Source organism: Scyliorhinus canicula, chromosome 27, assembly GCF_902713615.1.
Source record: "Scyliorhinus canicula chromosome 27, sScyCan1.1, whole genome shotgun sequence".
In the NCBI taxonomy this organism is placed as follows: domain Eukaryota; kingdom Metazoa; phylum Chordata; class Chondrichthyes; order Carcharhiniformes; family Scyliorhinidae; genus Scyliorhinus; species Scyliorhinus canicula.
Genome location: NC_052172.1, coordinates 13,549,259 through 13,621,347, shown reverse-complemented (window position 1 = coordinate 13,621,347; position 72,089 = coordinate 13,549,259). Strand labels below are relative to the sequence as shown.

The 72,089-nt window shown below is 49.4% G+C and overlaps 1 protein-coding gene across 1 annotated transcript; it reads right to left on the bottom strand.

The window, feature by feature from the left end:
* Positions 1–54,032: 54,032 nt before the first annotated feature.
* Positions 54,033–67,422, bottom strand: rsph4a (radial spoke head component 4A). Its single transcript, XM_038785860.1, is given in 7 exon segments — positions 54,033–54,365; positions 55,151–55,268; positions 58,047–58,188; positions 61,099–61,857; positions 63,476–63,540; positions 63,543–63,712; positions 66,841–67,422. Coding segments are annotated over 7 exon segments (1,704 nt in total). The 5' UTR covers positions 67,050–67,422; the 3' UTR covers positions 54,033–54,124.
* Positions 67,423–72,089: the final 4,667 nt, after the last annotated feature.

Sequence of the window (72,089 nt, the reverse complement as noted above, 5' to 3'; positions counted from 1 at the left end):
GGGTTACGGGTATAGGCTGGATACGTGGGTTTGAGTAGGGTGATCATGGCTCGACACAACAGCGAGGGCCGAAGGGCCTGTTCTGTGCTGTACTGTTCTATGTTCTATGTTCTATATTCCAGGAGTGGTATATGTGGTAGAGTGGGGGATATTCCAGGAGTGGTATATGTGGCAGAGTGAGGGATATTCCAGGAGTGGTATATGTTGTAGAATGGGGGATATTCAAGCAGTGGTACATGTGGTAGAGTGGGGGATATTCCAGGAGTGGTATATGTGGTAGAATGGGGGATATTCCAGGAGTGGTATATGTAGCAGAGTGGGGCATATTCCAGGAGTGGTATATGTAGCAGAGTCGGGCATATTCCAGGAGTGGTATATGTGGTAGAATGGGGGATATTCCAGGAGTGGTATATGGGGCAGAGTGGGAGATATTCCAGGAGTGGTATATGTAGCAGAGTGGGGCATATTCCAGGAGTGGTATATGTAGCAGAGTCGGGCATATTCCAGGAGTGGTATATGTGGTAGAATGGGGGATATTCCAGGAGTGGTATATGTGGTAGAGTGGGGGATATTCCAGGAGTGGTATATGTGGTAGAGTGGGGGATATTCCAGGAGTGGTATATATGGTAGAGTGGGGGATGTTCCAGGAGTGGTATATGTGGTAGATTGGGGGATATTCCAGGAGTGGTATATGGGGCAGAGTGGGAGATATTCCAGGAGTGGTATATGTAGCAGAGTGGGGCATATTCCAGGAGTGGTATATGTAGCAGAGTGGGGCATATTCCAGGAGTGGTATATGTGGTAGAATGGGGGATATTCCAGGAGTGGTATATGTGGTAGAGTGGGGGATATTCCAGGAGTGGTATATGTGGCAGAGTGGGGGATATTCCAGGAGTGGTATATGTGGTAGAGTGGGGGATATTCCAGGAGTGGTATATGTGGTAGAGTGGGGCATATCCAAGGAGTGATTATGTGTTGTAGAATGGGGCATATTCAAGGAGTGGTATATGTGGTAGAGTGAGGGATATTCCAGGAGTTGTATATGTGGCAGAGTGAGGGATATTCCAGGAGTGGTAAATGTGGTAGAGTTAGGGATATTCCAGGAGTGGTATATGTGGTAGAGTGGGGGGTATTCCAGGAGTGGTATATGTGGCAGAGTGAGGATATTCCAGGAGTGGTATATGTGGTAGAGTGGGGGATATTCCAGGAGTGGTATATGTGGCAGAGTGAGGGATATTCCAGGAGTGGTATATGTGGTAGAGTGGGGGATATTCCAGGAGTGGTATATGTGGTAGAGTGTGGGGTATTCCAGGAGTGGTATATGTGGTAGAGTGAGGGATATTCCAGGAGTGGTATATGTGGTAGAGTGAGGGATATTCCAGGAGTGGTATATGTGGTAGAGTGGGGGGTATTCCAGGAGTGGTATATGTGGCAGTGTGGGGGATATTCCAGGAGTGGTATATGTGGTAGAGTGGGGGGTATTCCAGGAGTGGTATATGTGGCAGAGTGAGGGATATTCCAGGAGTGGTATATGTTGTAGAATGGGGGATATTATAGGCCATGAGCAGTTTCAATCATAACATTCAAAATGGAATCGGATAACTACTGGAAAAAGAAAAAAAAAAGCCCAGAGCTGTGTGAAATTGGGATCGGCAGAAGGGTGATGGGCAAAATGATCACCTGTGCTATAAAGCTCCATGATTCTATCAAGTGCACTAGGCTCCCAATACTAACTGCATTCCTGAAAAATAACCAACCAGATTGTCTCCCCACACACAAACACACACACAAACACACACATTAAAGTTCTCTCAGGGAGTTCAGCATTTAGACTCCCTCACGCACAACCCAATTGCAAGCTGACAGGGTGAGTGAGAATTGACACACCCCACAGTAACTCCTTAAAGAACGCATTCCGCTCCATTCTCCTGTGGGAAGCCAGGAAAGCTCTCCAAGACACTTCAGCATTGGGAGCGGTTCTGACGTCCCTGCCCTTTAGTTCAGGGTGCTGCTGCAAGTGAAGTCGCTCTGCTATACGGACATAGGAATTAGTACCAGGAGGAGGCCACTCGGCCCCTCGATCCGGGTTCGCCATTCAATAAGATCATCCCATATTCCTGCCGGACCCATGATGACCTTTCACCCCCTTTGTTAATCAAGAATCTGCCGAACTTTTAAGAATTCCTGCCTTAAAAATATTCCCGACTCTGTCTAAACCAGCTTTTGAAGAAGAGAATTCCAAAGTCTCATGACCCTCTGGGAGAAAAAATGTTTCTGTCTTATTTTTCAACTAGATTCTCCCACAAGAGGAAACATCCTTTCCACATCCACCCTGTCAATACCCCAATCTTATATGCTTCCATCAAGTTGCCTCTTACTCTTCTAAACTCCAGTCAATACAAACTTAGCCTGTCCAATCTTTCTTCATAAGATAACCCGCCCATTCCAGGTATGAGCCTGGTGAACCTTCTCTGAAGTGTTTCCAATGCATTTACATCTTTCCTTAAATAAGGAGACCAATACTGTGCACAATGCTCCAGATGTGGTCTCATCTGTGCCCTGTACAACTGAAGCATAACCTCCCTACGTTTGTAATCCATTCCCCTCACAATAAACAATAACATAATAACTAGGGGCTGGTTTAGCTCACTGAGCTAAATCGCTGGCTTTTAAAGCAGACCAAGCAGGCCAGCAGCACGGTTCGATTCCCGTACCAGCCTCTCCGGACAGGCGCCGGAATGTGGCGACTAGGGGCTTTTCACAGTAACTTCATTGAAGCCTACTCGTGACAATAAGCGATTTTCATTTCATTTCATTTCTATTAGCTTTCCTGATTACTTGCTGTACTAACTAACATTTTGCAATTCATGCACAAGATCACTCAGATCCTTCTGCATCTCCAAGCTCTGCAATCATAAGAACTAGGAGCAGGAGTAGGGCATCTGGCCCCTCGAGCCTGCTCTGCCATTCAATGAGATCATGGCTGATCTTTTGTGGACTCAGCTCCACTTTCCGGCCCGAACACCATAACCCTTAATCCCTTTATTCTTCAAAAAACTATCTATCTCTACCTTAAAAACATTTAATGAAGGAGCCTCAACTGCTTCACTGGGCAAGGAATTCCATAGATTCACAACCCTTTGGGTGAAGAATTTCCTCCTAAACTCAGTCCTAAATCTACTTCCCCTTATTTTGAGGCTATGTCCACTAGTTCTGCTTTCACCCGCCAGTGGAAACAACCTGCCCGCATCTATCCTATCTATTCCCTTAATAATTTTTAATGTTTCTATAAGATCCCCCCTCCTCCTTCTAAATTCCAACGAGTACAGTCCCAGTCTACTCAACCTTTCCTCATAATCCAACCCCTTCAGCTCTGGGATTAACCTAGTGAATCTCCTCTGCACACCCTCCAGTGCCAGTACGTCCTTTCTCAAGTAAGGAGACCAAAACTGAACATAATACTCCAGGTGTGGCCTCACTAACACCTTATACAATTGCAACATAACCTCCCTAGTCTTAAACTCCATCCCTCTAGCAATGAAGGACAAAATTCCATTTGCCTTCTTAATCACCTGTTGCACCTGTAAACCAACTTTCTGTGACTCATGCACTAGCACACCCAGGTCTCTCTGCACAGCGGCATGCTTTAATATTTTATTGTTTAAATAATAATCCCATTTGCTGTTATTCCTACCAAAATGGATAACTTCACATGTGTCAACATTGTATTCCATCTGCCAGACCCTAGCCCATTCACTTAACCTATCCAAATCCCTCTGCAGACTTCCAGTATCCTCTGCACTTTTCGCTTTACCACTCATCTTAGTGTCATCTGTAAACTTGGACACATTGCCCTTGGTCCCCAACTCCAAATCATCTATGTAAATTGTGAACAATTGTGGGCCCAACACGGATCCCTGAGGGACACCACTAGCTACTGATTGCCAACCAGAGAAACACCCATTAATCCCCACTCTTTGCTCTCTATTAATTAACCAATCCTCTATCCATGCTACTACTTTACCCTTAATGCCATGCATCTTTATCTTATGCAGCAACCTTTTGTGTGGCACCTTGTCAAAGGCTTTCTGGAAATCCAGATATACCACATCCATTGGCTCCCCATTATCTACTGCACTGGTAATGTCCTCAAAAAATTCCACTAAATTAGTTAGGCATGATCTGCCCTTTATGAACCCATGCTGCATCAGCCCAATGGGACAATTTCTATCCAGATGCCTCGCTATTTCTTCCTTGATGATAGATTCCAGCATCTTCCCTACTACCGAAGTTAAGATCACTGGCCTATAATTTCCTGCTCTCTGCCTACCTCCTTTTTTAAAAAATACATTTAGAGTACCCAATTCATTTTTTCCAATTAAGGGGCAATTAAGCATGGCCAATCCATCTACCCTGCACATAGAACATAGAACATAGAACAGTACAGCACAGAACAGGCCCTTCGGCCCTCGATGTTGCACCTAGCAATGATAACCCTACTCAAACCCATGTATCCACCCTATACCCGTAACCCAACAACCCCCCCATTAACCTTACTTTTTAGGACACTACGGGCAATTTAGCATGGCCAATCCACCTAACCCGCACATCTTTGGACTGTGGGAGGAAACCGGAGCACCCGGAGGAAACCCACGCACACACGGGGAGAATGTGCAAACTCCACACGGACAGTGACCCAGAGCCGGGATCGAACCTGGGACCTCGGCACCGTGAGGCAGCAGGGCTAACCCACTGCGCCACCGTGCTGCCCGCCTACCTCCTTTTTTAAACAGTGGTGTCACGTTTGCTAATTTCCAATCCACCGGGACCACACCAGAGTCTAGTGAATTTTGGTAAATCATCACTAGTGCATCTGCAATTTCCCTAGCCATCTCTTTTAGCACTCTGGAATGCATTCCATCAGGGCCAGGAGACTTGTCTACCTTCACTATTTAAATAATACGCTTCTTTTTTATTCGTCTCTGAGATCCAATTCCTGTGGAACTTATATCCAATGAGAGTCAATGCCTGAGGAACTTGTATCCAATGAGACTCAACGCCTGAGAAACCTGTATCCAATGAGAATCAACGTCTGAGGAACCTGTATCCAATGAGAATCAATGTCTGAGGAACCTGTATCCAATGAGAATCAATGTCTGAGGAACCTGTATCCAATGAGAATCAATGCCTGAGGAACCTGTATCCAATGAGAATCAATGCCTGATAAACCTGTATCCAATGAGAATCAATGCCTGAGGAACCTGTATCCAATGAGAATCAATGCCTGAGGAACCTGTATCCAATGGGAGTCAATGCCTGAGGAACCTGTATCCAATGAGAATCAATACCTGAGGATTCTATATCCAATGAGAATCAATGCCTGAGGAACTTGTAACCAATGAGAGTCAATGCCTGAGGAACTTGCAACCAATGAGAGTCAATGCCTGAGGAGCCTGTATCCAATGAGAATCAATGCCTGAGGAACCTGCATCCAATGAGAGTCAAAGGGGCATCACAGTAGCACAGTGGTTAGCACAGTTGCTTCACAGCTCCGGGGTCCTAGGTTCGATTCCTGGCTTGGGTCACTGCCTGTGCGGACTCTGCACGTTCTCCCCGTGTCTGCGTGGGTTTCCTCCCACAGTCCAAAGATGTGCGTGTTAGGTGGATTGGCCATGCCAAATTGCCATTCGTGTCCAAAAAAGGTTAAGTGGGGTTACTGGGTTATGGGGATAGGATGGAGACATGGGCTTGAGTGGGGTGCTCTTTCCAAGGGCCGGTGCAGACTCGATGGGCTGAATGGCCTCCTGCTCCACTGTAAATTCTATGTCTGAGAAACCTGTATCCAATGAGAGTGAAAACCTGAAAAACCTGTATCCAATGAGAGTCAATGTCTGAGGAACCTGTATCCAATGAGAATCAATGCCTGAGGAACCTGTATCCAATGAGAATCAATGCCTGAGGAACCTGTATCCAATGAGGATCAATGTCTGAAAAACCTGTATCCATTGAGAATCAATGCCTGAGGAACCTCTATCCAATGAGAATCAATACCTGAGGAACCTGTATCCAATGAGAGTCAATGTCTGAGGAACCTGTATCCAATGAGAATCAACGCCTGAGGAACCTGTATCCAATGAGAATCAATACCTGAGGAACCTGTATCCAATGAGGGGCAATACCTGAGGAACCTGTATCCAATGAGAGTCAACGCCTGAGGAACCTGTATCCAATGAAAATCAATACCTGAGGAACCTGTATCCAATGAGAGTCAATGCCTGAGGAACCTGTATCCAATGAGAGTCAACGCCTGAGGAACCTGTATCCAATGAGAGTCAACGCCTGAGAAACCTGTATCCAATGAGAGTCCACGTCTGTGGAACCCATACTCCAGTGAAACACAATAAACCATGGAACTCATAACATAATGAGAGCCAACAACCAGAGAGAGAAACTGGCAAATAGCTTAAATCTAAACAGGAAAGACTGGAAATATTCAGCAGGACAGGCAGTGTTTACGAAGAGAGAAACGAGAGATTAACATTTCAGGATAGTGTTGCTTTGTATGTTTGACATCAATGTGGTTCCCAGCCGCAGCAACATCTTCCAGCCCATTTGGAGACATGAAGCCAATCTAAATCATTACAACAATTCGGACTCTTGCTGTGCATCACAGAACAAGCAGAATATACGATCCAAGTTCCCCATGGTCGGCTATTGCAGAAAATACGGAGGCTGGGGATTGAGGGTGATTTAGAGATGTTGATCAGAAATTGGCTAGTTGAAAGAAGACAGAGAGTGGTAGTTGATGGGAAATGTTCAGAATGGAGTTCAGTTACGAGTGGCGTACCACAAGGATCTGTTCTGTTCAAGAAGCTGTTTGTCATTTTTATAAATGACCTAGAGGAGGGCGCAGAAGGATGGGTGAGTAAATTTGCAGACGACACTAAAGTCGGTGGAGTTGTAGACAGTGCGGAAGGATGTTGCAGGTTACAGAGGGACATAGATAAGCTGCAGACCTGGGCTGAGAGGTGGCAAATGGAGTTTAATGTGGAGAAGTGTGAGGTGATTCACTTTGGAAAGAATAACAGGAATGCGGAATATTTGGCTAATGGTAAAATTCTTGGTAGTGTGGATGAGCAGAGGGATCTCGGTGTCCATGTATATAGATCCCTGAAAGTTGCCACCCAGGTTGATAGGGTTGTGAAGAAGGCCTATGGTGTGTTGGCCTTTATTGGTAGAGGGATTGAGTTCCGGAGCCATGAGGTCATGTTGCAGTTGTACAAAACTCTAGTACGGCCGCATTTGGAGTATTGCGTACAGTTCTGGTCGCCTCATTATAGGAAGGATGTGGAAGCTTTGGAACGGGTGCAGAGGAGATTTACTAGGATGTTGCCTGGTATGGAGGGAAAATCTTATGAGGAAAGGCTGATGGACTTGAGGTTGTTTTCGTTAGAGAGAAGAAGGTTAAGAGGTGACTTAATAGAGGCATACAAAATGATCAGAGGGTTAGATAGGGTGGACAGCGAGAGCCTTCTCCCGCGGATGGAGGTGGCTAGCACGAGGGGACATAGCCTTAAATTGAGGGATAATAGATATAGGAGAGGTCAGATGTGGGTTTTTTACGCAAAGAGTGGTGAGGCCGTGGAATGCCCTACCTGCAACAGTAGTGAACTCGCCAACATTGAGGGCATAAAAAAATTTATTGGATAAGCATATGGATGATAAGGGCATAGTGTAGGTTAGATGGCCTTTAGTTTTTTTTCCATGTCGGTGCAACATCGAGGGCCGAAGGGCCTGTACTGCGCTGTATCGTTCTATGTTCTATGTTCTAAGTGCAGATGGTGATTTAAGCAGAATATAATGATACCTTTGCATATTTCATTCAGTAACAAACTGAATGTGGGTGTTTTTGGCAGGGAGTTTGAGGTTAATGATTAAGTGGTAGGTGAGACAGTTCTTGAGCTCTGATAGATTATTAATTTGCTGGACGGGCGTGCAGGTCTGGCCGCACACAGGGATCCAACTCCGTCTCGAGCACCACAGGACCTGAACTATGGCCGGGGCAAATGTTCTCTTTATTCATACACAGCATTGGCATTGATGGAAAGGCCAGCGTTTACTGCCCATATCTAATTGTCCTTGAGCAGGTATTGATGAGTCATCTTTACGAAGAGAGAGAAGAGTGGATTGCTAGGTCATTTCAGAGTCAGCCATGTTGTTGTGAGTCTGGAGTCATATGTAGGCCAGACCGGGTTTAGATACCTTCCCTAAAGGACGTTGGTGAACCAGCTTGCCCTTTCCAACGATCTGGAAGTTTAATCGTGACTAATACTGGCTCTATAATTCCAAATTAATTTACTGAATTGAATTTCCACTCTGCAGTGGCCACGGTGAGGTTTGAACTCATGCCCACCATTAGTCCAGGCCTCTGGATTACGACAGAGACTCAGGTTGATGCTCGGTTGGGTCATGGCTTCAAACACCACCACGGCAGCTGGTGGAATTTAAATAGCTCCTGGTTAGCACTGAGGACCCGGGTTCGATCCCGGCCCCGGGTCACTATCCGTGTGGAGTTTGTACATTCCCCCCATGTCTGCGTGGGTTTCGCCTCCACAACCCAAAGATGTGCAGGGTAGGTGGATTGACCACGCTAAATTGCCCCTTAATTCAAAAAAATAATTGGGTACTCTAAATTTGAAAAAAAAAGAAGGAAATTAATTTAAATAGCTCTGTTCTCTCTCTCCAAAATAAATGCCGCTCGACCTGCTGTGATTGTCCAGCATTTTCTGTTGTTGTAATAAAATCGGGAATTGAAAACTAGTCTCAGGAATGGCGGCCATGGCAACTATTGTTGATTGTTGTAAAACCCATCAGGTTCACTAATGTCCCCTTTAGGGAGGGAAATCTGCCGTCCTTACCCAGTCTAGCCTACATGTGACTCCAGACCCACAGCGATGGGGTTGTCTCTTTACTGCCCCCTCTGAAAACTGCAGAAGAAAAAGTAAACATTTCCTTTTTTTAAAAAAGTATTTTTATTAAGGTTTTGCAGAATAAAACAGTAGTAACAATAGTAACAAAACAAACTAGAGTGAACATTAACATAGTGCAAAAAGAGATTATACAATAACAATTAAATAGACATTACCCCACACAACCCAGTCTTCCCACACCATCCCAATGAAGCACTCACCCCCCCCCCCCCACCGCCACCCCCCCCCAACCCCCCCATGCTGCTGCTGCTGACATTTTAATTTTCCCCATAGAAAGTCGACGAACAGCTGCCACCTCCGAGAGATCCCTAGCGTAGACCCGCTTAAGGCAAACTTTATTTTCTCGAGGCTGAGAAACCCAGCCATGTCGGTAACCCACGTCTCTACACTCGGGGGCTTCGAGTCCCTCCACATTAATAAAATCCGTCTCCGGGCTACTAGGGAGGCAAAGGCCAAGACGTCGGCCTCTTTCACCCCCCTGAACTCCAGGGTCTTCTGACACTCCAAAGATCGCCATCTCTGGACTCGGCACCACCGTGTGTTGGACATTGCCCTCGCGAACCCTTGCCAGAACACTCTAAGCTCCGGGCATGCCCAAAACATGTGGACATGGTTTGCAGGGCTGCCCTAGCACCTCATACAACTGTCTTCTACCCCAAAAAACTTGCTCATTCTCGCTGCCACCATGTGCGCCCGGTGGACCATCTTAAATTGAATTAGTCTGAGCTTGGTACATGATGAGGAGGAATTAACCCTGCCCAGGAGCTCTGCCCGCAGACCTGCTTCCAACTCCTCACCTAGCTCCTCCTCCCACTTGCCCTTGAGCTCCTCCACTGGGGTTTCGTCCGCCTCCTGTAGTTCCTGGTAGATATCCGACACCCTCCCCTCCCCCACCCAGGTGCCGGAGACCACCCTGTCCTGTATCCTCAGTGGCAGCAGCGTCGGAAAGGCCACTACCTGTTTTTTCAGGAAGGCTCGTACTTGCAGATATTTAAAGGCGTTTCCGGATGGCAGATTAAATTTGTCCTCTCCCGCCTTCAAACTGGGAAAGCATCCATCTATGAACAGATCTCCCATCCTGCTGATGCCCGCCCTCTGCCAGCTCTGGAACCCACCATCCATCCTACCCGAGACAAACCTGTGGTTGTTACATATCGGGGTCCAGACCAACGCTCCCTCCACCTTCTTGTACCTCCTCCACTGTCCCCAGATCCGCAGTGTCACCATCACCACCGGACTTGTGGAGTAACGGGTCGGCGAGAACGGCAAAGGAGCCGTTATCAAAGCTCCCAGACTAGTACCTTTACATGACGCCGCCTCCAGCAAAAATAAACATTTCTAATCGTTAATAAATACTTCCTGTTGAGCTCTCTAAACCTGTGAATACTTTAATAAGACCGAGCAAACTATGCCCAACACCTTACACCAAAAAGAGCCATGTGTGTGATCTCCCCGGGCTGAGGTACTGGAGGAGGTTAATCTCCCGTCTCTCGCAACACCAGGAGATGCCTGGAGGAGCCAAATGTTCATCTTCCCCTTGGCTGTGTCCCTGGCTGTAGTCCACTGCCCAGACTTGACACCATTTAAATCACAGAATCCCTACAGTGCAGAAGGAGGCCATTCGGCCAATCTGCACTGACCCTTCGAATAAAAACTCTACCCATATCCGCTCCCCTGTCCACCCTGCCCTATCACCATAACCTAACGGGCACATCTTTGGACACTAAGGGGTAATTTAGCATGGCCAATCCACCTAACCTGCACATCTTTGCACACTAAGGGGCTATTTAGCACGGCCAATCCACCTAACCTGCACATCTTTGCACACTAAGGGGCTATTTAGCACGGCCAATCCACCTAACCTGCACATCTTTGCACACTAAGGGGTAATTTAGCATGGCCAATCCACCTAACCTGCACATCTTTGGACACTAAGGGGCAATTTAGCACGGCCAATCCACCTAACCTGCATATCTTTGCACACTAAGGGGCTATTTAGCACGGCCAATCCACCTAACCTGCACATCTTTGCACACTAAGGGGTAATTTAACACGGCCAATCCACCTAACCTGCACATCTTTGGACTGTGGGAGGAAACGGAAGCACCCGGAGGAAACCCACGCAGACACGGGGGAGAACGTGCAGACTCCGCACAGTGACCCAAGACCGGCATCGAACCAAGGTCCTTGGTGCTGTGAGGCAGCAGTGCTAACCACTGCACCACCGTGTCGCCCCTTAAACTGGGGAGCATCAGGATCAGTGGCTGTGGCTGGGGCCAGACTCAGTGCAGACAGTGCCAAGGAGAAATCAGGAACTTGTAAAATAATATATATAATTCCAGTTTGCTGCTCGAAGCGCTCAATTACATAATTGATCGCTCCTCAATCGATTTTATTGCGGAAACAGCCTTGTTTTGGGAACAGGGAGGAAGCCATTGTTTCCAGAGGTGCAGGTGGGTCCCAGTAGATTGTGAATGAGCAGGTAAACCAGAGGTGCACATGTGTCGTTTTACACCAGGGATGCAAGAGATGCACACGTGCCTCTTTATTGCAATGGATGCAGGGCTGCCCTGTTACACAATGAATGCGCAGCTGCCTCATTCTGCCAGGGAAGCACTGGTGTCCCTTATTTTGCAGTATGGCTCAAACTATCTAACATGTTCCATTTGTTGAGTATATGTGGGTGCACCGACTCATAGAGCCATCGAGGGCTACAGCACAGTAAAGGCACTTCAGCCCATTGCATCTGCCCGGGCAAAAACAACCACATAAGTATTCTATTCCCATTTTCCAGCACTTGGCCTATAGCTTTGTATGCCGTGGCAACGCAGGCGCACTGTGAGGACTAATGCCTGAGGGAGGGGCGGGGGAGGGGGAGGGGGGGCAGTGGGGGCTGCCTTCACACAATCATTCAAACTCAGAATGATTGCGGTGGGGGAACAAAATTAAGGGAAAAAGCACTGGGACTTTGAAGAGATGGTTGGATATTTTTTTTCATAGAATTTACAGTGCAGAAGGAGGCCATTCGGCCCATCAAGTCTGCACCGGCTCTTGGAAAGAGCACCCTCCCCAAGGTCAACACCTCCACCTCATCACCATAACCCAGTAACCCCACCCAACACTAAGGGCAATTTTGATCACTAAGGGCAATTTATCACGGCCAATCCACCTAACCTGCACATCTTTGTGACTGTGGGAGGAAACCAGAGCACCCGGAGGAAACCCACGCACACACGGGGAGGATGTGCAGACTCCGCACAGACAGTGACCCAAGCCGGAATCGAACCTGGGACGTTGGAGCTGTGAAGCAATTGTGCTATCCACAATGCTACCGTGCTGCCCCATTTTGTGATGGGGGGGGGATTGCACAACCCTGTCAAAGGACAAGGTAGATGAGCCAAATGTTCTCTTCTCACCTGAGCTTACCTTTGTGATCCTGATTGTAAAGGTAACAGAATGTTCACCTGAGGGAAAAAAACTCACTTAAGGGGGTTACGCCATCCCACCCGAGGTGTGTTGTGCAGTGGCGCAAGCAGCCCGCCATTGGTCGCAGTGGGATCTTCCAGTTCTGCTGCCGCCAATGGATATTCCCGTTGTTCGGACCCTCTGCGGCTGGGGAGTCCGTGGGGAAGGCGAGTGTGGGGGTCCCTCTTGGGGCAGCCCAGAAGATCCCATTGGCTGGAAAATCTTGGCCTAAATACTAATCACATTTTAGGATACCATCAAAGGCAGGGAAGGAAATGAGGCCCAGTTTGGTCAAACATTTACATCCTATAGACTATACTTAGAACATGTTACCAGGGGATTGTGGCCTCTTTGTTACTGCAGTTTGGAAGTATATCAATGATGCTCTCTCACTGTAGTTTTCCTGTTGGTAAAGAATGTGATTGTTCTCCTGTGCTGGAGTACGCACCACTGGCTGTTTGCGTTAGAGGGCATTGGCCATATTTCAAATTCTGCTCTGAGTTGACAGGTGGCTATTGTTCCTCCATGTTGGGGATTGTTTTATTTGGTCGTCGCCAGGCTGTATTTCAGCCTGTGCCCCTGCGGTGACAGGCGGCCATTGTTCCCCGGTGCACCGGTGCCAAGGATTGTGATCACCAGCCTTCCCCCACCTTTTGTGATCGAGCCCCATCCTATTGCTTTCTCCCTCGTTCGTTCACCGAGCCTCCCTTTGAAGGCATCCACGCTGTTCACCTCAACCATTCGAGTTCCATATTCTCATCACTCCCCGCAGCATTCTCACTGGCTGGGCTGGTAATCAGAAACAGATGGGAGGATGAGTAATGAAAGATTCTTTGCGCTGTTTATTGCCTTGGAGATCAAGGCACAGTACCTTTCATACAACGCAGAGAATTGAAAACGGAATGTTTTACCACACATCGCTACTGAGGAAGGAACGTCATGTGGTTAAAGAAGGATTCGGATAAGGATCTGAAGAATGTAAACAGTGAGCAGGCAGGATAGAGTAGACAGTCTCAGTCGAAGAGCTAGCAGCAACTTGGGATCGATGGGCTGATTGGCCTTTCTTTGCGCTGTTCTTTCTACCATCCCCTCAGTCTTCCCAGATAGCGGAAGTCAATTGGGAAGTTTTTCCTCAGCTGTTGTAGGCAATGGAATAAGATGCAGGAATGGGATCACGAACCCTTCCTCTTCCACAGCACAGCAACGATCCTCAGGCTATTCAACTGGGGCAGACAGCACCTGGTCAATATGGCTTCAGTTTCCCAACTAGATATTGGCCGAATGTCATTAACCGATTGATAAGGGCCAGTGGTGAGGTTATGGTCTTGTCGGTAAATGGGTAATTCAGAAACCCAGTGTAAAGCTCTGGGGGACCCAGCTTCGAATCCCACCATGGCAGATGGAGAAATTTGAATTCAATAAAAATCTGAAGTTGATGATTGTCGTAAAAACCTAATGCCCAAGGGAAAGAAATCTGCCATTGTCGTCTGGTCTGGCCCACACATGGATAACTCTTAAATGGTCAAGGGCAGTTAGGGATGGGCATTAAATGTTGGCCCAGTCAATGATGTGGAATAACTTGTAAAAAATAACAATAGGCTGACAAGCTGCCCCTCTAATAAGGGCATTGTTTTGAAATTTTAGTGAGGTGAAGGAACTACCATACCAACAGAGATAGCACAGGTACAGAATTCATGTAGAAAGACACTCCAGGTGTCATCAATGCTCAGTTCGGTGAACCTTGCTTGCGGACTGTGGTGATATGCCTGTAGACAATATTGTACATAGTTGGTGATGCGACCTCCAACCAGCAGGTGGCAATACAGATCTACCATGTGGTCTTGAGACATCAGTCAGGTGACATCCGGCCACCACCGGAAGGTTGTAAGGCGAACATGAGGGGCACCAATATCCTGGGTGGGAGGTTTGCTAGAGCTCTTCGGTAGGGTTTAAACTAGTTTGGCAGGGGGATGGGAACCAGAGCTATGGATAGGGTAGCTGTTGAACAGGCAGAAATAGTATGCAGCAAGTTTGTGAGGAAGGATAGACAGTTGATAGGGCAAAGTTTTTTTTTTTTTTTTTTCTTTTTTTTATAAATTTAGATTAGCCAATTATTTTTTCCAATTAAGGGGCAATTTAGCGCGGCCAATCAACCTACTCTGCACATTTTTGGGTTGTGGGGGCGAAACCCACGCAGACACGGGGAGAACGTGCAAACTCCACACAGACAGTGACCCAGAGCCGGGATCGAACCTGGGACCTCAGCGCCGTGAGGCGGTTATGCTAACCACTAGGCCACCGTGCTGCCCTGATAGGGCAAAGTTGCACTCAGTGGAATGGGTTAAAGTGTGTCTGTTTCAATGCAAGGCGTGTCAGGAATAAGGGAGATGAACTTAGAGCATGGATCAGTACTTGGAACTACGATGTAGTGGCCATTACGGAGACATGGATTTCACAGGGGCAGGAATGGTTGTTAGATTTTCCAGGGTTTAGCTGTTTTCAGAAGAATAGGGAGGGGGAGTGGCACTGTTAATTAGGGAGTGCACCACAGCTGCAGAAAAGGAGATAGTTGAGGAGGGTTTGTCTACTGAGTCAGTATGGGTGGAAGTCAGAAACAAGAAAGGAGCAGTCACTTTATTGGGAGTTTTCTATAGACCCCCAATAGCAGCAGAGAGATAGAGGAACAGATTGGGTGGCAGATCTTGGAAAAGTGCAGAAATAACAGAGTTGTTGTCATGGGTGACTTCAACTTCCCTAATATTGACTGGAACCTCCTTACTGCAAATGGTTTGGATGGAGCAGATTTTGTCAGGTGTGTAGGTATCAATATGTAGCTAGGCCGACTAGGGGGGAGGCCATATTGGACTTGGTGCTCGGCAACGAACCAGGCAAGGTGTCAGATGTTCCGGTGGGAGAGCATTTCTGTGACAGCGACACCAACTCCTTGACCTTTACCATAGTCCTGGAGAGGGGTAGGAACAGACAGTATAGGAAGGTATTTAACTGGGGAGGGGAAATTATACTGCAATTAGACAGGAGCTGAGGAGCATAAAGTGGGAACAATTGTTCTTGGGGAAATGCACAACAGTAATGTGGGGATTGTTTAAGGAGCACTTGCTGCGAGTGCTGGATAGTTTTGTCCCACTGAGACGAGGAAGGAATGGTAAGGTGAAGGAGCCTTGGATGACAAGAGAAGTGGAGTTTCTAGTCAAGAGGAAGAAGGAAGCTTACGTAAGGTTGAGGAAGCAAGGATCTGACTCGGCTCTAGAGGGTTACAAGGTAGCCAGGAAGGAACTCAAAAATGGACTGAGGAGAGCTAGAAGGGGGCATGAAAAAGCCCTAGCGGGAAGGATTAGGGAAAACCCCAAAGCATTCTACACTTACATGAGAAATAAGAGGATGATCAGAATGAGAGTAGGGCCGATCAGGAATAGTGGAGGGAACTTGTGCCTGAGACTGGAGAGATGGGAGAGGCCCGAAATGAATACTTTGCTTCAGTATTCACTAGAGAGAGGGACCTTGTTGCCCATGAGAACTGTGTGAACCAGGTTAATAGACTCAAACAGGTTGATATTAAGAAGGAGGTTGTGCTGGAAATTTTGAAAAACATCAGGATAGATAAGTCCCCTGGGCCTGACGGGATATACCCAAGGTTACTACGGGAAGCGAGGGAGGAGATTGCTGCGCCGTTGGCGATGATATTTGCGTCCTCACTCTCCACTGGAGGAGTACCGGATGATTGGAGGGAGGCAAATGTTGTTACCCTGTTCAAGAAAGGGAATAGGGAAATCCCTGGGAATTACAGACCCATCAGTCTTACTGTGGTGAGCAAAATATTGGAAAGGATTCTGAGAGATAGGATTTATGATTGTTTAGAAAAACATAGTTTGATTAAAGATAGTCAGCATGGCTTTGTGAGGGGCAGGTCATGCCTCACAAGCCTCATTGAATTATTTGAGGTTGTGACGAGACACATTGATGAAGGTCGGGCAGTGGATGTGGTGTATATGGATTTCAGTAAGGCATTTGATAAGGTTCCCCATGGTAGCCTCATTCAGAAAGTTAGGGGGCATGTGATACAGGGAAATTTGGCTGTCTGGTTACAGAATTGGCTGGCCAAAAGAAGACAGCGAGTGGTAGTGGATGGAAAGTATTCCGGCTGGAGGTCAGTGACCAGTGGTGTCCCACAAGGATCTGTTCTGGGACCTCTGCTCTTTGTGGTTTTATAAATGACTTGGATGAGGAAGTGGAAGGGTGGGTTAGTAAGTTTATCGATAACACGGAGCTTGGTGGAGCTGTAGATTGTGTTGAGGATTGTTGCAGTTTACAACAGGACATTGACAGGATGCAGAGCTGGGCTGAGAAGAGGCAGATGGAGTTCAACCCAGATAAATGTGGTGATTCATTTTGGAAGGTTGAATTTGAATGCTGAATACAGGGTTAAAGGCAGGAATCTTGGAAGTGTGGAGGAACAGAGGGATATTGGGGTCCACGTACATAGATCCCTCAAAGTTGCCACCCAGGTTGATAGGGTTGTTAAGAAGACATATGGTGTGTTGGCTTTCATTAACAGGGGGATTGAGTTTAAGAGCCGCGAGGTTTTGCTGCAGCTTTATAAAACTCTAGTTAGACCACACTTGGAATATTGTGTCCAGTTCTGGTTGCCTCATTATAGGAAGGATGTGGATGCTTTGGAGAGGGTACAAGAGGAGATTTACCAGGATGCTGCCTGGTCTTATGAAGAAAGATTGAGGAAACTAGGGATTTTCTCACTGGAGCGAAGAAGGCAGAGAGGTGACGTGATAGAGGCATGGCTAGCCAGAGACCTTCCCCCAGGGCGGAAATGGCTGTCACGAGGAGACATCATTTTAAGGTGATTGGAGGAAGGTAGAGGGGAGATGTCAGAGGTCGGTTCTTTACACAGAGTGGTGGGTGTGTGGAATGCACTGCCAGCAGAGGTGGTGGAGTCTGAGTCATTAGGGACATTTAAGCGATTCTTGGACAGGCAGATGGACAGCAGTAAATTGAAGGGGTGTAGGTTAGGTTGATCTTAGATTAGGATAAATGGTCGGCACAACATTGTGGGCTGAAGGGCCTGTACTGTGCTGTACTGTTCTATGTTCTATGAGGACAGTCGCACATAAGGGTATTTCCAGGAGAGTCTAATGTAACTCTATGATAACTTGGTCTGTATTGATTCTGATCGCTACCTTACCAATAAAACATTGTTCTGGCGAAGTCACCAGAAGTTCTGTAGATTCATTGCAAGACAAAATCATAAAACATAACACGGACAATCTGTGGGTCAGACGACTTGGTCCTTCTCTTAATGCTTTAGATTTCCAAACTTTGCTCAAGATTCAATTCTGTTCAAAGGGAGTCCCCAGCAACTCAAAACTGCTCTGTGAGACCTTCATCCAAGCTTTTGTGATCTCTAGTGTCATGTGAGAGTACCTTTAGGAAGTCGCTGTTTATAAAATAGCTGTAGTGGATGTTACCTTTAAGAAATGGTGTTTATCAGTGACATCAGAGTGTGGGTGGAGCTCGGCTGTCTGTCTGCTTTTACTTTCGCTTTGGGCTGTTTGCTACGTGTGTTTGGTTTTGTTTTAGATTTGGAGAAGCTACAGTCACAGCAAGATGTGTATGAATCTCTGCAAGCTAAAGAATGTTCATTTGGTGATTTCAAAGTGGTAACCGTTCTCAGTAGTAAAGTTAAACCTGATATATTTCTGTAAAAAGGGTTCTTTTTTGTCTTATGGATGTTGCAAGGAAAGATTAAGAGTTACTTATAGAATACTGTATTCTTTAGGGGATATATTGGTGTTGTTAGTTGTTAAGATGTTTATAAAGTGTTAACTAGTTTCATAAATAAACATTGTTTTAATTTTAAAGTATTTTAACTCTCTGTTGCACTACACCTGTGAGGCAGGCCCATGTGCACCCCATAAGCACAATATATTCAACGTTGTGGGTCAGGTGAACTCCATGATACACTAAACCCTGGTCCAGGACAGCATGGTAGCATTGTGGATAGCACAATTGCTTCACAGCTCCAGGGTCCCAGGTTCGATTCCGGCTTGGGTCACTGTCTGTGCGGAGTCTGCACATCCTCCCCGTGTGTGCGTGGGTTTCCTCCGGGTGCTCCGGTTTCCTCCCACAGTCACAAAGATGTGCAGGTTAGGTGGATTGGCCATGATAAATTGCCCTTAGTGTCCAAAGTTGCCCTTAGTGTTGGGTGGGGTTACTGGGTTATGGGGATAGGGTGGAGGTGTTGACCTTGGGTAGGGTGCTCTTTCCAAGAGCTGGTGCAGACTCGATGGGCCGAATGGCCTCCTTCTGCACTGTAAATTCTATGATTCTATAATTCTATGATAACACCAGATTCAGCTGCTCCAATCCTCTCTTACCCAGCTTCCTACTTGCTGCCTTGCAATAAATTTGAGCTGATCCAAGACTCCGTTGCCTAACTCTAGCTCGCATTGAGCTCCGCTGACGAAGTTGCTCTCTGCTCGCCGTTCCACACTGGCTCCCGGCTCACTGACACCTTGATTTTAAAATCCTCAACCTTGTTTTTAAACCCTCCGTATCTTCACCCCACTCCATTTCTGTAATCCTCACCTCACTAACCTTTTGCACTCCTTCAATCTCCGTGGCCCGTGCGTAGCACGGTAGCACAGTGGTTAGCACAGTCGCTTCACAGCTCCAGGGTCCCAGGTTCGGTTCCTGGCTTGGGTCACTGTCTGGGTGGAGTCTGCACGTTCTCCCCATGTCTGCGTGGGTTTCCTCCGGATGCTCCGGTTTCCTCCCACAGTCCAAAGATGTGCAGGTTAGGCAGATTGGCCATGATAAATTGCACTTAGTGTCCAAAAGAGGTTGGGTTGGGTTTGGTTACGGAGATAGGGTGGAGATGTGGGCTTAGGTGGGGTGCTCTTTCCAAGGGCCAGTGCAGACTCAATGGGCCAAATGGCCTCCTTCTGCACTGATTCTATGATTCTATGAATCCTTCCCCAAAGGAATTGTATAGAACCTGGGTTAGACTACACCGAAGACCATAAACCATAGGCTATAGGAGAAGAATTAGGACATTCGGCCCATCGAGTCTTCTCTGCTATTCGATCATGGCTGATTGGTTCGTCACCCCATTCTCGTGCCTTCTCCCCATAACCCCTGATCCACTTGTTAATCAAGAAATGCCCTTATTAATCAAGGACACCAGGAGTGGAATTTAATGGGAAGATTTCTAAGTTCATTTGTGGTGGTTTTTTTCAGGGAGTTTTCCTTTCCTGCCGGCTCTGTCGGTGAGTTCTCCACCCCTCTGATACGACACGTAGTCACTTTTTGGGCCCGGGGGCATTTCTCACAGTCCACCCTGGGACCCATGCACTGCCACCTGGAGTACTGTGTGCAGTTTGGGTCCCCTTACCTCAGAAAGGATATTATTACCACAGAGGGAGTGCAACGGACATGTTCCCGGGATGGTGGAACTGCCCTAAGAGGGATTGGGGAAACAGTATTCTCTGGAGCTTTGAAGAACTAGAGGCAATCTCATTGAAAGCATTAAAATTCTTCAAGGGATAGGAAAAATGGATGCAGGTAAGGGCCGGGATTCTCCCCTACCTGGCGGGACGGGGGTCCGGGCAGGACGGAGTGGCGTTAACCACTCCAGCGTCGGGCCTCCCCAAAGGTGCGGAATTCTCCGGAATGTTCCTGTGCTGTACTTTTCTTTGTTCTTTGTTCCTTGTTCTTTAGGGCCAAGCTCTCACATTGAGAGGGGCTAGGCAGGCGCTGCAGTGGCTCCCGCTCCGCCGGCCAGCGCGAACGGCCTTTGGCGCCCTGCCAACAGGGGCCGAAAGGCCTTCGCCGGCTGGCGGAAGTCCGCGCATGCGCTGGTGCATCAGCAGCTGCTGACGTCATACCGGCGCATGCACAGGGGAGGGGGTCTCTTCCGCCCCCGACATGGTGAAGGCCATGGCGGGGGCGGAAGAAAAAGAGTGCCCCCACGGCACAGGCCCGCCCGCCGATCGGTGGGTCCCGCTCGCGGGCCAGGCCACCGTGGGGGCAACCCCCGGGGTCAGATCGCCCCACGCCCCCCCCCCCCCCCAGGACACCGGAGCCCGCCCGCGCCGCCAATCCCACCAGTACCAGAGGTGGTTTAAACCACGCCGGCGGGAAAGGCCTGTCAGCGGCGGGACTTTGGCCCATCGCAGGCCGGAGAATCGCCGCGGGCGGGCCGCCGACCGGCGCGGTGCGATTCCCCCCCCCGCCGAATCTCCGGGGGCGGACAATTCGGGACACGGCGGGGGCGGGATTGACGCCGGCCCCGGGCGATTCTCCGATCCCCCGGGGGGGTCGGAGAATTCCGCCCAAGATGTTTCCCCTGGTTGTGGAGTTGTGGTTAGAACCAGGAAATGCAATTTCAGAACAAGAGGGAAGCAATAAGACCATAAGATATAGGGGCAGAATTCGGCCATTCGGCCCATCAAGTCTGCTCTGCCATTCAATCATGGCATATATGTTTCTCATCTCCATTCTCCTGACTTCTCTCTGTAACACCAATCCAATTATTAATGAAGAACCTATCTATCTCTGTCTTAAAGACACTCAATGATTTGACCTCCACAGCCTTCTGCGGCAAAGAGTTCCACAGATTCACCACCCTCTGGCTGAAGAAATTCCTCCTCATCTCAGTTTTAAAGGATCGTCCCTTCAGTCTGAGGCTGTGGCCTCAGGTGCTAATCTCTCCTACTCGTGGAAACATCCTCTCCTCGTCCATTCTATCCAGGCCTCTCAATATTCTGTAAGTGTCAATAAGATCCCCCCCTCATTCTTCTAAATGCCATTGAGTACAGACCCAAAGTCATCAACCGCTTCTCATATGACAAGCTCTTCATTCCAGGGATCGTTCTTATGAACCTCCTGTGGACTCCTTTCCAAGGCCAGCACATCTTTCCTTAGGTACGGGGCCCAAAACTGCTCACAATGCTCCAAATGGGGTCTGACCAGAGCCTTATACAGCCTCAGAAGTACATCCTCGCTCTTGTATTTTAACCCTCCCCACATGAATGCTAACATTGCATTTGCCTTCCTAACTGCTGACTGAACCTGCGCGTTAACCTTAAGAGAATCCCGAACTCGGACTCCGAAGTCCCTTTGTGCTTCAGGTTCCAGAAGCCTTTTTCCATTTAGAAAATAGTCTATGCCTGTATTCTTCCGACCAAAGTGGATAACGTTGTATTCCATCTGCCACTTCTTTGCCCACATCCCTAGCCTGCCCAAATCCTTCTGCAGCCTCTCTGCTTCCTCAACGCTACCCGTCCCTCGACATATCTTTGTATCGTCTGCAAACTTAGGAACAATGCCCTCATTTCCTGCTTCCAGATCGTTAATAGTTAGCCACTTAAGACCAAGACCAAGATAGAAGCTGTGGATATCCAGGGCCCAGGTAAGGGGAGGGGGGTGCCCATGGCAAGGGGATGGTGTTGCACGTTTTACTTGAGTGTATTACGCGTTTATTGGAGTGTATTAACACGCCTCCGTTTAAAGGCCGTGTGCTTAACACTACTACAGCTCTGTGTGTGTATTTTCAGCTCGGAGTCGCCAGGTGCCGTATTTAGACACCTCACAAGTATTTCAAGGTCAGGTTCAAAGTAATAAAACTATACACCGATTAGTAAGTTCAAACGATTGATATTTATTATACAAATATAATAAATACGCATGCATACGCTAAAGACTAATACTTATTTCTACTATTAAACGACTAAATACTTATCTAAGTAGGAACCAGCAAGGTCAGGGGACAAGGCCTTTGTTCCTTTCTGGGCTGCACCTTCTGTTCGCTAATAGTCGAATAATGTATAAGCAATGCCGGGTTCACGTAGCGAGCGTCGTTTTGGCACTTACTGAACGATGGCTGGTGCTCAACGGCTGGTGATGGAAGACAGGATCTGGAGGCTGGAGTCGGAGTCAGGATACAACAGCAGATCGGGGCTGGAGTCAAAACAGCAGTCCAAGCCGGAGCACAAAAACAGCAACGGAGCCGGAGCACAACAGACAGAACCATGTGCGGGGTCTATCTTTATAGGGCCCCCAATGTCCGTGCCTTTTCGGGGCGGGCCTTTACCTGCCATGTATCGATTGGGTCATTTCCCAATCGATGTCTTACAAATCCCCCAATCTGAAGGTCTCTTCTAGATGGGTGGGGCGGTCTCTAGGGTCTTTTGTGATGGATACTTCTGGTGCCGTTTCGTCTGGGCGTCCACTCAAAGTATCCATTCAAACCCAAATGTTGCTATTGTGTGTGCCCAGATCTGGATTGCCTCATTACTATGCAAAGCGTTTTGCTATTTACACCTTTGGTTGAGATCTTTCACCTGGCCATAAACTAGTTTCGTTACGTGCAGAATGCTAATTAGCCTTTGCAGACTGCTTGTCCTGGCTAAAACTTGTTGCACGTTTTACTATGGGCGTAAAACGCGTTTATTGGAGTGTATTAACACGCCTCCGAGTTCGACGTGTGCTTAACACTGCTAGGCTCTGTTCTATGTAATTATTTAAGCTCTGGAGTCGCCAGCTGCCGTATAGGCAACGTCACAAGTATTCCAAGGTCAAATTCAAAGTAATAAAGACGATACACCGATTAGTCAAGTTCAAACGATCAATATTTATTATACAGTTAATAATAAATACTCATGCACACACACTAAGAGACTAAGCTACAACTAAACATAAGCAAACAGAATACTTATCTAACAGGAACAGGCAAGGTCAGAGAACGAGGCCTTCGTCCTGGTTTTGTCTGCAGCCTTCAGCAAGCGTTCTGGCACTTGGGAGTCTAGTGGGCTTGGATCGCGTAGCGAGCGTTGAACTTACGGTTTCGGCGGCTGGTGCTCAACGGCTGGAGTCAGGATACCAGGTGTCAGTCGGGGCCGGAGCACAGGTTTAACAGACCGGACAACACGAGGTCCCTATCTTTTATAGGGGTTCCGTTGTCCTTCCCTCTTCTCGGGCGGGCTCTACCTATTGGATCAATTTCTTATCGATACTGGATTAATTCCCCAATGCGAGGGGGTCTCCGTGATGGAGGGGGCGTTTCTTATGTCCTTTTGTTCGGAGGTTTCTGGTGCCTCGATGTCTGGGTCTTGATTGGAATGTGTCCATTCAGAACCAAATGTATCTATTGTGTGGGTGTTCAAGTCTGATGGCCTCATTAGCATGCAAAGCGTTTTGCCATTTGCACCTAGCTAAGGTCTCTTCACCTGAGCCCAAACTGGTTTCTGCTGCTGCAGAATGCAAACTGCTCTTTGCAGACTGCTGTTCTGGCTGAACTGTCTGTTTCTCAGCAGCCTTCCATTTTAGTTTGGCTCAGTGTCCATTTTGCGTGGCCAGCATGGCTACATTCCCTCCTTGTGATCCTCACAATCATACTATTGTGAAGGATCACCTATGTACTTTGCCTCCTTGTGTTCTGACCTCTTGCCAGTTCCTGTTCTACTCTGTTCTAAACTATGGGAAGAAGAGAAAAAAATTTTAACTAACATTTCTACTTGGCCCTATGTCAAAGGGACATGCATTACTACAATTGGGAACCTCTACCTATCACTATTAACCTTAACTTTAACTTAAACATTTAATCACTCTAAACCTTAACCATTCACACCACAACATCACACTTCCCAACTCGGCAGTCGAGTATGGAACAATATAATACATGGCTGAATTTTATTTACAGAGTGTTGTAATCAGTGAGGGGTTGAGGGGTTTGGTGGAATCCGAAGATGGGGGATTGCACTCTATAGATGGGTGAGGTGCTGGAACGAGAGGCTCTCCTCTTCCATTTCCTCAACCTGAGGGTCTGCACTAGGATGGTGAGGATCGCAATCACCAACAGTGATTCGATTATGTAGGACATGGAGTACCACGTCATGAATTTAGTACACCAGGTCTGAACCTCGCTGATCAGAGCTGAGCACTGGGGGTTTGCTGTACTAGAAACATTTACGGTGGGGGTTGTGGGGGAAACGTGTCTTGTTTCCACACATATACATATGACATTAAATAGTAATAAGTGGGCTTCCATCATTTTGCTGTTCTTCTTCTTTCTCTTCCTTCTTCCTCCGGTATTGACAATCCTGGCTTCGACCTCTGTCTCGTCCTTTGAAACCTTTGGGATCAAGCACAGTATCTGTCAATACACAGTTTAAGACCTTTACTTGTTAGTGCATCTGTCTTTCAAATCCCAATTGACCCTTTAAAAATGACTGGCTAAGTCACACCCTGTGACTCCCCTCATTTTTTTTTTTCAAAAAGCGAATTTAAAGACCAGCATACACCTAACAATCCTTCCTTCTGCGAGCCGTCTCGCAGGCTTTGCTGATTTACCATCCGAATGTTTCCGGATGTAAATAGCATGTGGGATGGCGGCCGAAGGGCTACCTAACGTAAAATGAAAACAAACTTGGAAACAAACATCCGAATGAGTTGCGTATGGGCCGCTACGGGTACGAGTTGGATGGGATCCCCGGGTAGGGCGTGCTGTGCCATACCCGAGCGTGGCTGACCAAGGGTTGGTTCTCAGACAGGGCGGGTCCTCAGTGCCGTTTGTCCACTGCCTGAGTAACCTGGAAAGAAACGGGTACGAATGTGTTGACCATGACTTGCAGCCTCTATTTCGCCGAATAGAGGGGCACCTAAAAAAACCAAGGGAGCCAAGATGCTCCGTTCTGAAAACAGGGAACAAGTCGTGAACCGTGTCGGTTCACCAGAGGATACAACTGAAGTTCTCAGAAATATCTGCGGACAAGCTATTTGGCGTGTGGCCTTACAACTTTGGAAAGGATCTCCAATCAAACCGAAGTTCTCAGAAGTATCTGCGGACAAACTAACGTGCATGTGAGGTGGTCACAATCTTTTCAGCTGAAAAGAAGATGTCCATCCTCCAACTGAAACATTGTACAATCCTGAGACAAACAAACATAAAACGAAGACAAACATACGTGCAGGTTCCATCAGAAAGGACATCGTTTCCCTCAAACGATTCCTATCTTACATCATCTGGACACCTCACTTTGATTCTACCTCTGTGAACAGGGTCACAAAGGGGTTGCCGTGTCGGGAGTCAGACATTGCGTCGTCCTGCTCTCCCGGATCCCACACCCTTGTGTGGATCAGGCATGCTATTTTGGAGTTGTGTGACCGGGGGTCACTCTCATCATTGCGGACAAGTCTGTAGGAATTGTCCCTGTGCCATTGTGTAGCGTCGAGTGTGTTGTCGGGGTAGTCGGGGTCGGGTGGTGGTTCGGGGTTTTTGAGGTAAGTGACTTCCATGGGGTCACTGGAGTCGGGGTCGTAGTTGGTGCAGTGTGGGCTGTATGGCTGTGTGGTGTCGCTGTCTGCAGAGTCAGTGTCTGTCCTACTGTCTCTGCTGTGGCAGCTTGTGGGCGTGTCTGGGCGTGGTCTGTAGTGGTCTGTGGGCGGAGTCGTGGGCGAGTCCGTGGATGAACTGGTCTGTGAGGGGGATGGTGGAAAAGTGTGTCTGGTGGGCGGGGTGAAGTGTTCTGCTGCATCCAGCAGGACATGGTGAGCATGGTTGGCCTGTGTTCCATATGCCTTTAACTGGTTTATATGGAACCACGCGGTCTTCCCATTAGGATACTTTATTCTGTAAACGGAGGGGCTAATTTTGTCCGAAATTGAGTAGGGACCGGAATATTTTGGAGCCAAAAAACTGCTGGGGTTATAAACAGATAACATTACCTGTTGCCCAACCTGGAATTCTGTGGTGTGGACGGTCTTATTGAAACAGGCAGTCCGTTGCTGTCGGCGTTTCCCTAGCTGGACTGCGGCTGCGAGCTGTGCAGACCTCACAGTCTCAACTAGATCTTTAACTGCCTTTTCATGTGTGAGGGCCGTCACTTCGGGGCTTGTCATGTCCAGTCCTAAAAGGAATTCTGTACCTTTCATAGGGCGTCCGGTCATGAGTGTGTGTGGTGTGTATCCTGTCGATGTGGAGACAGTGTTCCTTATGAACATAAGTGCAAAGGGGAGCACTGAATCCCATGTGGAATTGTTCTCTTGAACCATTTTCCTAAGGGTAGTTTTTAGGGTCCGATTCATGCGCTCCACAATCCCGCTGGACTGTGGATGATACGCAATGTGGAAGTTCTGTTTGATTCCGAATATTGTCAGGACGTTCCTCATGACCCGTCCTGTAAAGTGAGATCCCTGGTCCGAATCGATACTTCGGGGTAAACCCCATCTCGTGAAGATGTGGTGGGTCAGGATCTTTGCAGCTGTCTTTGCTGTATTTGTTCGTGAGGGAAATGCCTCTACCCATTTGGTAAAGGTATCTATCACCACCAGAACATACTTATAGCCATTCCGACAAGGGGGCAATGGACCTATAAAGTCGATCTGGAGGTTTGTCCAAGGGCCGTTAACTGGGCGAGTATGCCGAAGTTGTGCCTTCTTAGAATACCTGTCCGGGTTATTCTGAGCACAAATCAGGCAATTCTCTATGTAGTGTGTTACATCATTCCTGAGATCAGGCCACCAACAGAGTTGCCTGAGGTGCCTTGTTGTTGCATCAATTCCCTGATGCCCGTGTCCGTCATGGAACAAGGCAATCATCTGATTCCTGTCCTGCTGTGGGACCACATAAAGTCGGTCCTTAATGATCACACCCTCATGTGTGGTCAGTGCGTGTTTAAAGTGCTCGTAAGCAGGCACAAAGTTTCCCTTGAAAACCTCACTGAGGTCTCCGTCCTGTTTTTGTGCTGCCACGAGATCTTTAATATCAGTCTGTGAGACTTGGACTGCGCTCACAGGGGCGCTAGCTGGTGCGCTAGCTGGGGGGGTCCATAAGTGTCCTCTCCTGGAACCTGCCTTAGCCAACGCGTCGGCTTTTACATTCCCAGGTGGTGATGACCTATGGTGGCTGCGAACTTTTATAATGCCGAAGGTCCTGTCCTTCGCTTTCGCTAAAATATGCTGGAGTAGAGGGGCTGATGGAAGGGGTTTCCCGTCTGCGGAGACAAAACCTCGTGTCCTCCACAGGGGCAGAAAATCGGTTAAACTGTTACAGACATATAAGCTGTCTGAATATATGTCTGCTGGGCTGGGGAAAGAATCGGGGTGGTCCACTATGTACGCTATGGCTGCTAGCTCTGCTGCCTGCGCGCCTAAGTGACCTGGTAACTTAAGAGCGATTTCTTCGAGAGCGCGCCCCTGCGCGTCCTCTACATAGATGCCGCATCCTGTGATACGCTCACCATTTAAAACTGTGGAGGAACCGTCTACATAAATCCTCAAGGGTCCACACGTGTCTGTGGGCTGGGGGCTTTGTTTCGGGTTCCCTATCTTCCTGGGGGGTGTTTTGGCTAAAAAGGGTCCTGTGTTGTGCAGGGGAGCTACAATTTCACAGTCATGGGGCTGTCCGGGGTATTGGAGGTTGTCTGCTAAGTATGTGTGTGTGCGTGTCCGTTTCACTGTAATGTCCCGTCCTTGTAAAAGTAGGGTCCACCTAGCTGCCCTAATCTGGCTAACTGAACCGTCCTTCAGTCGACCGTCTAGTAGTAGCTGTGTGGGTGTGTGTTCGGTTAGAATGGTGATGGGGTTGAGTCCGGTGATGTATGAGAAATACTGCACTGCCCAGAAGACAGCAAGGAGGTGCCTCTCACAGGCTGAAAATCCTTGTTCTACTGGGTCTAACAGTCGGGAGGCATAAGCCACTGGTCTTAGCTGCTCGTGCCGTTCTTGAAGCAACACGGCCGAGAGGGTCAGATCGGTGCTCGCTACCTCTATTGCGTACGGTGAAAGTTGGTCGGGGACTAGCAGCGCGGGTGCTGCACTAAGGGCTCGTTTCAACTCTTCCACAGCGCCTGTATGCTGCGGAAGCCATTCCCAGGGGGCTCCTTTCTTAAGGAGGTCTGAAAGTGGGGCGGCTTTTGTCGCGAATCCGTCGATGTGGTTCCGACAGTAGCCAACCAGTCCTAAAAACGACCGGAGGGCTGATACATTCTGGGGAAGGGGCAATTTGACAATCGAATCAATTCTTTTGAATTCGATCTCGCGTTTGCCGTGCGTGATGACTGATCCCAAATACATCACTTTACTTTCCAATATTTGGGCCTTTTTCGGGTTAACTTTACAGCCAATTTCAGTTAAGAGTTCCAGGAGTTCGGCCAGAAGCGAAATGTGCTCTGCCTTTGTGTCTGTCTGCAGTAGTAGGTCGTCTACATACTGGACCAGACAATCGGGTCGGGAAAATTTTTCTAATCCACTTGCCAGCTGTCGGTGGAAAATGGAGGGTGAATTGTGGAATCCCTGTGGGAGGCATGTCCACGTGTACTGCTGAGTTTTAAAAGTGAATGCGAATTTGTATTGGCACGCTTTTGCCAATGGTATTGACCAGAATCCATTACTGATGTCCAATACCGTGAAGTACTTGGCGTTGAGACCCTGCTTGAGCATGGTCTCGGGACTAGTAGCTACCGTTGGGGCTACTGCGGGGGTTACTTTGTTGAGTTCCCGATAATCGATGGTCAGACGCCATGATCCATCGGGCTTCCTCACTGGCCAAATAGGGGCATTGTTGGTGGAGGCTACCGTTCTTAGTACACCTTGGTCCAACAAGCTGCCTATAACCTTTTCTATTTCCACCTCTGCCTCGAGGGGAAATCTATATTGCTTTTGCGGTCGGGGGTCCTGTCCGGTAACATGAACTTGTCCAGTCATTCTGCCACAGTCATGACGGTGACTTGCAAATGCTGTCCTGTGTTTGTTCAGTAGGGCCTTAATTTGTCTGTCGGTGTGGAGTGTAGTCAGGTCGAATGAGTACTCTCCCACTGCGCTAATCCGATTAGCGTAGTCTCCTACTGTGAGGGTGGCTGGGGCTCTGTCTGATCTCGCCATTCGCCAGACACACTGGTTCACTGGGTCGAACGACAAGCTGTGGGCGTTCATAAAATCTATCCCCAGGATGTGCTCTGCTGTCCGGGGAAGATTTACTAAAACTACGGGGTGCCTTGTGCTAATGTTCCCTAGCTGGATCGCTACGGGTGCTGTGATATGTCCCTGCTGCGAGTGTCCGGTGAACCCGCTAAGTGTGATGGTGGAGGTGGTCGGCCACGTGTCTGCGTGTGCCGTGGTTGTGGAGTTAATGGTGGTGCGGGATCCTCCTGTGTCCCACAATAACTCTATGGGCTTCCCTTTGACCTTTGCCGTGACTACGGGCCTCCCTGATGAGTCCCATAGTGTGTCACAGACCCAAGTGGGGGAGCCCGAACACCGTCAGTTCGTCTCGTCCACATTGGTGGGTCCTGACTGTACTGCTACATTGTGGATGGGTTTTGCCTTGTTGCGGTTCAGAGTGCCTGTCTGCTGGCCTCTCTGAGATCGCTGGGGTGCATTACACTCTTTTGCCCAATGCCCTAACTGTCCACAGTTATAGCATTCCTGTCCTTTCTGTTGAGGGCTGCTCTTGCCTTCATTTACCCATGCGGGCTTCTGGTGCTCTCTGACTGCTTGGATATCTGCAGCAGCCTGAGCCTCTTCTGGGGATCTAACCTTTGCTTTTGCCTGAAGCGATTGCTCCCAAGCGCGGGACAATCTTTTGAGGACCCATTTCTCGTTATGGGCCTCTTCTGAGGGGTCGTAATTATTGCAAGCGCTCTGTCCTGCTTCTGTTGCGTGTGAGATAATTGTGCGCGTCCACTTAACCATGTTTTCGCGGGTTAAATGCGCTCTATCTAGCTGTCCGAAAACTGCGCTGAAGTGAATCCACAGCCTTCCTGCGAATGCTGTGGGGTGTTCGGATCTCTTCTGCCTGCACTTATTCAAGCCTTCTACGGGGTCACCTCTATTGTACCCGATGGCATCTAAAATAGCAGTGTGCATCTCCTCTAGGCTGCCTCCTGCCACGTTTTGTGGGTCGGGGAGGGCTGCCACTACACTCTGGTCTAAGCTCAGCACGGTGAGCTTAACCTGCTCTCTCTCATCCAGGCCGTACATGGTAGCCTGCTGTTTTACTTTAGCAAAGAACTGGTGGGGGTCTGCGGTGGGGAGGAACGGAGTGATCTTTTCACAAGCGTCCCTTAGCTGGGTTACTGTTAAAGGGGTGGTGTAAGTTATGTCTGGGGCGCCTTCTGATTCGGCTTTCCTCTGTGTGGTTACGGGATTCATGGGTGCGGTTATGATCTGAGCTGTGGGGGGTTGGGGTGCCTGTCGTTTCTGCTGAGCTGCGGGCGCACATGTTCCCTGAACATAACGCTGCGCTGTCTCGCTTAATTCCTGCCAATCTGGGGCGTTTTCCCCATCTAACTGAGCTCCAAAGGTGCTTTGGAAGCCATTCTGCACCGAAAGCAGAGATTGCAGTTCCGCAATCTGTTTTCTGCATTTCGCGTGGTCAACTGTGCTTTGTCTTTGTTCGGTTGTTGCAGCATGGAGTGCTCTCAAAGCTGCTTTGAGATCGGAACATTGCCTCTGCAATGCCTCCACCTGCTTTTCCGATTCCTGTCTTATCAGAACGGCACGTTGCACGTCCTGATAGGCTTTCTCATACTGGGTCTGGGAACTGCTCAGATGAGCTAGACAAGACTGGTGAGCCCTCTTGGCATCATCCACCTCTCTACCCTTCTCTGCCAACTTCCCTTTAAGATCCAGGTTTTCTTTCTCGATGTCCCTGACATCGACCTTACTCATTCGGTTCCTTTCCTCTAAATCTGCCCGGAGCGTCCTGATAACCTCCTCTGCGCCTCGCAACTGTGCCAAGCAGGACACAATCGCCATCGGCTTGCGTGCTTTACTTAAACTCTTTTTGTGTATCTGAGAGAGGTTCTCCCACCAAGTATGACCTATACTTCCGGGACCTGTCTCCTCATTTGCACAAAACTCTTTCCAAAGGGGCCATCCCTTTCCTTGTAAATATTTGCGGAGTTCCAGCTCCCACGTGGGACACTGGCCTACTCTGCTACTGCTGCTGGTCGCTGCGACCACAAACTTTGCTGGATCCATCAGGCGTTCCATTGCCTGCATGGCCATTTCCTCTGACTCTCTTTTTATAATTTGGAACAGGGGGTTGCTGGGGTGGTGTTTCGAAAAAGGGTACGGCTTACGCTATTTTCCGATTACAAAACTACCGAAAGTTTGTCGCAACAAAAAGCTTTCAGTTTTACCTTACAGCCCTGTTAGTACGCATGCACTAAACACACTTCCGAATTTCGCTTATTATTTTGAACACCTTGAATACTTGTGATCTCTTTCTTTCTCTGCAATTTGGAGTTCTAATTCAAATTTCAGGGTCCTGGACACTGTGGTGTTTCCACTTACAACAGGGTCCCGGCGGATGTCGCCACTAAATGTTGCACGTTTTACTATGGGCGTAAAACGCGTTTATTGGAGTGTATTAACACGCCTCCGAGTTCGACGTGTGCTTAACACTGCTAGGCTCTGTTCTATGTAATTATTTAAGCTCTGGAGTCGCCAGCTGCCGTATAGGCAACGTCACAAGTATTCCAAGGTCAAATTCAAAGTAATAAAGACGATACACCGATTAGTCAAGTTCAAACGATCAATATTTATTATACAGTTAATAATAAATACTCATGCACACACACTAAGAGACTAAGCTACAACTAAACATAAGCAAACAGAATACTTATCTAACAGGAACAGGCAAGGTCAGAGAACGAGGCCTTCGTCCTGGTTTTGTCTGCAGCCTTCAGCAAGCGTTCTGGCACTTGGGAGTCTAGTGGGCTTGGATCGCGTAGCGAGCGTTGAACTTACGGTTTCGGCGGCTGGTGCTCAACGGCTGGAGTCAGGATACCAGGTGTCAGTCGGGGCCGGAGCACAGGTTTAACAGACCGGACAACACGAGGTCCCTATCTTTTATAGGGGTTCCGTTGTCCTTCCCTCTTCTCGGGCGGGCTCTACCTATTGGATCAATTTCTTATCGATACTGGATTAATTCCCCAATGCGAGGGGGTCTCCGTGATGGAGGGGGCGTTTCTTATGTCCTTTTGTTCGGAGGTTTCTGGTGCCTCGATGTCTGGGTCTTGATTGGAATGTGTCCATTCAGAACCAAATGTATCTATTGTGTGGGTGTTCAAGTCTGATGGCCTCATTAGCATGCAAAGCGTTTTGCCATTTGCACCTAGCTAAGGTCTCTTCACCTGAGCCCAAACTGGTTTCTGCTGCTGCAGAATGCAAACTGCTCTTTGCAGACTGCTGTTCTGGCTGAACTGTCTGTTTCTCAGCAGCCTTCCATTTTAGTTTGGCTCAGTGTCCATTTTGCGTGGCCAGCATGGCTACAAACTGTTTTCTCCCTACAGTCTTAGCAGTTCTCCATTTTGTTAGCCCAGTGTCCATCTTAGGTGGCTACAATGGGGGGTGGGGGAAAGAGTGGTGGGGCAGGGCTTCTTGATCTAACTGGAGTTTCTTGTTGACCCTCAGTCGAGCAGCCAGAAGCAGACCTGAAAGACGGACTTAAGAAAAAGTGGAACCTTTAGGCGGAGTTTTGATTTTTATAAAACCAGTCCGTCTGGTCTATTTCTCGGAGTTGCTGCGGCTGCTGCAGACCTTTGAGCAGCCTCGTGGTTCAGAGTTTACTTTGAAAAGACCCACCAGAGAAACCACAAAACTGCCCAAAGGTCAGCAGCAGCACCAGAGAGAGATCATGGTTTAAAACTGGTAGGTTAAATCGATATTTGAGAGCCAATTAGATTTGGGGGATGTTGGGAGAAGATGGCCAGAGGAGGTTTGGTGGGTGTTGGAAGGGTGGGAGGCAGGTTGGGGGTTGTTGGAAAGGTAGGGGCAGCTTGGAGGGATGGGGGGGGAACTGGTAGGGGGTGTTGAAGGTGGTGGGAGGTCAAGAGTTGTTGGAAGGGTGGGAGGTAGGTTGTGTTGTGTTGGAGGGGTGAGGGGAGATTAGGTGGCGGGGGTGGTGTGACGTGGGGTGGGAGATGGCAGGGGTGGTATGGCAGGGGTGGTGTGGCGTGGGATGGCAGGGGTGGTGTGACGTGGGGTGGGGAGGTCGTCACTCTTTATTTACTGTTGGAGTTTCTTATTTATTAATTACATTTTAAGTTCCAAATTCAGAATGTTCGACACAGTGTATGTGTCAGTTCCTGGGGGAAGGGGTGATGAGACCATCAATTCACTCGGAACACGATTGGAAGTAAACAGTGGTTTTAATAGTCTTACAACTGAGCCTGCCTGCGACCAGAAGAACTGAGGGCAGGCTCACACGGCTGCAGCACTTTATACTTCCAGTAGTGGGAGGGGCCATGGGCGAGCCATGGGCAGAGCCGAGGGTGGAGCCCTGTACAAGCTCCTCATCTCCCCCTGTGGGCAGAGCCGCGCAACGGCTCACAGACAGAGCCCACAAGGACACAATACAATACAGAGTGAATACAGGGCCCACAAGGACACAATACAATACAGAGTGAATTACATTCACCACAAGGGGGAACGGTCCAGTTCTGGAGTTTGGTAAAGGTAAAGTCACCATAGTCCCAGACGATTATATTTATAACCAGATGCCAACAATGGATGTTATAATTTAACTTGGGCCCTTCCTGTGAATCTTGAAATGGGGAAAAATATCATTGATGATTGAAGGGAGGAGTTAAGTGGGAGGAAGGTGGGCAAATATAGGGGCCTGGAAAGGGGCGAGGTGCCACTGCCCATGATTTCTCTCCCTGGCCTTGTTGCTATCCCAACATTCATAGAGGTGCCCAGGCCCTAAGTTCCTCCCTAGGCCTCTCCGACTCTCCACTTTGTTCTCTTTGTTTCACATGCTCCCTAAAACCTACCTCCTTAATCACACTTTCAATCATCTTTGGCTCAGTTGGTCACTTGCTGTCCGATCACACACCAGTGATGGGCCTTGGATCCTGGAAAAGCCACTTGTGGTTGTGTACCTTGAGCGTACAAAATGGGGAACACACACACACACACGTATTCAAATCCATTACCCTGTAAAGTAGGGTGGGCGGTGGCATCGTGGTAATGTTACTGGGCAAATAATTCAAGGCCCAGGCTAAAACCTAGGGGCCACGGGTTCAAATCCCACCACAGCAGCAGGTGGAAATTCAATTCAATTCATTAAATCGGGAATTGAAAATTGCAAAGCTGCTGTTGGTTGCTGCGAAAGCCCATCTGGTTCACTTCATGTCTGGAGGAAATCTGCCGTCCTTGCCTGGCCTGGCCTACATGTGACTCCAGACCCACAGCAATGTGGCCGACGCTGAAATTGGCTGAGCACGCTGCCCAGTTGAAGGGGCAGTTAGGGATGGGCACTAAATGCTGGATCCCAGCCACATCCCACGAAAGAATAGAGAACAAATAACACGATGTACAAAGGGAGTGACAGCTGAACATAGAGAGTAGAATTGGCGACAAGCAGCGGAAACCATGGCAACGCAATCAGAAGGCGGCAGAAAGGCAGGTACCTGGCCGCACCTTCCTGCCCAGTGATTGAGGGACACTGGGAAGATTCAAGATTCTGCAAGCAAAACATTGAATAAAGCGGCCCGTCCACCCAGTGCGGTGACAGACTACAAACGGGAATGTTTAACCCACAGGTTGCTGTTTGCAGTGACTGTTTGACTTGCTCGCAGGGTCATTCAGCGCCGAGGTACTGGGGCCCTGGCCTCCTATAGGGACAGGGTTTATTTAGATTAATTCTCCGTTAAAAGCACCATCTTAATCAGAACACCCTGTAGCTAAAGAATTGGTTGGGTGGTTCGATAATATTCTGTTTCCCACCCGCTTCCAATTTATCCTGAAACTTTCAATCCCATTCCAAAGGCAATGCTCAGACGTTTGTCTGACGATGGAACAGAAGTCAGAAGGCCCTGAAATCGGTTACATGCCAGGGTGAAATTACAGCGGTATCGTCCGCTGGTGCCCGCTGTGGCGGCTGAGAAAACACATGCTGAGGCCGGCGTGGAACTGACTTCCCTCCTGTTCATGGGATGCAGGTGAAAGCCCGCAACCCCTTGCCCCCTCCAGTCCACGCCGGATTCTCCGCGGTGGGAAAACACGCCGGCGCGAGACGTACTCGGAACGACTCACCTGAACAATGCCTGAGGCGCTCAGGATGGATGTCACCCATAACCCTGGACCACCACAGCCATGAGTCAGCGGGAAGGTGGGCCTTCCAGATTCGGTGTCCTGGAGGAGATCCCTCTACCAGACTCGGAACGTCCCTGGGGATCCATCTTTGTTTTCAGGACGTCCACCTTCTTTCTTCAACAGTGGGTCAGTGACGCTGGACACCTGTTCAATACGACGCCCGGAAAATACAGTGGACTACGCACCATCGGGCCTGCCCCGTCACGGAATGCAGCACAAAACACCCGGTCGGATAATTAATGAGGTCGGGGCCGGAAGATTTGGTGTATTGTCCCGACGGCCTCCGGAGCGGGAAACACTCCACCTTCCCATCCCCGCCATGGGACTTTTAGTCTCGACGTTCCTACCCGTGCTGCGATCGGGGAACTCACAACCGGGGGGTTTACTTCGGTGGGAGAATTCTGCCCCTATGAGTAATTTTAAAAGGCAGGAATTATTTGAAAAAGAGGGATATTAAAGGATGTGAAATATTTGAGGGTGAGGAGGACAGTGATTGGGTGGTGCTAAAAGGATGGGGAGTGAGCGGGATTAGATTGGGTGGGATATTAAGGTTACTGTTATAACCCGCACGAGGACCCCATTGCTGATCTCCCCATAAGACTGGTGGAATTCGAGCTTCCCAGATCAGCGGTGGAGGTCACCCAGCCGGAGCCCGTTACAAACAAACATAAACGCCGGCCCAGAGCAGGGGCTGGTGTGGTTAGTTTCCCCAGCAAGGAATGTACTAGGAGCGAGGTGCTGCCTTGAGCAGAATATTGTATATAGTTAAATAAACCTCTGACCTCTTACCGCTGGCTTCCTCAAGTTACTAAAGTTATGGGGCGGCACGGTGGTGCAGTGGGTTAGCACTGCTGCCTCACGGCGCCGAGGTCCCAGGTTCGATCCCGGCTCTGGGTCACTGTCCGTGTGGAGTTTGCACATTCTCCCCGTGTCTGCGTGGGTTTCACCCCCACAACCCAAAGATGTGCTGGGTAGGTGGATTGGCCACGCTAAATAGCCCCTTAATTGGAAAAAATGAATTGGGTACTCTAAATTTATTTTTTTTAAAGTTACTAAAGTTATGAGGCGGCACGGTGGTGTAGTGGTTAGCACTGCTGCCTCACGGCGCCGAGGTCCCGGGTTCGATCCCGGCCCCGGGTCACTGTCGATGTGGAGTTGGCGCATTCTTCCCGTGTCTGCGTGGGTCTCACCCCCCACACAACCCAAAGATGTGTAGAGTAGGTGGATTGGCCGTGCTAAATTGCCCTAGTTTTTAAAAAAAGTTACTAAAGTTACTCAAGCTCACATCGTGTTCTAAATCCTAACCCTTGCTGACATACGGGGCTGGATTCTCCGCCCCTCCGCGCCACATTTCTATTTCACCCCGCCAGCGTGCTGCTCCGTTATGCTGGCCGGTCAATGGGGTTTCCCATTGTGCGGCAGCCCCAAGCTGTCAGGAAATCCCCGGGCTCGCGGCAAAACTGAGCATCTCACTGGCGGAGAATCCAGCCCAAGGTTCTGGACATTAGAATTTAGACCCTTGCCAATGTGGTTCTGGACTCTGATCCACAAACTGCCAATCTGAATCCTAACCAATGTCATTGGGGTTGTTGATCCTAAGACACGATAAAACCAGGTCCCAGATCCTGGAACACACTGAAATAGGATTATAAACGCTAACCCACCTATCAGAACTCCGACCCATTCTGGTTTCGATTCCGTGCACTGCTGTTTCCCCACACAGGTTGCGTGAGTATCTGGGATTATTCTGCAATTGTTTGCTAATGTTGTGGCTTGTGTTTGTGAACTAGTTACATCCTGGAGGTGTATCTATCTGACTGCTGTGTTCATTGTCCCTGGCTGCACTTTACGTGGAAAGTGCTGACACCTGTGTCCCTTCTGTTATAAACCCACTAAATCGTTTTACATTCAATGCTCTATTTTTGCTCTGGTGATCTGTGGTTAACCTGCTCAAAGTATTTTATGTTGGTTAAAGCACCTCAACTCTGATCGGCACCTCAAATCCGTTTTGCGGTCTTTGCTTCACACCCTGTAGTGGCGGGGGAGATGGTGGCGTCACTAGACTAGTAATCCAGAGATTCTGGGGATTTGAATCCCACCACGGCAGCTCGTGAAATTTAAATTCAATGAATAACATTCTGGACTTGAAAGCACGTCTCAGTCATGGCCACCATGGCAACCATCATCGATTGGCACAGAAACCCATCTGGTTCACTAATGCCTTACCTGGTCTGGTCTACATGGGACTCCGCCATTCAACGAGATCATGTCCGGCCTGATCCTCAACTCCCCTTTCCCGCCTTATCCCCATAACCCTGGATTCCCTCACTGATTAAAAATCTCTCTCAGCCTTAAACATACTTAACGACCCAGTCCCTACAGCTCTCTGCGGTAAAGAATTCCACAGATTCACTCCCCTCTGAGAGAAGAAATTCCTCCTCATCTCGGTCTGAAATGGGGCGACCCCCTCACTCTGAGATTCTGCCCTCTGGCCCCAGACTCTCCCACAAGGGGAAACAACCTCTCAGCATCCACCCTGTCAAACCCCCTGAGAGTCCGATATGTCTCAATATGGTCGCCTCTCATTCTTCTAAACTCCCAATGAGCACAGGCCCCGACCAACTCAACCTCTCCTCATAAGAAAATCCTTCCGTACCCGGGATCAACTGAGTGAACCGTCTCTGGACGGCCTCCAATGGCAGTAAATCTTTCCTTCGGGAAACTGGTTTAGCTCAGCTGTCTGGACAGCTGGTTCGTGATACAGAATGAGGCCAGCAGAGCGGGTTTCATTTCTAATTCCTGTGCTGGTTGAGGTTATTCATGAAGGCTCGGCCTCATCAACCCCTCGCCTGAGGTGTGGTGACCCTCACGTTAAGTAGCCACCAGTCAGCGATCCCCCTCCTTGGTGGACTTCACTCCCCTTTGGGAATAAGGAAAATTGAAGTGGGTTGTGATCATCGCTGGTAATGTACTGCCCTTCAGAAGGTGGTGGCAAGCCACATAGAACATAGAACAGTACAGCACAGAACAGGCCCTTCGGCCCTCGATGTTGTGCCGAGTAATGATCACCCTACTCAAACCCACGTATCCACCCTATACCCATAACCCAACAACCCCCCCTTAACCTTACTTTTTAGGACACTACGGGCAATTTATCACGGCCAATCCACCTAACCCGCACATCTTTGGACTGTGGGAGGAAACCGGAGCACCCGGAGGAAACCCACGCACACATGGGGAGGACATGCAGACTCCGCACACACAGTGACCCAACCGGGAATCGAACCTGGGACCCTGGAGCTGTGAAGCATTTATGCTAACCACCATGCTACCGTGCTGCCCCCAAATCCTTGACCATAACTGGTCGCTTGTTGAAGTCAACTCAGGGGTCAGTTAAGACTCAAGCGAACATAAGAATTAGGAGCACTATTCTGAAGTCTGATCCAGGAGTGAGAGAGTTGGGTCTCAGTATTGATCCTGGAGTGAGAGAGTTGGGTCTCGGTGTTGATCCTGGAGTGAGAGAGTTGGGTCTCGGTGTTGATCCTGGAGTGAGAGAGTTGGGTCTCGGTGTTGATCCTGGAGTGAGAGAGTTGGGTCTCGGTGTTGATCCTGGAGTGAGAGAGTTGGGCCTCGGTGTTGATCCTGGAGTGAGAGAGTTGGGCCTCGGTGTTGATCCTGGAGTGAGAGAGTTGGGTCTCGGTGTTGATCCTGGAGTGAGAGAGTTTGGTCAGTGCTGATTTTGGAGTGAGAGAGTTGGGGCTCAGCGTTGATCCTGGAGTGAGAGAGTTAGGTCTCGGTGTTGATCCTGGAGTGAGAGAGTTGGGTCTCAGTATTGATCCTGGAGTGAGAGAGTTGGGTCTCGGTGTTGATCCTGGAGTGAGAGAGTTGGGTCTCGGTGTTGATCCTGGAGTGAGAGAGTTGGGTCTCGGTGTTGATCCTGGAGTGAGAGAGTTGGGTCTCGGTGTTGATCCTGGAGTGAGAGAGTTGGGCCTCGGTGTTGATCCTGGAGTGAGAGAGTTAGGTCTCGGTGTTGATCCTGGAGTGAGAGAGTTGGGTCTCGGTGTTGATCCTGGAGTGAGAGAGTTTGGTCAGTGCTGATTTTGGAGTGAGAGAGTTGGGGCTCAGCGTTGATCCTGGAGTGAGAGAGTTAGGTCTCGGTGTTGATCCTGGAGTGAGAGAGTTGGGTCTCAGTATTGATCCTGGAGTGAGGGAGTTGGGTCTCGGTGTTGATCCTGGAGTGAGAGAGTTGGGTCTCGGTGTTGACCATGGAGTGAGAGAGTTGGGTCTCGGTGTTGATCCTGGAGTGAGAGAGTTGGGTCTCGGTGTTGATCCTGGAGTGAGAGAGTTGGGTCTCGGTGTTGACCATGGAGTGAGAGAGTTGGGTCTCAGTATTGATCCTGGAGTGAGAGAGTTGGGTCTCGGTGTTGATCCTGGAGTGAGAGAGTTTGGTCAGTGCTGATTTTGGAGTGAGAGAGTTGGGGCTCAGCGTTGATCCTGGAGTGAGAGAGTTGGGTCTCGTTGTTGATCTTGGAGTGAGAGATTTGGGTCTCGGTGTTGATCCTGGAGTGAGAGAGTTGGGTCTCGGTGTTGATCCTGGAGTGAGAGAGTCGGGTCTCAGTAGTGATCCTGGAGTGAAAGAGTTGGGTCTCGGTGTTGATCCTGGAGTGAGAGAGTTGAGTCTCGGTGTTGATCCTGGAGTGAGAGTGTTGGGCCTCGGTGTTGATCCTGGAATGAGGGAGTTGGGTCTCGGTGTTGACCATGGAGTGAGAGAGTTGGGTCTCAGTATTGATCCTGGAGTGAGAGAGTTGGGTCTCGATATTGATCCTGGAGTGAGAGAGTTGGGTCTCGATATTGATCCTGGAGTGAGAGCGTTGTGTCTTGGTGATCCTGGAGTGAGAGAGTTGGCTTTCGGAATTGATCCTGGAGTGAGAGAGTTGGGGCTCAGCATTGATCCTGGAGTGAGAGAGTTGGATCTCGATATTGATCCTAGAGTGAGAGAGTTGGGTCTCGATATTGATCCTGGAGTGAGAGTGTTGGGTCTCGATATTGATCCTAGAGTGAGAGAGTTGGGTCTCGGTGTTGATCCTGGAGTGAGTGAGGTGGGTCGGTGTTGATCTTGGAGTGAGAGAGTTGGGGCTCAGCATTGATCCTGGAATGAGAGAGTTGGGTCTTGTTGTTGATCCTGGAGTGAAAGAGTTGGGTCTCGGTGTTGATCCTGGAGTGAGAGAGTTAGGTCTCGGTGTTGATCCTGGAGTGAGAGAGTTGGGTCTCGGTGTTGATCCTGGAGTGAGAGAGTTAGGTCTCGGTGTTGATCCTGGAGTGAGAGAGTTGGGTCTCGATATTGATCCTGGAGTGAGAGAGTTGGGTCTCGATATTGATCCTGGAGTGAGAGAGTTGGGTCTCGTTGTTGATCCTGGAGTGAAAGAGTTGGGTCTCGGTGTTGATCCTAGAGTGAGAGAGTTGGGTCTCGGTGTTGATCCTGGAGTGAGAGAGTTAGGTCTCGGTGTTGATCCTGGAGTGAGGGAGTTGGGTCTCGGTGTTGATCCTGGAGTGAGAGAGTTGGGTCTCAGTATTGATCCTGGAGTGAGAGAGTTGGGTCTCGATATTGATCCTGGAGTGAGAGAGTTGGGTCTCGATATTGATCCTGGAGTGAGAGAGTTGGGGCTCGATATTGATCCTGGAGTGAGAGAGTTGGGTCTCGATATTGATCCTGGAGTGAGAGAGTTGGGTCTCGATATTGATCCTGGAGTGAGAGAGTTGGGTCTCGATATTGATCCTGGAGTGAGAGAGTTGGGTCTCGTTGTTGATCCTGGAGTGAAAGAGTTGGGTCTCGGTGTTGACCATGGAGTGAGAGAGTTGGGTCTCGGTGTTGATCCTGGAGTGAGAGAGTTGGGTCTCAGTATTGATCCTGGAGTGAGAGTGTTGGGTCACGGTGATGAACTCAGTTGACAAACGGTTTGGGACTCGCCGCCTGAAAGGATGGTGGAGGCGGAGATCCTCACAACATTTAAGAAGTATTTAGATGTGCGCTATGGGCCATGTGCGGGGAAATGGGATTAAAATAGTGAATCGGTTGTTTTTGTCCGGCACAGACTTGATGGGCCAATGGGCATTTTTTGTGCTGTATGTGTCTATGATGTTCCTGGAGTTAGCGAAGAGGCTCTCAGTGTCAATCGGAAGGGTGAACAAACCCCCTCTCCATGGCGCATGTGTTTGACGTGTTTCCTGCTCGCTGTCGCTGCTGCTTGATCAACTGGGATTTATAGGGCGGACTCTGAAATTGTGCTGGGTTCAGTTCGGCCTGGCACCATTCGCTGGTGAATTCTTCAGCTGCCTCCTGTGGCAGATGTTCTTATAAAATTGGCACAAATCCAGTCGTGAGACACCTAATCAGTCCCGTGAACAATTAACTGACAGTGCCTAGCCCCCCCCCAACCCCGTGGACAGGTATGTATGATTTAGCCATTGGGTCAGCACACTTTATAAATGGGTCTGCGTATTTTAATGAATATGCCTGTGTACTTTTTAAAATAAATTTAGAATACCCAATTATTATTTTTTTCCATTTAAGGGCAATTTAGCGTCGCCAATCCATCTAACCTGCACATCTTTGGGTTGTGGAGGTGAAACCCACGCATACCCGTGGAGAATGTGCAAACTCCACACGGACAGTGACCCAGGGCCGGGATTCGAACCCGGGTCCTCAGCGCCGTACTCCCAGTGCTAACCACTGCGCCACGTGCCGTGTTAACCACTGCGCCACATGCCGACATCTGTATTCTTTAACAAATGGGCTTGGGTACATTGATGAATGGGTCTGTGTAATTTAGCGAATGGGTCTCTGTACATTAATAAATAGCTCTGCATTTTTTTGTATCGGTTATGTACTTTAATGAATGGGTCTGTGTACTTTAGTATATGGGTCTGTGTATTTTAATGAATGGGCCAGCGTACTTTAGTATGTGGGTCTGTGTATTTTCATGAATGAGGCCGCATACTTTAATATATGGGTCTGTGTATGTTAATGAATGGGTCTGCATACTTATGTGATTCGGTCTGTGCATTTTAGGTAATGGGTCTGCGCACTTTAGCATATGGGACTGTGCATTTTAATGAATGGGCCTGCATACTTAAGAAATTGGGTCTGTGTATTTTAGCAAATGAGTCTGCGTATTGAGGTGGTGCGTGTATTACTAATGGATCCACGTGTCTAATTAATGGGTTTGTGTATCGATGAATGGGTTTTTGTGTGTTTTAGTGAATGGATTTTTTGTCTCCAAGAGGTTCGTGTTTGCTCTCACTTTCCCAACAGGAAGTTTTAGTTAATGATTGATGGATTGTGAGGTGCAGTAACAGGTGTGGGCCAAGGACACACAGTGATACCGAGATAAGGCCGACTGAGGCATTTGCACAGAAATTCATTCTGTGATAACCAATAGGCAGGAGATAGTCAGCGTCTTGCTACCTGTTGGATCTCTGCCAGCAAACACGCAATCAGATGTATCATTGCTACCAGGGGGTCCGCAACCCCAATCATTCTGCTAAATTCCAGCCTCAGATCCCTCAAAACAGGAAGGACAAAGCGAGAAAGACTGCGAGAGCCAAATGTGCTGGGAGAAAGTTCAGGGAAACAAGGCCGGAGATGAGATTCCTTTCTGTGAATGACCTCACACTGTAACACAATGGAGAAGTGTCAAAAGTACTTAAATGCAATCTTCTTATTGTTCACGGACTGGGTTATTCCAGAAACTTTGCATTGAGCACAAATATCCGGTTCTTAATCCTGGAACTGTCAAAACTAAACAAACAGAACTGAAGGCTTCAGATTCCAGTATGAAAATGAGGGCTTACCTCAGGAGGGAGTGTTGTGATGTGTCCAACAGCAATGAATCACTCAACAACACATTACAATGGGTTACGTTCAGTCCAGGGGTTCAGGCACATCCTGAATCATTGGCGCCAAATTTTAGTGTGGGCACAAACTCCACACACAGAGCATGGGTCAGGAGACGTTTCTACACACGACCGCACACAACGACACTGACCTCACACCCAATCACACACACAGACACTGTGCTCACACACTATCACACACACAGACACTGTGCTCACACCCAATCACACACACACAGACACTGTGCTCACACCCAATCACACATACACAGGCACTGTGCTCACACCCAATCACACACACACAGACACTGTGCTCACACCCAATCACACACACAGACACTGTGCTCACACACTATCACACACACAGACACACCGTGCTCACACACTATCACACACACACACACACAGGCACTGTGCTCACACACTATCACACACACACACAGACACTGTGCTCACACACTATCCCACACACACAGACACTGTGCTCACACACTATCACACACACACACACACTGTGCTCACACACTATCACACACACACAGACACTGTGCTCACACACTATCGCACACACAGACACTGTGCTCACACACTCACACACACACAGACACTGTGCTCACACACTGTCACACACACACACACTGTGCTCACACACAATCACACACACGGACACTGTGCTCACACACTATCACAGACACACAGACACTGTGCTCACACACTGTCACACACACAGACACTGAGCTCACACACTATCACACACACACACACTGTGCTCACACACTATCACACACACACAGACACTGTGCTCACACACTATCACACACACACAGACTCTGTGCTCACACACTATCACACACACAGACACTGTGCTCACACACTATCACACACACACACACTGTGCTCACACACTATCACACACACACAGACACTGTGCTCACACACTATCACACACACAGACACTGTGCTCACACACTATCACACACACACACACTGTGCTCACACACTATCACACACACACACACAGACACTGTGCTCATAACACTATCACACACACACACACACACTGTGCTCACACACTATCACACACACACACTGTGCTCACACACTATCACACACACACACACACTGTGCTCACACACTGTCACACACACAGACACTGTGCTCACACACTATCACACACACAGACACTGTGCTCACACACTGTCACACACACAGACACTGTGCTCACACACTATCACACACACAGACACTGAGCTCACACACTATCACACACACACACACACTGTGCTCACACACTATCACACACACAGACACTGTGCTCGCACTCTCACACACACAGACACTGTGCTCACACACTCTCACACACACAGACACTGTGCTCACAAACTATCACACACACAGACACTGAGCTCACGCACTATCACACACACAGACACTGAGCTCACACACTATCACACAGACACACACACTGTGCTCACACACTATCACACACACAGACACTGAGCTCACACACTATCACACACACACACACACTGTGCTCACACACTATCACACACACAAACACTGTGCTCACACACTCTCACACACACAGACACTGTGCTCACACACTATCACACACACACAGACACTGCTCACACACTATCACACACACAGACACTGAGCTCACACACTATCACACACACACACACACTGTGCTCACACACTATCACACACACACAGACACTGTGCTCACACACTATCACACACACACAGACTCTGTGCTCACACACTATCACACACACAGACACTGTGCTCACACACTATCACACACACACAGACTCTGTGCTCACACACTATCACACACACAGGCACTGTGCTCACACACTATCACACACACACAGACACTGCTCACACACTATCGCACACACAGACACTGTGCTCACACACTATCACACACACAGAGACACTGTGCTCACACACTATCACACACACAGACACTGTGCTCACACACTATCACACACACGGACACTGTGCTCACACACTATCACACACACACAGACACTGTGCTCACACACTATCACACACACAGACACTGTGCTCACACACTATCACACACACACACACAGACACTGTGCTCACACACTATCACACACACAGACACTGTGCTCACACACTATCAACACACACAGACACTGTGCTCACACACTATCACACACACACACAGACACTGTGCTCACACACTATCACACACACAGACACTGTGCTCACACACTATCACACACACAGACACTGTGCTCACACACTATCACACACACAGACACTGTGCTCACACACTATCACACACACACAGACACTGTGCTCACACACTATCACACACACACAGACACTGAGCTCACACACTATCACACACACACACTGTGCTCACACACTATCACACACACAGACACTGTGCTCACACACTATCACACACACAGACACTGTGCTCACACACTATCACACACACAGACACTGTGCTCACACACTATCACACACACAGACACTGTGCTCACACACTATCACACACACACAGACACTGTGCTCACACACTATCACACACACAGACACTGTGCTCACACACTATCACACACACACACTGTGCTCACACACTATCGCACACATGGACACTGTGCTCACACACTATCGCACACACGGACACTGTGCTCACACACTATCACACACACACAGACACTGTGCTCACACACTATCACACACACAGACACTGTGCTCACACACTATCACACACACACACTGTGCTCACACACTATCGCACACATGGACACTGTGCTCACACACTATCACACACAGACACTGTGCTCACACACTATCACAGGTCCACTGTAATATCTAGAGGTTCATCAGACTCTGAAGGACTTTGCCGTGATTGTGTAGGGGGTTACACAGGGCCATGATTGCCCACAAGCTGTGTCCAATGGGTTAAACTGACCATGCTGTGCTCCGCGGAAGAAGGAAGAGTGAAGTTTCAGCAGCTTTCTGACTGATTCAAGTGCCCCACGTGTGTGGAGCCTTGCTGGTGTACAGATAGAAGCTGTGTGAGTGAGTGTGTGCAGCTCACCCTGCTGGGTGTCCCTCACTGAGAATCCCAGACAGCTCGCTGCAGTGAACAAATAGAGATGATCAAAAATAGTCTGCTTGTGTGTGTGTGTGTGTGTGTGGAACGGGGCAGGGTTTGAAGAAAAAACAAGAGAAAATGTTTCATTACACTGACTAAATTCATCTTGGGCCAGTCAGACTTCCTCTTCGATCTAAATAATCACACACAGCACTGTGCACGTCAACTTTGCCCACAGACTCTGGTCAATATACCTATTCATAAGGCTTCCTGTTGGAGTCCCAGCCACCCGGCCCCAGTGAGTACACTCAGTACAGAACTATCTGCAGAAACACTCAATTATTTATTTTATCAAAGCTTGTGCGGACAGGTCGCCAGAATGAACCTCGTTTCTGATTACAGATCAGCGGAAAACGCAGCGAGAACAGGGCAAGCCATTTCAAAGTAAAGGAAAAAAAGACAGGTTAATAGTTCAGGTGGTGATAACCTGGCCTCACAGCACTGGTCAAACTCAAGCCCCGACGCCCGGAGCCAGGGGCAGTAGGTGGGGTAGCGGTAATATCACTGGACCGCACCAAATCATAGAGTCAGGGCAGCAGGGTAGCATGGTGGTTAGCATAAATGCTTCACAGCTCCAGGGTCCCAGGTTCGATTCCCGGCTGGGTCACTGTCTGTGTGGAGTCTGCACGTCCTCCCCGTGTGTGCGTGGGTTTCCTCCGGGTGCTCCGGTTTCCTCCCACAGTCCGAAGATGTGCGGGTTAGGTGGATTGGCCGCGCTAAATTGCCCGTAGTGTCCTAAAAAAAAAGTAAGGTTAAGGGGGGGGTTGTTGGGTTACGGGTATAGGGTGGATACGTGGGTTTGAGTAGGGTGATCATTGCTCAGCACAACATCGAGGGCCGAAGGGCCTGTTCTGTGCTGTACTGTTCTATGTTCTATAGAGTCCCTGCAGTGCATTCGGCCCATTGGGTTGGCATTGGTCCTACGAAGAGCACCCTAACCAGGCCCAATCCCCCTGCCCTACCCCGTAACCCCGCGCACCGATCACAGCCAATCCATCTTTAATATTTAAATATTTTCTTCAAAAATCAAAGTTCAAAACATTTCTGCTCCTGGGACCGAACTTCAAACATCAATTTTCAGCGAGGTGGCCACCCGGTGTGGGCAGCTCCCCCTCTACCTCAGTGCTGGATTCAGGCCTCGCCTCAGGCCACGCTCCTCCCCCGCCGCTTGCTTCGGGCTCGATGCCCCGGCTCCTCCGGTCACGGGGGGCGGGTCCCCGCCGGCTCCAAACCTGCCCGACCCCGGCGCCCGTCCCTCAGGCCCCACCGGCCGAAGGAATCGCGGCCGGCGAAGCCACGGCGAAGCCACGGGGAAACCCTCGGAAAACACCGAAATGCTGCTGACCGGCCGGAGCCTCCCTCCAGGGCGACCGCTCCGCTCGCGCACGCCAATCACAGCCAAACCCACACATCTTTGGAGACTAAGGGTCAATTTAGCACGGTCAATCCACCTGACCTGCATATCCTTGGACTGTAGGAGGAAACCGGAGCACCCGGATGAAACCCACGCAGACACGGGGAGGACGTGCAGACTCCGCACAGACAGTCACTCGAGGCCAGAATCGAACCCGGTGTGGTGAATGTATAATGCGTATAATTCACACTGTGTATCACTGTGTCCCTGTGGGCTCCATCCGTGAGCCGTTGCGCGGCTCTGCCCACAGGGGGAGATGAGGAGCATGTACAGGGCTCCGCCCATGGCTCCTCCCACTACCGGAAGTATAAAGTGCCGCGGTCTTGTGAGCCTGCCCTCAGTTCTTCTGGTCGCAGGCAGGCTCAGTTGTAAGTCGATTAAAGCCACAGTTTACTTCCACTCGTGTCTTGAGTGAATTGATGGTCGCATCACCCGGGTTCCTGGCACTGTGAGGCAGCAGTGCTAACCACTGTGCCACCCTTAGTGATGCTGGCTAAAGCGATAGGGAGATGGGGTCAAATGCCACTTTGGCAACTTAATGAATTAATAAAAACCTGAATGGTGCTGTGTTTGCCGCTTTCGGGAAGAACACAGCTTGCACCAGTGTTATTTTTTTCCCGTTTATGCCTTCTGATTTCATTTGAAAAAGAAACGAGCCCCGCCAGGGTCACTCAGGGTTACGGAAATCTGCCACCCTTTCCTGGTCTGGCCTTCAGGTGACTGCAGGCCCCACAGCAATGAGGTCAACTCTGTAAGGGCTGAGCGAGCCACTCGGTTCAAAGGCAGCTCCAGCCAGCCCAGCACTGCCCACACCCCTGTGAAAGAAATGAAAAGTTGCTGTGCAATTGATGGCAGCTTTATCTTTCCTGTTTCTCCCTATCGGATAATTTGAGGACCGGACAAGATGACTGAGATCCTGATACCCCTCCCGCCCCTGGGATCGTGCCATGTGGCTAAGTAAATGGAAATTTAAATGTCCCGCTGGAAGAGGAGAAGGGGGGCGGGGGGGAAGGGGGGGGGGGGCTGACCTGGTCCCGCTGTTAAGTCAGGTGAGCGGGGAATCTTACACATGGAGTGTGTCAGAAGGGATGTCACTCACTGGTCTACGGGGCATGGTATTGCATAGCAAGTGTGTCAAAGGGAGTGTGTTACAGGGAGTGTGTGTCACAGAGTGTCACAGGGGGTGTGTGTCACAGGGAGTGTGTACCGGGAGTGTGTGTCACAGGGAGTGTGTTACACGGAGTGTGTGTCACAGAATGTCACAGGGGGTGTGTGTTACCGGGAGTGTGTGTTACCGGGAGTGTGTGTCACAGGGAGTGTGTGTCACAGGGGGTGTACCACAAGAAGTGTGTCACAGGGAGTGTGTTACAGGGAGTGTGTGTCACAGAGTGTAACAGGGAGTGTGTTACAGGGAGTGTGTGTCACGAGTGTCTCAAGGAGTGTGTGTCACAGGGAGTGTGTGTCACAGGGGGTGTACCACAAGAAGTGTGTCACAGGGAGTGTGTTACCAGGAGTGTGTGTCACGAGTGTCTCAGAGAGTGTGTGTCGCAGGGAGTGTGTCACAAGGACTGTGTGTCACAGGGAGTGAGTCACAGAGAGTGCCACAAGAAGTGTGTCACAGGGAGTGTGTTACAGGGAGTGTGTTACAGGGTGTGTGTGTCACAGAGTGTCACAGGGCGTGTGTTACTGGGAGTGTGTTACAGGGTGTGTGTGTCACAGAGTGTCACAGGGAGTGCGTTACCGGGAGTGTGTTACAGGGTGTGTGTGTCACAGAGTGTCACAGGGAGTGTGTTACCGGGAGTGTGTGTCACGGAATGTCACAGGGAGTGTGTGTCACAGGGAGTGTGTTACCGGGAGTGTGTGTCACAGAGTGTCACAGGGCGTGTGTTACTGGGAGTGTGTTACAGGGTGTGTGTGTCACAGAGTGTCACAGGGCGTGTGTTACTGGGAGTGTGTTACAGGGTGTGTGTGTCACAGAGTGTCACAGGGAGTGCGTTACCGGGAGTGTGTGTCACAAAGTGTCACAGGGTGTGTGTTACCGGGAGTGTGTGTCACAGAGTGTCACAGGGAGTGCGTTACCGGGAGTGTGTGTCACAGGGAGTGCGTTACCGGGAGTGTGTGTCACAGAGTGTCACAGGGAGTGTGTTACCGGGAGTGTGTGTCAGAGTGTCACAGGGAGTGTGTTACCGGGAGTTTGTGTCAGAGTGTCACAGGGAGTGTGTTACCGGGAGTGTGTGTCACAGAGTGTCACAGGGAGTGTGTGTCACAGGGAGTCTATGTCGCAGGGAGTGTGTCACAAGGAACATGTCACAAGGAGTGTGTTACCGGGAGTGTGTGTCACAGGGAGTGCGTTACCGGGAGTGTGTGTCACAGAGTGTCACAGGGAGTGTGTTACCGGGAGTGTGTGTCACAGAGTGTCACAGGGAGTGTGTTACCGGGAGTGTGTGTCAGAGTGTCACAGGGAGTGTGTTACCGGGAGTGTGTGTCACAGAGTGTCACAGGGAGTGTGTTACCGGGAGTGTGTGTCACAGAGTGTCACAGGGAGTGTGTTACCGGGAGTGTGTGTCAGAGTGTCACAGGGAGTGTGTTACCGGGAGTTTGTGTCAGAGTGTCACAGGGAGTGTGTTACCGGGAGTGTGTGTCACAGAGTGTCACAGGGAGTGTGTTACCGGGAGTGTGTGTCACAGAGTGTCACAGGGAGTGTGTTACCGGGAGTGTGTGTCAGAGTGTCACAGGGAGTGTGTTACCGGGAGTTTGTGTCAGAGTGTCACAGGGAGTGTGTTACCGGGAGTGTGTGTCACAGAGTGTCACAGGGAGTGTGTGTCACAGGGAGTCTATGTCGCAGGGAGTGTGTCACAAGGAACATGTCACAAGGAGTGTGTTACAGGGAGTGGGTCACAGGGAGTGGGTCACAAGGAGTGTGTTACAGGGAGTGTGTTACAGGGAGTGCATCATAGGCAGACCCCTAACAGAGTGACCAGCTTAGCAATAGTGTTCCACGCCCCGTGAGGGAGCAGGGCCTGTTACACACCGGCCAGGAATGCAGGGAGTGTTTGACACTGGGCAGGAATGCACTCAGTATTAGACACTGGGTGGGAATGTATGTCACCTTACTAACTCTGGGTAAGGCACCTAGTAATCGAACACTAGGTGGAAATACAGTCCCTGTGGATGTTGCCCCTTCTGACTCGAGGTCCCTCATTTTTCTTGGGCAAATGGTCAATCCTCTTGTGAGAGGATCCTCATCCACAATCTCATCCACAGCAAGGCTGGTCAGGTTTAAATAAAGGGAATGTGTACTATTCTGACCATTGCCTGGTGTTAAACATCAGCCATGTGGGGGTCCTGGAATAATTCCCGAGGCAACGGATACCATATTGATGTCTTAAGGGCGCATATCCAATTAGTTTCTGCACAGACATTATGATCTTTCACAGACAGTATGGGATCCTGCTGTTCTCTTTGTACTTTGTAGTGCGACACTGCCACCTGCTGGTGTAACAGCAGCAGCAGCCGTCACGTCTCTGCTCTCAAATTGCACCCCAGGTGTTACAGTCCCAAACAGCCAACTTCATTGAGCCAAATGCTGCAACTCGTGGGGTAATTTCGACATTGCCACACTCACTGTGAATAAAAATTGGGAGATATATAAAGTGGGCTATCATACCCGGGTCAAAATTACTCCCAGGAAATATTGTTAAATCTCTCATTCATTCAGATTCCTGCCCAAAGATATTGCAAAGTGTTTAATTCTTCAGCAATGTGAGATCAAACTGTGTTCACCACAGGACTCTTACCAGAGACACTGTCAAATGTCATAAAAACATGAGAAATGGGAACAGGAGGAGGCCATTCGGCCCCTTGAGCCTGCTCTGCCATTTAATGCAATCATGGCTGATCCCGGGCTTCAACTCCTTTTTCCCACCCTTTCCCATAACCCTTCAGACCCTGAAACCAAAAAGCTCTCTATTCCAGCCTTAAATATATTCAACGATGAAGCACCTACAGCCCTCTGGGGTAGAGAATTCCAAAGATTCACAAACCTTTGAGTGAATAAATTTCTCCTCAATCCCAGTCCTAAACGATCGGCCCCCTTATCCCGAGACTGTGCCCTCCCCCCGCCCACCCAGGGGGAAACAATCTCTCGGTATCTCAGAGCCTCCACTTCACCGATTCCAATTCGAGTCCTGCCTTCATAGAACATAGAACAGTACAGCACAGAACAGGCCCTTCGGCCCTCAATGTTGCGCCGAGCCATGATCACCCTACTCAAACCCACATATCCACCCTATACCCCTAACCCAACAACCCCCCCCCTTAACCTTACATTTATTAGGACACTACGGGCAATTTAGCATGGCCAATCCACCTAACCCGCACATCTTTGGACTGTGGGAGGAAACCGGAGCACCCGGAGGAAACCCACGCACACACGGGGAGGACGTGCAGACTCCACACAGACAGTGACCCAGCCGGGAATCGAACCTGGGACCCTGAAGCTGTGAAGCATTTATGCTAACCACCATGCTACCCTGCTGCCCCAAATGTTCCTTAAATATGGAGGCCAAAAATATTCTTAAATATCCTGCAAGGTCTTGACACGTTAGGGGAGGGGTTATGGGGGCAGAATAATGTCTCCCTCACTTCTGTGGGGCCTGTGGCATCAGCTTTACAGGAAATAAGGGGAAGGAAGGGACTGCAGAATTAGTGTTACACCCTGCTCGACTGGCCAGAGTGTAACCTTCATCACACAATTCTTCCTGTGCAACTTTTTAAAAATTTGTTCACAGGGATATATGTCACTGGCTGGGATGGCATCCATTGCCTGTCCCTAATTGCCCCTTGAGAAGGTGGTGATGAGCCACCTTCTTGAACCGTTGAAGCTCATGTGGTGTAGGTACACCCACAGTGCTGTTAGGGAGGGAGATCCAGGATTTTGTCCCAGCGACAGTGAAGGAACGGCCGATAGATTTCCAAGTCAGGGTGGTGAGTGACTTGGAGGGGAACCTCCAGGTGGCGGTGTTCCCATGTGTTGAGTGCGCTTGTCTTTCTAAATGGTAGTGGCCATGTGTTTGCGTCACGCCTTCACACTCACATGCTCTCCCCCTCACACTCCAGCCCACCTCCTCTCTCTCACCCGTGCACATTGCTCCCTCGCTCAATGCTCTCTCCCTCACACTGCAGTCCACCCAGTCTCTCTCACCCGTGCACATTGCTCCCTCACTCAATGCTCTCTTCCTCACACTGCAGTCCACCGCCTCTCTCATGCACATTGCTCCCTCAATGCTCTCTCTCCCTCACTCCAGCCCACCTCCTCTCTCTCTCTTGTGCACATTGCTCCCTCACTCAATGCTCTCTCCCTCACACTCCAGCCCACCTCCTCTCTCTCTCGTGCACATTGCTCTTTCACTTAACGCTCTCTTCCTCACACTGCAGTCCCCCTTCTCACTCACCTGTGCATTGCTCCCTCACACTCAATTCTTTCCCTCACTCCAGTCCCTATCTCAACTGTGCACATTGGTTGCTCACAATCAACGCTCTCTCCCTCATGCTCCAGACCCCCCTCATCTGTGCACTCTGCTCCCTCACACTCAATGCTCTCTCCTTCACTCCAATCCCCCTCACTCTCTTCCGTGCACACCACTTCCTCGCACTCTCTCCCTCACTCTCCATTCCCTTCCCTCTCTCTTACCTGTGCACATCATTCCCTCACACTCTGTGCTCTCCCGCCACCTGCTCTGTTCCCCTTGCTGCTTCTCTGGTGCTTTTTATTGGTCCAGGTGGTGAACTCCGAGCGCAGCCATCGCACATGCACGAGCAAAAACAAAATACTGCAGCGACTGGAAATGCGGGCTAAACACGGATAAAGCTGAAATATTCAGCAGGCCCAGGCAGTATCTGTGGCGAGACCGGCAACCTCTCATCAGTAAATGCTCAAATTTCTCTCAAGTAAAAATCTTTATTATCATCTATGCATCTATAATAAAAACATTTACAGATTTAGTGTTCATTGAATTGTGGGTGGAACAATGGCTGTACAGAAAGAAAGATTTAAATAATCAGCTGGGAAAACTCCTCTTAAAATTAGTTGTCATCGTCTTCCTCCTCCTCTTCCTCCTCCTCCTCTTCCTCCGCCTCCTCTGCCGCCGCCAGTCGCTCCTCCATCGCGGCCCGCAGTGCCTGCTCCTCTTCCACCGTCGGGTCATCCACCTCGGTGGTATCGGGGCCGCTGGCAAACTCCGGCTGGACTGACGGGGCTGCGGGGGGGCTGTAGTTATCCGGGCTGTACTTGTGGCCCCAGCCAAAATAGATGTTGTCAAATTTTCTGTCGGACAGAGAAACATTTCAGTCGGAGCTCGGCTGCAGCCCAGTGGAAAAGCCCCAAGTGACTGGGTGGGCCAGCGTAGTTTAAAGAGATAAATGTTCATGTCTCAGCCTTGTAACTGGGGGGGGCGGTGCCAACGGAAACAGCAGTCACTTCCCGAAAACAAGGAAGAGCTGTACCTGGCCAGTCCCAACCCATCCCTTGCTAAAAGTGGAAGGTAAATATTTGACCTATATGCCGCTATTAATACCTGCCCTGGTCTTTGTTACCATTAACACTCCCTTTGTCTTGTGTCTGTGAGATCTCTCCTCTGCTCCCATCTATTCCTGACCCTCAATTCTACTCACCCTGCGACGTACCCCTCTCTTCAGCAATGTAAAACCCGACACATTTCTACCTCTCCAACTCAGAGGTGTCATACAGGCCCGAAACGTCAAGTTTGTTTCTCTCACCACAGATGCTGCCAGGCCTGCTGAGACCTGCCAGTCCGAAGCTGTGCAAGCTAGGTGGGTTGGCCACACTAAAGTTGTTCCTTAGTGACTAACGGTTGGGTGGGTGTGGGTACGGTGCTCTTTCGGAGGGTCGGTGCAGACCCGATGGGCTGAATGGCCTCCTTCCGCACTGCAGAGATTCTATGAACTACCGTTTTTCCAGAACTTTCTGCTTTTGTTTCAGATTCCCAGCGTCGGCAGTATTTTTAATTATAAACACTGAGCCGCCAGGCCAACGAAACCACCCCCCCCCCCCCCCCCTCCCTCTTATGGACAAAATAATGGGATACTCACTTTCCAATTGCAAAGGTGTATGCGCCTGGCCAGAGATTGGACCGGACCACAGCAATGGCGTACTGGGGGATCAGGTGGGTCGAAGCCTTGACTGCCCAGGGGGGGATATTGTTGACCTCTGAAAGAATGAAAAATGAGAAGGGGAGGCATGAGAAACATTTCAGTTACTGACCCCCATCATCACAGGAAGGATCACGAGGGAAATGTTCTTCCTACTTCTCGCTTGGAGTTGGCTCCATGAATGTGGGATATGGCGGGAGACGTTAGGAGTCATAGAGTCGGGCAGCACGGTGGCGCTGTGGGTTAGCCCTGCTGCCTCACGGCGCCGAGGTCCCAGGTTCGATCCCGGCTCTGGGTCACTGTCCGTGTGGAGTTTGCACATTCTCCCCGTGTTTGGGTGGGTTTCGCCCCCACAACCCAAAAGATGTGCAGGCTTGGTAGACTGGCCACGCTAAATTGCCCCTTAATTGGAAAAAAAATGAATTGGGTACTCTAAATTTTTTTTTTTAAAGAGTCATAGAAGGGCAGCACGGTGGCCTAGTGGTTAGCACAAACGCCTCACGGCGCTGAGGTCCCAGGTTCGATCCCGGCTCTGGGTCACTGTCCGTGTGGAGTTTGCACGTTCTCCCCGTGTCTGCGTGGGTTTCGCCCCCACAACCCAAAAATGTGCAGAGTAGGTGGATTGGCCACGCTAAATTGCCCCTTAATTGGAAAGAATAATTGGCTAATCTAAATTTATAAAAAAAAAAGAAAAAAAAAGTCATAGAGTCATTTAGTCACACAGGACAGAGAAACAGGCCTTTTGGCCCACCATGTCTATGCTGACCATCATATACCTATCTAAACTCATCTCATTTACCAGCACTTGGCCCATAGCCTGTATGCCGTGGCGATTTAAGTTCCTGGGAATGAAGGGGTTATGAAGGGGAAGAGGAAAGGTTGGGTTTTTCTCGTTTGGAGTTCAGGAAAATGATACGTGATCTTTTCAAACATCCAAGATCCTGAGGGGACTTGACAGGGTGGATTCTGAAAAGATGTTTCCCCGTGTGGGAAAGACTAGAACTGTGGGGGGGGGGGGGGGGGGGGCACAGTTTAAAATTAAGGGGTCTCCCATTTCTCCCAGGTCTGCGTGGGTTTCCTCCGGGTGCTCCGGTTTCCTTCCACAAGTTCCGAAAGACATAGAACATAGAACAGTACAGCACAGAACAGGCCCTTCGGCCCTCAATGTTGTGCCAAGCCATGATCACCCTACTCAAACCCACGTATCCACCCTATACCCGTAACCCAACCACCCCCCCCCCTTAACCTTACTTTTATTAGGACACTACGGGCAATTTAGCATGTCCAATCCACCTAACCCGCACATCTTTGGACTGTGGGAGGAAACCGGAGCACCCGGAGGAAACCCACGCACACAGGGGGAGGACGTGCAGACTCCACACAGACAGTGACCCAGCCGGGAATTGAACCTGGGACCCTGGAGCTGTGAAGCATTTATGCTAACCACCATGCTACCCTGCTGCCCCAACGTGCTGTTAAGTAATTTGGACATTCTGAATTCCCCCTCTGTGTACCCGAACAGGCGCCGGGGTGTGGGGCTTTTCACAGTAACTTCATTGCAGTGTTAACGTAAGCCTACTTGTGACACTAATAAAGATTATTATTAAGATGGAGATTAGGTGATACTTCTTCCCTTAAAAGGCTCATGATTCTTTAGAGCTCTCTTCCCCAGAAAGCGGTGGAGGCAGGATCAACAAATAGTGATACGTTTTTGACTAACAAGGGAATCAAAGAATATCAAGGGTAGGTGGAATTGAGCCTAAATCATGATCTTATTGGATGGAGCAGAATCGAGGGGCTGAATAGCCTGCTCCTGCTCCTAATTTGTACGGCAGCTGTGTGAGTCGGCGGGTACACGGAATATGGAGAGATAATGGGCAAGTGGGGTTAGGGGTTCCAGGGGAAAGGTGGGACGGTAGATTCAGGGGGTGTAGCCAAAAGGTGGGTAGGTGAAACTGACCAATGTGTGAAGTAGATGGGTGTGATTTTTAAAAAGTTAACTCAGGGGCTGTGGACATCACTGGCTAGGTCAATACTTTTGTGCCCAGCCCTAATTGCCCTTGAGAAGGGGGTGGTGAGCCACCTTCTTGAACTGCTGCCCACAGTGCTATTAGGGAGGGAGTTTCCAAGTCATGATGGTGAGTGGCTTGGAGGGGAACCTCCAGGTTCTGACGTTCCCATGTATCTGCTGCTCTTGTCCTTCTGAATGGTAAATGGGAGGTGCTGCCGAAGGAGCCTCGGGGCGGGGGGGGGTTCCTGCAGTACATCCTGCAGATGGTACACATGGCTGCCACTGTTTATCAGTGGTACAGGGAGTGAATGCTAGTCAAGCAGGACTGCCTTATCCGGAATGGTGACGAGCGTCTCGAGTGTTGTTGGAGCTGCACTCATCCAAGGATGTGGAGAGTATTACATCATATGCCTATCTTGTGCCTTGTAGATGGTGGACAGGCTTTGGCGAGTTAAGATTCCCAGTCTCTGACCTGCTGTTGTGGACACAGTATTTAAACGGCTGGTCCAGTTCAGTTTCTAGTCAATGGTATCCCCCAGAATGTTATTGAGGAACATGAGGAGAAGGTGGGTCGGTGAGTTGAGGTATATGGGGAGAAGGTGAGATTAAGGGACATTTAGGAAAAGATGGGTAGGGAATCGATCTGTGGAAATGAGATTGGTTTGATGGGCCTAGTGACCTTCTCCTAAAATTCCTCAGTTGTTGGAGCTTCAGGAGAGAGTGAATGGAAATGTTGCAACAAAAGAAACATTGTACAAAAAACAAATTCAAAGACTGTTTGTGCTGAGTAGAGTAAGGGTCTTATTCCGATGATGTCTGTACTACCTGCGTCCTCAGACAGGGGAGTGAGGAGGGGCGGCCCCACCTCTGGTTCAGGTTCGTCTGGTGCCTCTCTCTCCTCTTCCTCCTCCTCCTCCTCAAAATCCTCCTCCTTGTTCTGAACAGGATTAAACCAAACACAGCGGCCCTGCGTCAGACCAAACAATTTCATTACAGCAGCCAAACCTCTGGAATAGGATTCAACGTACTTCGACTCATGTGATGGCTTTTAAAAATTAATCGCCAATACCAGACAAAACGTGACACTCAGCCACATAAGGAGATCTTTGGACAGGTGATCAAAACCTTGGCCAAAGTGGTGGGTTTGAGAGAGGGAAGCGTCCGAGACTTAGGGAGGGAATTCCAGAGTTTAGGGCTCGAGGCAGCTGAAGGCTCAACCACCCGAAGTGTGTGGAACTGGAAATCAAGGATAATAATAATAATAATCTTTATTGTCACAAGTAGGCTTACATTAACACTGCAATGACGTTACTGTGAAAATCCCCGAGTCGCCTCACTCCGGCGCCTGTTCGGGTACACTAAGGGAGAATTCAGAATGTCCAATTCACCCAACAAGCCCGTCTTTCGGGACTTGTGGAAGATGAAGCACCCGGAGGAAACCCGCACAAACACGGAGAGAACGCGCAGCCTCCGCAATGACAGTGACCCAAGCCGGGAATCGAACCTGGGACCCTGGCGTTGTGAAGCAACAGTGCTAACCACCGTGCTGCCCAGAATTGCAGGAGCACCGAGATCACAGAGAGCTGTCGAGCTTAAGGGGCTTACAGACCAAGGAGGGCTGAGGCAATGCAGAATTGTGTCATCATCCCAGCATCCAATGGGTCCCCCATGTCTCAAGGTTCCACCTTCATCTGTGCCCCTGTTGAATACACCTGGGGATACTGGGAATGGTGAATAGTGATGGGAGCTGCAAGCCAATGTGTCTGCGCGCAGGGTCCTCGATTAGACTTGGCGGACAACTGGCGCAATATTGCTGAAATATTTCCCCTGAACAATTTGCAGACTGAGGGCGTACCACTGCGCCACTGCCTCCTAGCTTGGCCAATGATGATTTTTTTTTTATAAATTTAGATTACCCAATTATTTTTTCCAATTAAGGGGCAATTTTAGCGTGGCCAATCCACCTACCCTGCACATTTTTGGGTTGTGGGGGCGAAACCCACGCAGACACGGGGAGAATGTGCAAACTCCACACAGACAGTGACCCAGAGCCGGGATCGAACCTGGGGCCTCAGCGCCGTGAGGCGGTTGTGCTAACCACTAGGCCACCGTGCTGCCCTTGGCCAATGATGATTAATGGCAACGGCATGATCAACGGTGATTAATGGCAACGGCATAATTAACGGTGATTAATGGCAACGGTATGGTTAACGGTGATTAATGGCAACGGCATGGTCAACGGTGATTAATGGCAATGGCATGGTCAACGGTGATTAATGGCAATGGCATGGTCAACGGTGATTAATGGCAACGGCATGGTCAACGGGGATTAATGGCAACGACATGGTCAATGGGGATTAATGGCAACGGCGTGGTCAACGGTGATTAATGGCAATGGCATGGTCAACGGGGATTAATGGCAATGGCATGGTCAACGGGGATTAATGGCAACGACATGGTCAATGGGGATTAATGGCAACGGCATGGTCAACGGTGATTAATGGCAATGGCATGGTCAACGGGGATTAATGGCAACGACATGGTCAATGGGGATTAATGGCAACAGCATGGACAATGGTGATTAATGGCAATGGCATGGTCAATGGTGATTAATGGCAATGGCATGGTCAACGGTGATTAATGGCAATGGCATGGTCAACGGGGATTAATGGCAACGACATGGTCAATGGGGATTAATGGCAACGGCATGGTCAACGGTGATTCATGGCAACAGCATGGACAATGGTGATTAATGGCAATGGCATGGTCAATGGTGATTAATGGCAATGGCATGGTCAGTGGTGATTAATGGCAAAGGCATGGTCAACGGGGATTAATGGCAACGGCATGGTCAGTGGTGATTAATGGCAATGGCATGGTCAATGGTGATTAATGGCAACGACATGGTCAATGGTGATTAATGGCAATGGCATGGTCAACGGTGATTAATGGCAACGGCATGATTAATGGTGTAAGTACAGAAAATTGGCGATCACCATAACAGTGAGGTGACAGATGGAAAAAGACTTTTGTCGATTAAGGTGGGAATGATGACAGAGCATTTTCAGTACTGCAATGAACAAAGGGCACAACACAATCCCCAAAGAATCTCACAAACTCTGTTGTTTGCTAGAACTTTCAAGTATTAATAATGAGGGTGTGCCCTTGATTGTGAGTTCCCGGCAACTTCCGACTCTCAATCTTTTTGAGCGTTACTGAATGTGTTGGACGGCTCTCCACCACTAAGCTTGATCCAGGTTCCCAACTTTGGACGCGTATCATTAACTCCGGAGTTCTTGCCCTCACATCCAAATCACTGCCCGCCCACCCACCCTCTCTTCTGGGGGAGGTGGTGTCATCGTGGTAATGTCACATGACTAGCAATCTTTTCACAGTAACTTAATTTGAAGCCTACTCGTGACAATAAGCGATTTTCATTTCATTTTTCATTTCATCCAGAGGCCCGTGGACACGGCTTTGAATCCCACCACGGCAGCTGGTGGAATTTAAATTCAATTAGTTAAAATCTGGAATTGAAAAACAAGTCGCAGTAATGGCAACCCTGACAACTATCATCGATTGTTGTAAAAACCCATCAGGCTCACTAATGTCTCCTTTAGGGAAGGAAATCCTTACCCGGTCTGGCCTACACGTGACTCCAGACCCACGCAGTGATGTGGTTGACTCTTAACTGCCCCTCTGAAATTGTCCAGCAAGCCACTCAGTTCAAGGGCAATTAGGGATGGCCAACAATTGTTGGCCTGGCCATCGACACCCACATCCTCATGAACATTTTTTTTAAAAATGGGAGAGTCTTAGGTGAGGGATGAAGATAGGAAGATAAAATCAAACATGGAGGTGCAAAAGGCACGCAAACCTGTGGGAGGACGTGTTGTGTGTGATGCACCCAATTGGCCATACTGTCCAACAGCTCTGATGTGGCAATTCCCTCAAATTCCGCATTCTCCTCATAGTTGTCCCTGACTGACCCTTCCTCCTCCTCCTCCTCCTCCTCTCCAAACTGGTAGAATCCCAGTGGGCTGATCTGTGTGCCGGCAGATATCCGAGCAATCTGTGCCCTCAGATAATTCATCTCGTTGCCAGGAAACGGCGGGTAGCTGATGACAGAAGCTTCTAGGTTGCCGGTGAAGAATTTCTTAATCTTCCTGGCTATTGTAATCTGCGCTGGTGTCACCGGGGGCAGCTTCACCCAGGGCTTGGCTGGCTCAGTGCAGACAAAGTAGGTATACTTGTTAGTCCCGGAGCGATTTTCCTCTTTCGGGATGACTGGCGGGGGTTTGTACGTCGACGCTGGAGGCTTGTCTTCCACCTCTTCGGCCTCTTCCTCCTCGGTTCGCCCAAAATCATCTTTTTCGTCTTCCTTCCCCTCCGCATCCTCCTCTTCGCCCACTTCCTCTATGTCCTCCTCTCCCTCGCGGTATTCCACCTCAGCTATGATATAATTTGCGCTGATTCCCAAGATCTTCCCCCAGAACCTGCACTTCTGCAGTGGGTATACATCCACCAGTTGCTTCAGTGCCAGTAAGATGCGGTACGTCTCGTCCGTGCCGAGGCCGATTCCTGTATGTTGAAAGTAATAGGCCGTTTCCATGACATTTGGGAGGGGTGTATCCAACTGCCAAAGAAAACAGAAGCATAGAAAAATGAGGCTGAAATCTGACAGCAAAAGAATGAAAGACTTGCATTCGGCCCGTGGTGACTGCACCAGCTACCCAAGTGAGCATCGTGACTTAGTGCCATATGTCTGCCCTTTCCCCTGCACATTGTTTCTATTTCTATTCAAGTAAAGCCTCAATTGAACCTGCCTCCACCACACTTCCAGGGCGCGCATGCCAGACCCCAACCACTCGCTGTGTGAAAAAGATTTTTCTCACATTGCATTTGCTTCTTTTGCAAATCACTTTAAATCTGTGCCCCTCTCATTCTCATGGGTGTGGGGTGGGGGTGGGGGTTGGGGGGGGGGGGGGGGGGGGGGGGTGGGTGGGTGGGGGGGGGAGTTAGTAACCCGAAGGACACAGAATGAAAATAATCGTCAAAAGAACCACAGAGAACAGGAGGAAAACAGAATTTGCACCACGAGATGTTTTGATCAGAAAAAGATTTGAATACGTACTTGAAAGAGGAAAAAAATATGAATGCTCTGGAAAACCGGGGCTAATTGGATCATTCTTTCAAGGCGCTAGCGCAGGTCCGATGAGCCAAATGACCCCCCCCCCCCCATGCTCTATGCTTAGCAAAAAAGTTATTTTTAACCACAGCAATGAGCATCAAAACGGCACAATTCAGACTCCCCTGCCCTATCCCTGTAACCCCACCTAACCTGCACATCTTTTGGACACAAAGGGTAAATGTTAGCATAGCCAGTGCACCTTTGGACTATGGGGGGGAAATTGGAGCACCCGGAGGAAACCCACGCAGACCCGGGGAGAGCGTGCAAACTCCACAGAGACAGTGACCCAAGGCCAGAATTGAACCTGGGTCCGTGGCGCTGACCACTGTGTCACCGTGCCACCCTAAGGTGCTGGCTCTTGGTGGGTGCGTGGCGCTGACCACCGTGTCAGTGTGCCACCCTAAGGTGCTGGCTCTTGGTGGGTGCGTGGCGCTGACCACCGTGTCAGTGTGCCACCCTAAGGTGCTGGCTCTTGGTGGGGGCGTGGCGCTAACCACTGTGTCACCGTGCCACCCTAAGGTGCTGGCTCTTGGTGAGTGCGTGGCGCTGACCACTGTGTCACCGTGCCACCCTAAGGTGCTGGCTCTTGGTGAGTGCGTGGCGCTGACCACTGTGTCACCGTGCCACCCCAAGGTGCTGGCTCTTGGTGGGTGTGTGGCGCTAACCACTGTGTCACTGTGCCACCCTAAGGTGCTGGCTCTTGGTGGGTGCTGTCACCTTCCAGCTCTTTATGCAAGTTAAATTCTCTGTGGATATGCCTAGTCAGATGTTAGCAGCCAACGCCAGTACAACATGACCACGCCCGACTCTCATGCACATTTCCCAGCAAGCAGCAGGTTGCCAAGGACACTGAGGACAATTCCAGTCCTCACCCCTATGGAGGCCAGTTGATTCAGCGGGAATCAGTAGGAATCATCCTATCCAGTGCCTTTAACAGATGGGCCATCAGGGGAGTTGGTGCCTGGCTTTGACTCCCATGCACTATTCCGCCCATCCGCCCTGCACACTGGCCATCGAGGGCCTTACCCAGGTGCAGTACCAAGCTTCTGAAACCACTATTTACCACTTCTTCCTCATGATCTGCTCCCCCTTCTTCTGCTTCGATTGATTTTGCAAAGAGGGATTTTGAAGCTCAGCCAAACTGTACGCCTTTGAACTCTCATACTCGTCATGAAGTGTGTCCATCTTCTTGTAGAACGCTGTCCGCTTCACCTTTTTGCTGATGTCTTCTAAGATGTCCACAGCATTGTTGGGCCGTTCATCCAACAACTTGGTGATCACCTGCGACAGGTGATCGTAGCTGGAAGGGGAGAAAACAAAGGTTGAAAGGTCGCTGGGCTCATGTTGTTTTAGTGCCACTCTCCTACAGAATACCTCCTGCTCAACTTCAACCATTTACAAATATATCCTCTTCCCATTTGCTTATATTCTTGCAACTTTTTCTCACAGCAGCCCCTCGGGGACAGCCCTGGATGTTATTGAGGCTGCCCTGCAGTCCTTCACTCAAGTGATCATTTCTTTCAGGAGCCTTCATCCAGGATATTGACCCGAAATGGGTATCAAAGCCAAAGGTGATCACAGAAGGCGGCAAGACACACATGTACGAGATTAAGTGAAAGATGTGGGGACAGGAGCAGATTTTAACCGAGCCACTTAAAGCAATATTAGGAGAGTTGGCCCAAAACTCAGTCAAAGGGGTTAGTTTTGAGCTGAGTCTGAAAGAGAAATAGAGACCTTTTCAGAAGAAATTCCAGAGCTTAGAGCCAGGAGGCTGAAGGTATGGGCGCTAATGGCGGACCAATTAAATCAGGAATGCACACAAGGCTATGATTAGCGCGGTGGGATGCCTTGGAGGTTTATAGGGCTCGAGATTAGAGAGCCAGGGAAGCGTGAGGCCATGGAGCGAATTGAAAGAATGGGCGAGAATTTTAAAATCAAGCCGTTGCTTCACCAGCCGCCTGAGTAGGTCAGTGAGCACAGAGGATGATGGGTAATTTGGTGATACAAGCGGCCCAGTGGTTAGCACTGCTGCCTCACAACACCAGGGACCCGGGTTGAATTCCGGCCTTGGGTGATTGTCTGTGTGGGGTTTGCACTTTCTCCCCGTGTGTGCATGGGTTTCCTCTGGTGCTCTGGTTTCCTCCCACAGACCAAAGATGTGCAGGTTAGGTGGGGTTACCGGGCTAAGGTGGGGGAGTGGGCCTAGGTAGGGTGCGCCTTGTTGGTGCAGACCTGATGGGCTGAATGGCCTTTGCACTGTAGAGATTCTATGGACTTGCGGCGATGTAAGAGACAGGACCTGGGGATTTGTCGGACTTTAGACCTTTAAGTTGCTTCAATAGTTTTTATCTGCCGTTATTAATTAATTTAAGTTCTTCGCTTTTGTTAGCCCCTTGGTTACACTCTATTTATGGGATGTAATATGTGCCTTCTACTGCGAAGACAGAAACGAAATATTTGTTCAATGTATCTGCCATTTCCTCATTCTCCATGATAATTTTCCATCTTTGCCTCTTAAGGACCAACGTTTACTTTAGCTACTCGCCTCCTTTTTATATATTTGGAAAAGTTCTTACAACCTGTTTTGATATTTCAATCTGTTTTGATATTTCCCGACTAGATTACTCTCATACTCTATTTTTCCTTTTCAATTTTTAATGGCCTTTTACTGGTTTCTAAAACACTTCCAATCCTCAGGCTTATTAGTAATTTTTACAACATGGTAAACCTCTTCTTTTAACCTAGTACAATTCTCATCTTCCTCAGTAACCCATGGGTGGATGTTTTTTTTTGTTGTTTTTTTGCTTCTTAGTGCGCGTAATTTTGTTTCACATTTTGGATTGTTTCTTTAAGTCAATCCGACTGTTTATTCATCGCCATACCTTTTAGTCTATTTAGCCAATGCACCTTAGTCCGCTCTCCCCTTATATAGCTTTGACAAACAGTCATCCAGATTCAAAACGTCAGCGATTGCCCGGCATTTTCTGCTTTAAGTTTTCCGAATGGAGTTTTTAAAAAAAATAATTTTTATTCAAATTTTTCAACAACAAATTTTCTCCCAACAATAAAATAAACAAGGTATAGAAATAAACAGAAAGAAGGACCCCCCCCCCCCACCAATACAAAGCAATAAATTAATAACAATACAAAAAAGAAGAAAATAGCAAACAAACAGTCGCAAAAACAAACCCCCTTTACAGACCCCAAACCCCCCCCCCCCACCCACTCACTCTCCCCCCCCGCCCCCCCCCCCCCCCCCCCCCACCGCTGTGGATCTTTTACTATGAGATTACTAATCAGCCTGCTTCATTACACAATACTAGATCTAGCTTTATCCCTAGTTGGTTCCACAATATATTAGAACATAGAACTGTACAGCACAGTACAAGCCCTTCGGCCCACGATATTGTGCCGACCATTTATCCTAATCTAAGATCGACCTAACCTCCACCCCTTCAATTTACTGCTGTCCATCTGCCTGTCCAAGAGTCGCTTAAATGTCCCTAATGACTCGGACTCCACCACCTCTGCTGGCAGTGCATTCCACACACCCCACCACTCTCTGTGTAAAGAACCGACCTCTGACATCTCCCTGAAACATATTGTTTCAGAAAAGTGTCACAACAGCATTCTACAATCTCATCTTCCAGACCGACTTTGCCAATTTGATTGGTACAGTCTATTTGACATTTAAAGTCCTCCCATGATTATTACTCCACCTGTACTTTAAGCTCCAATTATTACTTCCTTAATGCTCCAATTATTGCTTCCTTAATACTCTAAGCAACAGCATAAGTACTGTCATGGCACCTATAAATGACTCCCACCAGTGTTTCCTGATTCACTGCTATTCTAAATTTGCAACTAGATTGACTCTGCTTACTGATCTTCTGGTTAAAGAGGTAGGTATCAAGGAGTGCCCTAATTGAGGGTGGTGGTATCTTGGACTGAAGACATAGATGCCGGCTGGATAGAAGGGGTCAAGCCAATCACCCAATTCTCCATCTCCAGATAAGAAACAAAATGTGGTTGTGAAGGGCAAGACACTCGCTCAAACGTTGCCCAGATCTTGGTTGCTTGGTGCAAAATCTAGAAGATATCATTTCAAGTAATCCACACCCATATAATCTGTATGAAAAAGACTAACCTCACACTTTTGTGCAAATTGGGCTCAGATACTGTATCCCAAAACCCAACTAAAATCAAACCCTGATGCTCACATCAAGGTTACGTTGCCATCCGATGAAAGTGGTACACGGCCTCACAGGGTAAGCCGGAAATGACGGCAGCAGAGCATTCTGGTAAAGGTAAGCAAGCTGTAGGGGAGGGAATAGATGCCAGGGCTGGTGAGACAAGGCAAGACAGAAAGATAACTAACTTGTTCATTCCAATCGTTTTGGCAAGGTGTGCACAAATTTAGGTACTCACAGGTTGAGGTTCGATACGGTGCTTTTCTGCAGCAAATAAGCCTTGGCATTTTGGATCATGATTTCATCTGCAGAAGTCAGGTTATTCTCAGTTTCCACCTGCACCAACACTTCCTGACTACTCATGCTGCTCGGAAAATTGCTCTGTTGCATTTTGGACTCAGACTCTGACTGGCCTGCCTGACGCCCGTCATCTGGAAGCTCTGACATGTCTGTATTTCCCTCTCTTGACCGGTGTTCACTTTCTGCTATCTAGCTGCTCTCCGGCAGACAGTCGGGCTCCTGGTTTCTCCCTCTTTTTCTCGCCTTTATAAACTTCTGAGATGTCAATTTACTGCCTCCTTTTTGATGTCCTTTTCCACCCTTTACTTTGATTTCACTCTTGTCATTTTCCTAACTCTCACTGCCTAATATACCTGGACTCACCTCATTCGCTCCTTACAATCGAACATTCACTCACTCACTCTCCCTCCACTCTAACGCTCCCTCTCTCTATCACACTTTATTTCTCTATCTCTCTGTCACACCTTCCCTATCACAATCTATCGCTCTCTCCCTCTATCAGATGCCCTCTCTCTATCACACTCTCTCTATCTCCCCCTCTCTCTATCTCTATTGCTCCCTCTCTCACACTCACTCTTTTACTCTTGCTATCTATCTGTCCCTCTGTCTCTCAATTTCTCTCTGCTCACTCTCGCTCTCACTCCATTTCACCCTCTCTATCACTCTCTCTCTATCTTTCTATTTCACTCTCTCTCTCTAAATCTTTCTAACTCTATCTCTCACTCTCTATCACTCTCTCTTTATTTCACTCTCTATCTTTCTAACTCTATCTCACTCTATATTTCTCCCTCTCTCACACACTCTCGCTCGCTCACTCTCTCTATTACACTCTCTCTCTATCACACTCTATCTCTCTATCACACTCTCTCTATTGCTCCCTCACTCTCTCTATCACACTTTCTCTCTCTATCACACTCTCTATCTCTATCTCTATCACTATCTCTCTCTATCACACTCTATCACACTCTCTATCTCTCTCTCTATCACTATCTCTCTCTATCACACTCTATCTCTCTCTCTATCACTATTTCTCTCTATCACACTCTCTATCTCTCTCTCTCTATCACACTCTCTTTCTCCCTCTCACACACTCTCTCTATTACTTGCTCACTGTCTCTATCACTCTCTTTCTCTCTCTCTATCACACTCTCTACCTCTATTACACTCTCTCTTTCTCCCTCTCACACACTCTCTCTATCACTCTATCTCTCTCTCATTCTCTGTATTTCACGCTCTCTTTCTAAGTAGCTCTCTCACACACACACTCTCTCTCTCTTTGTTTCACACTCTCTCTCTGACACACACTCTTTCTCTCTATCTCTCGCACTCTCTCCGTTTCCCGGGTGACCGTCACTAACATTCAGCCGGTTGCTGAGCATGCGGAATACGTCACCGCGCAGAGCGTGCGGAAGGCGTCACCGGGCAGAGCGTGCGGGAGGCGTCAGTCGGGCAGAGCGTGCGGCACGCGTCACCGGGCAGAGCGTGCGGCACGCGTCACCGCGCAGACCGTCATCACCGCGTGGGGCGCGAAGCATTTGAAAGCCGCGACCGTTTGGTGTTTGTTCCAGAATTTTCCGAGCGTCGAGCCGGCCGGTTTGAGGTTCGGCTCTGCAGTCCCACTTGCTGCCAATCCTCCCTCAACCAACACCATCAAAACGCTCGCTGACTTATCCAACTGCTGCCGAGTGCACCTTGCTGTGATTTTGAAATGAAAACTTAAATCGGATGGTGGCGTTAATTAAAGTCTGGGAAAAGGAAGGTTCCCTGAGAGCACAGGTCCCGGCTCGCCTCACGGGCTGGGCTGGGGTGCAGCTGTCTCTTTCAGCCAGCATTTGGTGCCACCCATGCTGAGCTCTAAACACGAATGGTTGAAATTTCTGCTCAGGTTCTTCAGCTGCTGTTCCTCACAGCAGATTTGTGTTTGGCGATGGGCAGCTGAGCATCGTTTTCCACGGGCTGTACCTCGGAGTCCTCGCCAACCTTCTCAGGCTCCTCGCCCTCAGTGCCCGGCTGCTCCGGCGGGTTAGCCGACTCAACGCTGCCCGGCACCGGCTTGTCTGCTGGCACTGGCTCATCCTGGCACTGGCTTGTCCGCCGTCACTGACTCATCCTGGCACTGGCTTGTCCGCCGTCACTGACTCATCCTGGCACTGGCTTGTCTGCCGGCACCGGCTCATCCTGGCACTGGCTTGTCCGCCGTCACTGACTCATCCTGGCACTGGCTTGTCTGCCGTCACCGACTTATCCTGGCAACAGCATGTCTGCCGACACCGGCTCATGCTGGCACCGGCTTGTCCGCTGTCACCGGCTCATGCTGGCATAGGCTTGTCTGCCAACACCAGCTCATCCTGGCACTGACTTGTCCGCTGACACCGGCTCATCCTGGCACTGACTTGTCCGCCAACACCAGCTCATCCAGGCACTGGCTCATCCCGGACCAGGATCACTTGCTCGGCGAAGTCCCCGTGCTCTCACGCCACCACATGTCGCAAGTTGGTGGAGGACCGACTGGCTGGTGACCGGCAACGCTGCCCTGCGGCCGAATCCTCTTTCGGAAGCAAAGAGCTGCAGCGTCACCAAGTTGTGAAGGCCATCTCCCCGCTCCCCGATCGAAACTCAAGTGCTACCCATCGCCCCCGAGCGCATCCCAGGCAACACACCTACCCCCCCCCCCCCCCCCCCCCCCCCCCAAACCTACCTCCAGCGAGCATAGCCGACACCGTGCCTGGGAACAACCAGGCCATGTCCCAGTCCCTTAGTTTTGGCTGCGCTCAAAGGGTATAAAGTTGCCTCAGATTGAGCTGCGACAGCACAAGGGGGCACATGGTATTTCCCAGAGGTGCGCTAAAACAAAGCAGACCTGAGTTGTCTCTTCCACAAGACTGTGGTCTACAACCCTGGAATGAAGCTGCCCGTCACTGCTTGCCTATCACACCGCGCAGGAACATGCTTGTTTTAAAATATTCTTTTGGGGATATGGGCATGGCTGGGCCCAGCATTTGTTGCCCATCCCTAATTGCCCTTGAACCGAGTGGCATGCCTAAAAATGAGGTGTCAACCTGGTGAAGTTACAACACATGACTACTTGTATACCAAACCACATAAGCAGCAACTAATAGAGCTAAGAAATTTCAGAATAAATGCATCAGATCGAAGCTCTGCCACATCCCAGCCATCAATGGTGGTGAACAATTAAACAACTCACCGGAGGAGGAGGCTCTACAAATATCCCCATCTGAATGATGCAGGAGCCCAGCACATTTGTGCAAAAGACAAGGCTGATGCATTCGCAACAATCTTGAGCCGGAAGTGCCGAGTGGATGAGCCATCTCTGTCTCCTCCTGAGATCCCCAGCATCACAGATGCTGATCTTCAGCCAATACGATTCACTCTACATGATATCAAGAAGCAGCTGAAGGCACTGGAGAGTGCGAAGCTATGGGCCCTGACAATATTCCGGCAATAGTACTTAAGACTTGTGCTCCAGAACTTGCTGTATCCATATCCAAATAATTCCAGTACAGCTGCCACACTGACATTATCCGGCAATGTGGACAATTGCCCAAGGGTGTCCTGTGCACAGGAAACAAATTACATTTGCGCCACAGAGTGCCAGACAATAACCATCTCCTACAAGAGAGGATCTGACCATCATCCCTTCACATTTAATGGCATTACCATTGCTGAATCACTCACAGTCAACATCCTAGAGGTCACCATTGATCAAAAACGGAACTGGACTAGCCATATTGATATTGTGGGTACCAGAACAGGTCAAAGGCAAGGATCCTACGATGAGTAACTCACCTCCTGCTCCCCCCTCCCCCCCCCCCCCCCCCCCCTCCCAAAGCCCTTCCACCATCTACAGGGCACAAGTCAGGAGTGTAATGGAATACTCTCCATTTGCCTGGATGAGTGCAGTTCCAGAAACACTCAAGCTCAACACCATCCTGAACAAAAAAGCCTATTTGATTGCTCACCCTTTCACAAACATTCAAACCCTCTACCACCGACGAACACTGGCAATCGTGTGTACCATCTACAAGCATAAAAATTGGCCAAGAAGAACTACAGACCTGGAGGTTGAGAGCAGTTTAGGATTCAGCAAAGAAGGACCAAGGGATTGATTAAGAACAGGAAAATAGAGTACGGGAATAAGCTTGCAGTGAGCATAAAAATTGACTGTAATAGTTTCTATTGGTACATGAAGAGAAAAAGATTGGTGCAGCCAAATGTAGGTCCCTTACAGTCAGAAACAGGGGAATGTATAATAGGGGACAAAGAAATGGCTGAACAACTAAACATACTTTGGTTCTGTCTTCACAAATGAGGAGACAAATCAGATACCTTAAACATTGGGGAACACGGGGTGCGATTCTCCGCAAATGCGGCGAGTCGTAAAGGCTCCCGTGAAACTGGCCGTGTTTCACGGCAGCCTCCGCGCCCCCTCCCTGGACCCGATTCTCCCCCCCGGGCGGGGCTAGCAGCGCAGCCCCGTGAAGCATGGCATCGCGGGCTTAGCGACCGTCGCTAAGTCCGCGCGCCAAGCATCACGGTGGCTGACGCGCACGATGACATCAGCCGCGCATGCGCGGGTGATGTCATCACGCAGACGCGTCAAACCCGTGCATGCGTGGGCCGTCATGCCCCTCAGCTGCCCCGCGGACTGATCCTGCGGGGCGGCGGAAGAACAATTAGTGCGCAGGTATCGGACCCGCTGCCCGCGATCGGTACCCACCGATCGCAGGCCCATGCCACCCTTGGCACGGCCGTGGTGCCATGGTTGTCCGGGACGGCACTTTGCGGCCGTTTTCACGAACCGTGAGAGCAGGTGTGATTGCGTTCGTGAAAACGGCCGTAAAGGCCTGGGAACTCGGCCCATCAGCCTGGGGAGAATCGCTGTTCGCCGTAAAAAAACCGTACACCAGTCACTGAAGGTGTTAAAGAAGGCAAATGGTATGTGTTGCCCTTCATAGCGAGAGGATTCGAGTACTGGAGCAGGGGTGTCTTGCTGCAATTATATAGGGCCTTGAAGCCACACCTGGAATATTGTGGGCAGTTTTGGTCTCCTTATCTGAGGAAGGATGTTCTTGCTCTTGAGGGTGTGCAGCGACGGTTTACCAGGCTGATTCTGAGGATGGCAGGACTGACGTATGAGGAGCGATTTATAAGGTTTGGATTGTTTTC